Source organism: Camellia sinensis, chromosome 4 (genome assembly GCF_055761805.1).
Source record: "Camellia sinensis isolate YWXY chromosome 4, ASM5576180v1, whole genome shotgun sequence".
NCBI classification, from domain to species: domain Eukaryota; kingdom Viridiplantae; phylum Streptophyta; class Magnoliopsida; order Ericales; family Theaceae; genus Camellia; species Camellia sinensis.
The window spans coordinates 209,231,235-209,303,323 of NC_138964.1; the positions used below are offsets into that span (position 1 = coordinate 209,231,235).

A 72,089-nucleotide genomic window follows, 5' to 3' on the forward strand; every position below is an offset into this window, starting at 1 on the left:
GTGTAAGATATAAGTAATTTGAGATATTTCGAAAATTCTATTAAAAATTTTATCAAATATGAGTGTGGGATAAGATTCATATTGTGTGAATTTTACATTCATATAAAATATTTAATAAAACTTTTAAGATCTTTAATATTTTTTTAAAAAAAATATTTGGTAGTAAAATTTTTACTATGGCCTCTTTTAAGAAGATTGTTAAAAGTTAAAAATTAATTTTTAATTTATTTCTAATTTTTTTATTTCTCTATTTTTTATATTTTTTTTAAAAAAAAATGAAAAGTCAACTTTTAATTAACTTTTCAAAATAACCCTAAAATCTTGTGGGGCCTTTAATATATATATGTATATATATTTTTTATTTTTTTGGTCAAAATATTAATTAAAAAAAGAACGCTTGGGCAAAAAAATTCAATTTTAAATTTTTCCTGCCCACAAGTTCAGGCACTTTTTTTTATTATGTCCATAAGGACAAACTATCTATTACAACTCGCTCTCTGTACTGAAGGGTTAAGTATCGTGATGGCCAGTAATTGAAGTTACATTCGGCCAATTCTTAAACAAATTACTAAACGCGAGTAGAAAAATATTTAAGTGAGGGTACTAAAATAATCATTGAAACTTTTACTTTTAGAATAAAGATTGGGACCCCCTTTGCTTTTGATTGGTCAACTTTTCTTTCTCTTTTTTTTTTTTTTCTTCTCTCTCAATCCCCAACCCCCACGTGTGTGTAGGGGTGGTGGGGGTGGAAGTTTTAAGGGGGTCTGAATCAATGCCCTTTATTTTTATAACAAAAACTTTTTGAAATCATAACAGACAACTTAAATTTTCAGCTTGTTACAATATCATACAATGACCAAAACACCCCTCTACTTCCACCTTACGCTTTTATCCCCTTACCCTCGTATCACTCTCACTCACTCTTTTCCTGTCTCTTGCAAACTCACAAATCGATGACATCCATCTCTTCATCATCGCTCCTTGCTTCATCACAATGTTTTGAAAATCGGACCGATGAGCAAACCGAAAAATAGACCGGGTGGACGGGTCACCGGTTCAACCGCCAAGTCGAAGCGGTCAAACCATGACATCATAAATATATTTTAATATATATATTAAAAATATAAATATAAAAATGAACAAAATAATTAAATTCAACAAAATAATAGAATTTTCAAATATCACTTACAATGAAATTGTAATTTGTAACAATAATGTGCCATACGTTTTTTTTATTTGTTGAAGACCTTTCTCTAAACGGGTTGCACAACACTTTTGACAAGTAAAAATCACAACACAATCTATACATATATCAAATTTAGAAAATAAAACATATTATAAATACAATCATAATAATGAAAGTAATAAAAACATTATACTAAAAGTAATTAATATTACCTATTTGTCAAATAAAAACACAAACATAATCAAATCAAAATGCTATTGTTTACTACATCAATTAAGAATCAAATCTCAAATACAAACATAAACCAAGCATAGAGATAAGATCTATAGTTCCAAATCTTAAAACACACTAATGAGCATCCATCATTCCTAAATGAAAATAGATAAATAAATAAAAAACAAGAAGTCAAAACCAATCCACTACAAACACATCATGCCATAGAAACATTGCTTTTTTGCCTAATTCCTTGGGAAGCCCTCCATTAACTAAGCATCGTCATCCTCATTTTGATTGTTGCTTGTGCCAAGTTCACCACTTTGAGCATTAGATCTATCATTCACATTGACATCACCAAATGATCCAAGGTCAATATCATCTCCAACCTCTAAGACCACATCATCGTCGTCATCTTCTACAATAGTTACAACAAAAGCAAAAAGTAATCAATTTAATAATGACAAAAACATTGTTATATAATAATGAAATAAGTAATTACTAACCATCACGTAGACCATGACATTGCCTCTTATTTTGTGGAGTCGAACTTTCTTCATAAAGCATTTGTTCCAACTCATCAAAATCAAGAAGAGAAGGCTCTTCTTCATCTTCAACAATCCAAAACTTGGTTTTGTCAATACCTTCAATGTCAACCGGATCATAGTTCTTCATTTTGTTGAAATGCATATAATTTTCACTTAAAAGTAAGACTACTTGAATAAATATTCTATTTGTAAATGCATGACAATGTAAATGGTTCATTTACCTATTCTTCAACCGCAAATTATAATAAATGTATACAAGATTATTAAGCCTTTGATGTTCCAATCTATTCCTCTTCTTTGTATGTATATGTTCAAAAACACTCCAATTCCTTTCACATCCAAAAGAGCTACTAGTTTGGCTAAGAATTAGAATTGCCAACTTTTGCAAATTTGGAGCACTATGGCCAAATAACCTCCACCATTCATCTTATTATTAAAAGAAAAGAAGAAATAAATAAATTAGATCTAATGTTACACTCAAAGAATTATTAAGCAATCACAATGAAAAAATCAAATGTAATAAATAATTTTACCTGGTTGTGTTGTCTTGGATGTAATAATAGCAAGCTCTCTTCTAAAACTTTCTAATTGATCTCGAAACAACCTAGCTTCATCCAAGAGTTTTGTCTTGCTGTATGTACCTTTTGTTTCAATCATATCAAGCACACTTGCCATAACCTCTGGTTTTTTGCCAAATGATGCTTGATCATATTGAAAAGCCGGATTCAACCAATAAGCTACAACATGGATATTTTTGCATAATGTCCTATCCCAACGCTCTTTGACAATACTTGTATAAGGCTTGTACAATCTTTTTTTCTTCATGAAAACATTCTTAATTGCTATTCTTGCTCTATACATGCCCTCATATACATATCCCATTGAAGGCTTTTTATCTCCATCAACAATACGCAACAATCGCAAGAGTGGCTCAACAATCTTAACAATGATCAAGCAATCATTCTAAAACTTACTGTCTAAAATGATAGCAATAACTTCTTTTGCTTTTTTATCTTTCGCATGCCTTGAATCCACAAAATCCTTACTTGTCACTAAGGCTTTCAAATCATGCATATGTTTTTGAATACTATGCAATGCAATGAAAGTAATGGCAAAACAAGTTGCTCCAAGGCGCATAATTTCAATCCATCCCTTCCTTTTTCTCAACCAAGCTATCAACCATGGGCGATTGTAAATAAATCTTGTTACACTTGATGCTCTACAAGCAAGCTCTTTCACATGTTGCAACTTGGAAATATCACTTAACACTAAGTTTAAACAATGTGATGCATAAAGAGACCAATTAATATTCTTGTAAGTTTGGCTAACAAGTCTTCCAGCAGCAACATAATTTGCCCCATTATCTGTCACCATGTGCACAATATTGCTCACTCCCACCCACTCAATAATTTCTTCAAACAATTTAAAAAGAAGATGAGCATCTTTTACAGCATCAAAGGCATCAACAGATTTAACAAAAGTGATTCCTCTAAGGCAATAGACAAGAAAATTAATAAGGGTTCTATGTCTACCATCAATCCAACCATCACCCATAATTGTACACCCAGTATCAGCCCAAGTACTTTTTATAGAGTCGATAAACAATTGAAGCTCTTTCTTTGAGTCATTCAATAAAGGAACTCGAACTTCATGGTAGGTAGGAACTTTAAATCCTGGACCAATGGCGATTGCAGCATCAAACATACGTTGAAAGTATATGGAATTGACAACATTCATTGAAACACATGTATCATACAAAAATTTTGCCACAATCATATGTGCCCTATGTACAACTTCTTTAGTTGCAAGGGCACTTTTGATTGTTGATTGAGAGCCCGAAGTGGTCCTTGGTGCAAAAAAATTATCAATTTTTGCAAGCTCCTTTCATTTTCCTTTTTGTGTCAGTGTTACTTTACTCTTATTCCTACTACCACCACGTTCATTAATTAAGATACCCTTATTGCTTTGTGAAATTATTTCTTCAATTTTAGCATCATCCTCAAATTCGAAAATAGCCCAACCAAAGGAATTAGATTCCTCACTTTGCTTTTTTTTCTCAATAATTGCTTTCAAAACCTCTTACATTCGATACCTAACATCACCTGGAGCTTTTTTACACGGCCCAACCTCACCAGACTTTCCTGCAAGATGTTGCTTCATTCTATTAATCCGTCCACCTGTGATAGCTTTCCCACAATACAAACATGTTAAAGTTCTCTTCCCATCAGGAGCTCGCCCCTCAGTGACATGGTCCCATGCTGGATCAGATTTACCTCTTGTTGATGATGGGGTATTAGAGTGTGCTATTGAATTATGGCCAGATGAATCCGTTTTACCTAAACAATACTATATAATATATTTATCATGTATATAACAACTATGAACAAAAAAAAAAACATTAACAAACAAACATTAGCCATAATTACAATATGGAAGTTTATATAGACCATTAACAAACCATAACAATTATATTATAGACTATTAAAAAAGAAAAACCATAAAAGCTACAGTTAACAAAACATGGGTGACCTAGCCAGAAAACAGGGATCAAAAGCTACAACACAGGGGCCAAAAACATGGGCCAAAAGCTATAAAAATAAAAAAAAATATAATAAAAAGATGAAACTTGATTATAATAAAAAAAACAAACTGTTAGATCATTGCAAATGGGGAACTACTCAATTTTAAGGGATCCATTATGACATGGGATGACTCAAGCTTTGATACAAATAGAATTTAACAAACACAACAATCACATATGCAGCAGTTTCATACACAAATACACAACAGTTTCATGCATATTATATTACACTAGTAATTAAAAATTATGCATATACAACAATCATATATATATATGTATATATATATATATATATGTAACCAATCCAAAAAAAAAAGGTTTAATTGGAATTTTGGTTCACCAAATCACAAATTTTTGCTCACCAAATCACAGATTTTTGTATACAAAAGCCATTCCCAAATCACAGATTTAATTCGGTTCAATCCCAAAAAAAAAAACAAAAAAAAAAAAGAAATTAGTTCACCAAATCACAAATATTTGCTCACCGGATTTATGTCATCCGTTTACCGTCGAAATTCTGTGGAAATGCTGACTGGATTTCTGCTCACCGGATTTGCTACTGGAACAATAGAGAAAGTGAGAGTTTGAGTTTGAGAAAGGCGACACAACACCTAGAGAGGGAGACGAAAGCTCATGCTGTTTAGCCCTATGATTGTGATTTTTTTAGGCTATATATATATATATACAGAAGAACCAGTCAGGACTCCAAAATCGTTCCGGGTCGCTGGGTCTTTCAGTTCGACCGTCGATTCATTCGGTTTTCCAAATTTACCCTGGTTTTCCCATTACTTCGATTTTAAAGTGTTGTCCAGACCAGAACATGGCCCGGTTCCCGGTCCGACCAGCCTGTCCGGTCTGGGTTTCACAACATTGCTTCATCGTTGCCGTATAACCACCACCATCGTCGTTGATCCTCATCCGCCCTCTTTTGCCGCTCCAGTTATCGTCATGATCTCTCTCTCTCTCTCTCTCTCTCTCTCCATCTCACTCAGATTTCTTTTTCTCATCCAATCTCACCGTTACTCACCATTACCTTCATCGATCACCGATATGATATTCACAGCTCAGCTCCGCTTCAAATCTGAGTCTAATGGACTCCAATCTCCTTCGCCGCTGGACTTCTAAGGTGCCAGACTTTTGGTGGATCGCAGCTCGATTTCTGATTTTGGCCCCAAAACAGTTTTTGACAAATAAACAGTGAGTTGTTTTTGATAATTTTCTCAAAATAGTTTTCGTAAATAGTTCGCCAAATAAATTTATCTTCCTAGGAAATAAAAACAGATTATAAAGAAAATCTATTGCCATTGAGTTGCTTTGGACAACTTCCTTGATAAGTGAAACCAGATTGCCCTCATAAGAAATAGAAGAAAATAAGAATCAAAATCAAAATTAGATTGCCATTGTATTGAGTGACTACTAATGGAATGATTTAACACCTCATGTTACTGAAAATAGTGTTATTAGGTTGTAGTATAATAGTAATAAAGTTATATTCTATTTTGTGATAAATAATTTAAAATATCGAACCTTAAGAAAATTACGCTCTTGTGGATGAGTCTGAAAAATTTGATTAGGATCACGTTCAAATTAGAATTCTTAGTAATTTTTGAGGTAATGATTTAACAATATTTTATATCAAATTAATCATCAAATATATTCTTAATATATATATATATATATATGTGTATATATTTTATCAAAGTGCACAGTGGATAACACACATATGACAAATTTCGAGGACGAAATTTTAAAATGAGGGAAGATTGTAACAATTTGAAAATTTAAGTTGTCCCTTAAATTTTATTTTAGTATTATTTAATTACAAATGAGAAAAATATAATTTTGTGTACGATTAATTAAAGCTCAAAAAAAAAAATAGTGATACAATTCCTTTAGTAATTGAGCTCAAGTATAATTAAGCAACTAAGCTAAACTTATCCATTTGAGGGGGATAAGCTTCAAATGTAGAGTATAATGATAGCAGCTAAATAGGAAAGGTTACATGGTGTGGCAACGTGTCACCTAAAGCTTGCTGAGCAAGTATTGCAACTTGTATAAAAGAAGGAGTGGCGTTGTGAACAAGAGGAAGGAAAAACAAATAGAGAAAGAGAAAGAAAATACTAAAAGTCATGAAGGTCTTTCATAGTAGAAAGAAAGAGTAAGGTATTAATTTTGAGGTGAGTTATATTATACCTTGAGTCACCATAATATATTTTACGTATGTTTTGAGTTACCATTATTTATTTTACGTAAATTATGTTTTAATTATGTTATTTATTTTATATACTAAGGAAAACCCATGGATATAACTGTCTATTAAAATGTGTTTTGAGTAATTATTTAATAAGTACCACCATGGAGGTCTCATGCATTGGGGGACTTGAATAACCATTGGTCCTTTGATTAGTCACATTGTAACCCTCTATCTGTCATAGATCCACCAACACCCTGATTTTTGGTGTGAAGCAAAGTGTTGTGCAGAGCTAAGTGCTACACTATTGTGAGAACCACCTCTAGAGTTCGTACGAGCCACCTCTTGAGTCCATACATTTGTTCTATTCTGTTCTGCTCTGTACCGCAGTTAGGATTATTTGGGTTATATGATTTCCGTATTATATGCACTGTATTTTAATATCAAGCTTTGTTTAGCCAATAATTATCCATGGTGGATTTTATGCCCTTATACTCTCTGTATAAAATTTCTCACTCTGCCATGTGCTTAAAGCTGTTTACCAATTTTCAAGAAACAATGCAATTCAGAAATAGTTTTTGGAGAGTCATAGACGTAGGGCTACGGAATAGACACACATAGCACTTTTATCGTATTTATAATTCCATTCTTTATATGTAAATATAGGCCTTTTGGTCAATGAGTTTTTGTTATAAAAGTAAAAGCTCTAATGATTATTTTGGTACCCTCACTTAAATATTTTACCGCTCGCGTTTAGTAATTTGTTTAAGAATTGGTCGTAGGTAACTTCGGTTACTGGCCATCATGATACTTAACCCTTGGGTACGGGAAGCGGGTCGTGACACAACATAACCAAAAGATTATCAAGTAAATTGTCAAATATCAAAAATAAATACGTGTAAAAAAATCATGCATTATCAAAATTATTTCATTCCTTTTTTTTATTATTTAAAAACTATTTAATTTGATTTTTCAAAAAAAATGACAAAATTAAACCTTATATTTTCCACACAAAAATATCAAATACCAACATTTGTCACTTGATAAAAGGATTTCTAATTTGAAAGCACAACAGAATATCTAAACTCATTTTTAATTGAAAATACAAACAGAATATCTAACCAAATTGAAAACACAAAGTCTTACAAATTACTAGGGGTACTCGCGGTTTGGTGATTCAGTTGCGGCCAAAAGAACCTCAAATCCGTTATTCGTCCCAAACTATGCAGATTGGAAAAAATCAATTCACAACTGTATGTTCGTCATCACACATCTGTCTAAAATGTGGCGGATCGGTTCGGTCGGTTTAGGTAGATCGGAATATCCACTGCTCACCGCTAGTATACGTATGTATAATGTAAATTGAGATTATGAGAGAAAAATTGGAAGAGAATGAGACGAGAGAAAAAGTTAGGGTTTGAAGAGAGGAGAGAAAAGAGAAGAGAAGTATCAGGTTGTAAGAAAAGATCTCTCTTCAGTAGTGGTGGTGGCGATGTTGTTTGGTGTTTGTAGTAGTCTGTTCTCTTTTTTTTTTCTTTTTTTTTCTTTTTTTTTTTTTTTTGTTCATTCCTACACACACAAACACACACAGATGGAGAGTGAAAGATAGATGTTGTTATTGTTGTTGTCTATACCTCGGTTACCATTTGACAGTTAAAATATGTTCATATATTTATAAATTTGTTCATATACAATATTCATAGATGTTTAAGCAGTAAAGATCTATTTGTTGGTGTGTTGTTGTTGTAGTGGATCTATTTGTCGTTGGCTATTGGTGGTTGTTTTTATTATTGTTGTTGTTGTTGTTGTTGTTGTTGTTGATGGTGATGATGATGATGATGATAAATGTTATCTTAGATCTATAATAGCATTGAAAAGATGTGTGCAACATTTGAACATATATTGATTGTTTGGTTCAACAGATAGCAATCTGTCAAAATTTTAAAAAGTGAACAAATAAAAAAATTGAATATATTAGGAATTTCAATAGATTATCAAATTTGGTCAGATATTTGAACAAATAAGTGAAAAAATTTGAACATATAGGAAAAAAATTTAAACAGATAGTCAACGAAAGTCAACAGATGAAAAAAAGTTAACGGATAAATTAAGGGATAAAATTAGAAACAAAATGTCCTTAAAAAAAAATTTCTCACCAAACTATTTTACAAATGGTGGACCTCTCAATAACCAAAAATATTCACTAGACCTAATGCCTTATACCCTTCATAGCTTGAATTTTTCAACAATTTACTCTTAAAAAAGGGAGACAATTACAATTTACTTTTTTTTAAATAATTTTAGATTAGTAGGAAATTTTATGAATATTAATAATTAAAATTTTAAAATATTTCATGAATTTATAATTATTTTGCAAAAAAAAAACACTGAATTGTAATATATTTTTTTTAAGAAAATATTATAAAAAATGAGAGTTTGACATTTCTAACAAAATAAAGATTGAATTTTTTATTTTACTAATTTAAATTTAAATTTTGTTTTGTAGCAAGGGTTAAATTTTTTGTTGTAATTTTTCAAAAAAAAAATGATCGATAATGATTTTTACCCCAAAAAAAGTATAAAAAGTACAATAAATGAATTTTTTTATATTTTATTAATAAATTTTTATCTTTTTAACTAAAATAATCACTTGTTAAACGACTCTGAACCATTACTTGTTCCTACCATGCATATGTGTAGACGTCCCTGAATGTCCCGGGAGGATGAGTCCCGTTCTGTTCATTTTGGGCTCACTACGAGTTCGGACTCTCAAATTGTCACGATTCTAAATCTGAACCAAAGAGTCCAAATCCGGCAAATCGTTTTGAGAAAACAGATTTTGAAAGAAATGCCAAACATGGACTGCTTTGCCAAATACAGAGTCGCCACATAAATGCTTTATTTTGGGGAAATTTAGGAAACCCTGACTCGTTTGCCTAAGGCCACGTGTCCGTCATCACCAAAGTTACCTCGGCTCGGGAACTTGGGTACGATTGGGGAAGGTCACTTCGTGAGCACCCCCACTCGCCCGATCAAAGATCGGCCTCTACTAACCATGATATCTATTTTTGGAAACATTATGCGTTCTTATTTCGGTTATTAGCCTAAATTTACTATGTGATGCGCACAGCATACAAGTATAGACTGGGTCGCCTGAATTGGAACAAAACATTTCATGTTTATTTATTTGAAAATGGTTTGATGGTGCAACCCGCAAGTAGGCTAAGACGTGGATTTGCCACCCTAGGATGGGCTTAGAAAACATGATTTTGCCACTATCTAGTGGGCTTAAAACTCACATTTAATGAATTGTTCCAATCCAAATAACCCAACCTTCACCCACAAGTATTCAGGCAATTTATATCACATAAGCACATAGTCTCATGGTAAGCATGCTATCATGGCAGTCACTCACACACATGCAAGGATGCTAAAGCATAAACACTTACCGAGTACTCCAAGCCAAAACAAAAGCTATGTTAGAAATCCATGCATGATCCTAACTATACAGAAATGCCTAATGCAACACATGCAAAATGTAACTAAGATAGGCTCGGCTATTCTAAAGATGGCATGCGAAATGCAACAACTAACATGTATTCAACTTGGAATTGAAATACAAATGCAGTTAGTATGATGCGCCGAGCCCGGTGCATGCAATACAGATGAATGAATGCAAACATGCTATCATACTGTATGCTAATTGAAACATGCCCTAATCTAGCCATCATAAACTGATAAAAAAAATGGAGAAAGACGTGGGGTTGGAAGACATACATCACACACACGCACACTTATTCCAGTTGTGCCCTCGCGCAGAGGGTCCGAAAGAATAATACAGTCCCAAATGAATAAATAATATAGTCCCGAATAAATACAAAACCCTAATTAATTAACAAATTAATCTAGGAAAATAGTAAATTGCACGCAAATCCGTGGACCGCCTCAGCTCTGTTTCGAATGATGAATGATGCATACTTGAATTTGCCATGCGCGGAAATCCATTGCGATGCCCCGGTTCGCCTCTGTTTGTAATTTTTCTTGGAATGCGTGCCAAGCTCCGGAAGGCTGTTGATTTCTGATTTGCTGCAACAGAGAGCAACAAAGGGGCATGGCAAAGTATTTTCACATATATATGCATGACTACTCTTCAGGGAGTGTAGTCCTCGATCCTCGTGCCACCAATCACGCATCTCGATGCATGATGGCCGAGGAGTCAATTTGCACGACTCAATATGAAATGAATGCACATATGGACACAACAAGACTGAGACTCCATCATGAGAAATCCGGAGTGTCGATGACCGAGAATTGAGACACGTTCCGTCACTCGAAGTACGAAACGTTCCTCGTTTCCCGTGCTTGGGCTAACTCCTATCCCAAGCACAATGTAATATGCATGACATGCATGAATGCAATCCTAACATGCAACCTAGCATACGCAATGCTATGAAATGGCATACACAATGCACGATGTAACGAGGCATACACAATGCTCTAACATACAACCTAGCATACACAATGCTGCGAAATGAAATGGCATGCACAATGCACGATGGACTTACACTAACATGAGTGGACCTCAGCCACACTCACATTAGTAGCCATTAGGTAAAAATAAGACTCTCGAAATGCGTGCACGCATGCACGCAAACCGAGGACCAAGCCTAAGGCATCGAGTGCCACTCTACCAAAGCATGGCAAGGCATGGAACGTGGTGTGCAAAGATGCAAATTTTAGCACTGAAATATGATGCTAAACAGCCTCGAAACATGGAAAAATGGCACCCGATGCATGAGATGACCCCCGAAACCCAAAACTAGGCACATGGAATGACTTATAGCTATACAAAGCATGCATTATTTGATCATGAAGCATGAAGACAGAGCCAAGGAAGTCCCAAAGCATGAACATTTCTAGTTCAAAGCATGGCCAAAAGATGCTAGCATGGTGGACAAAAATAGCATGCAATCTTGACTAGCAAGCATGGTTTACATGGCAAGTATATGAAGAAAATGCAATCTCACCAAACCATAAAAAATCAGTGAACAAAACATGTGAAAATAGGCCCAAATAACCACTGAAATGAAGCCATGGTATGCAAAAATAATGAGTTACTTTGGAGGGCCATGCAAGGAGTTATTAAACACATGCAAGGTAGACATTTATCATGGCATAAAAAACTATGAAAATAAAATATGGTAGTTCTAAAACTCACCAAATTGACCCTGGAAAGTGACTTCGAAGCATGCAAGATAGGGTCTCTTTGGAAGGCCAAAATGACCACCAAACAAGTCAAGGAGAGAGGGGGTCACCCCCCTCTGATTTGGAGGCTCAAAACAGTGTGCTAGCCACTCAAAATCCACTGGATTTCAGTGGCTAGAAGGCCAAACCAAGCATGCAACAAGAACTTAGGTGTAAGGCTCAAAATAAGGGACAATCAAGCATACAAGGAAGCATATGACTTCAAAAAAGAAAATTCCCTTAATCAAACATGAATATGATGTCAAAAGGAGACTTTTTCCAGTTTATAACAAATCTCAAAAGTGAACACAAATAGGGCTAATCTATCATGCAAAAATGGCCCTAAAAGAGAGAATAGAGACAAGCGACAGAAGCTGGCCCCAAACAGTGGAGAGTCCTTCAACAAAGTTGAATAAGGACTCAAAATGAAGCACTTTACAATTTGTCTTGAAGCCCAGAAATGCTTAAAAACAGGGCTAACATATCATGCAAGAAATAGCCATAAAAGAGGGATAAAGAGGCAAGTGGTAGAAGCTGACCTCAAACAGAGGAGAGCCCTTCAACAAAGTTGAATAGGGGCTCAAAAAAAGACATTTCACAGTTTATGACCAAGTCCAAAACAGCTCACAAATAAGCCTAAAATACCATGCAAAAATAGGCCTAAAAGAGAGATAAAGAGGCAAGTGGCAGTAGGAGACCTCAAACAGTAAGAGGTCCTTGATCAAACATGAAAAGGAGCTCAAAATATAACTATTTCCAGTTTGGGTCAGAGCCCAAAAATGCAATAAACAAAGGCTAAGAAAGCATGCAAAATAGGGCAAGAAAAGAGGAAATAGGGACTCACCCTTGTAGCCTAAGTCTCCAGCAGCTTTTGGTCCAAATTTCTGAGCTTTTGACCTTTGCAAATGGCCTCCAAGTTGCTGGAATGGAGTGTGGAGGTGTTATGCTATGGGTTGATGTGTAAATAGTGAAGAACCAAGGTGTTTGGAAGCTTGGATGAGAGAGAGAGAAAGTTGTATCTATAATGGTGCCTTAGCTGATTTTGTAACCTTTAGAAATGGAAAAGAGGTGCGGGTTTTATAGAGGGAGAGAGTGGAGGAATGGGAAGGGGAAAATCAAATTCAAATTTTCCCCCCAAAGGCTGCCCCCCCGGATACAAAATCTAGGGGGAAACAGAGGGTACAGCTGGAAGGCATTTGGAGAGGGGATTCTGGCCGGCCAGGTTCAAAAGGTTCAGGTGGTCGGCAGGCCACCTCCCCTGGCCAGCCGGCCAGGGGTCAAAAGGGTCAATGCAAATTGCTGGCCGACCACCCCAAAAAGGTGGCCTCCCATGTGTGCACAACACAAATATGTGGTCAAAACCCAGAAAATGTGAACCAGGAGAGAGAAAAGCCAACTTTTTAGAGGGGTTCAAAACGGTCAAGGGCAATTACTGGCTGGCCTATACATATTGGTGGCCTCCCAGGTGTGTACAACACAAATATGGGATTTAGGGCTAAAAAAAGTGGCCCCGGGGTGGTCAACAATAGCTTTTTAGTGAGGAAAACGGGCGACGGAGAGCGATGAAGAAATAAAGTTGGCTTTTCAAAACAATTGCTGGCCTCCTACCCTCCTACAAGCTTCCTAACAATGAAAATAAGGTCTCCACCAAAAATGAACCAAAACGGATGCAAAGTGAAGGTTCGGGGACCGAAACACGCGGCCTAGGGGCCCCGAAAACAGGCTGTTAAGCACCGGAGGTGGCGTTCGACCAAGAAGTTGGTCTCTCGGGCCACAGTGTTCCTCAAAAGGGAGGAAACAAGATGTGTGCCAAAACCGGAGCAAACGGAGGTGGTTAGGCGGTCCCAAACCGAGGCACACGGCCGTCAGCTCCGAAAAATCGGAAACCGGGCTCCAAATGGGAAAAATGGCCTACGACCACGAAACGTAGCCTACGGCCACTGAGAGATGATCTACGAGACCTCTCTCTCCCTTCAGGAAAAGAAAATAGAGAAAACAGAGCTTGGTTTGTAAACCGAGGCAAGGTACGAAAGAGTCCGGAAGTCTGGAGGCAAGGCTTGCAGCCGAGACTCTGAAACTTCTGAACGAGCACGATATGCAATATCACCGAGCGCTCAACTGGTGACGTCTGAGTCTCAAGGTCAGTCAAAAATGGGGTGTCTACAGTTGCCCCTCTTTGATAGAACTCGGAAGTCATAAGTGATGGGAGTGAATGTCAAAGCCCAGAAACAACCCATTTTTGACAAGGCCGAAAACTTAGACAAACAGGCGAGATAAACAGAGATGCGCCCGCAGGCGTGCCCGTAGGCAAGGGGCAAGATGCGAAATGATATGCACAAAGCCGGACGTAACTTATGATTATGTAAAGGCAGCCGTAGCGAAGCAATCATACACAATGAATGCAACAGTTTAAGCAGGCGAATGAAATCAAACCAAACTACATTACATGCAGAAAGGATGTAAGAGAATTATGCAATTCTCACCACGTCTCATACGGAGAATACAATACCGTCCGATTCGTCTGGTTGCACCAGCTTCAAATGAACCGTACATACAATATCGTGCCTCATGCTGCTGGGGATCTTCCTCTTCTTCTCAGTTGAACTACAGGTACTACTCTTCTCCCTGACTATGGTCGTAGCTTTCCCTATTCTCCAACAGGGTAACAGACTAGATTGATTCGGTATCCAGAATTGTGGCGCATACATATGCTATCTCAATCTATGGGGCTGCCATACAGATTTCAAGCCGAGGATATACCCCTGGGTATTTAAACCAGACTTTAGTCTCGGAAATCCCGAACCTTTGCGTTCTAGGCAAGAGCCATTCGAACTCTAGTTTCCACCGTCTCAGTTGGTCTCTTAGGAACTCACCGCAAACACAGGCAGGTGGCTATACCAGACCATTACAAGTTGTTCGGGCATGACAAACACCAAAGAAATTGCACCTTCAGAGGATTTAAGGTCTCCTAGACCAAGGAGTGCACAAGACAGTGCGAATGATGCAAAAATACAATGTGCACAAGACAGTGCGATACAGAGTGAATGCACAAAATAGTGCTAAGAAGATGCCCAAAATAGTGCGATGCTAAAGGTGTACAAAACAGTACGAGCATGGTGAATGCACAAAACAGTGCGATACAAATAAGGTGCGCAAGATAGCGCGATAAAATGCATGCACAATGCAAGTAAGGTGCACAAAACAGTGCAATACGCAAAATAGCACGAAATGAAATGCAATGCACTAACAAGTGCAGGTGGGATGCGCAAGATAGCACGAATGATACAATGTAATGCACAAAACAGTGCGACGCGTAAGAAAGCGCAAAAGTAAATTGCACAAAACAGTGCGATACGCTAAACAGCGCGAGTGTAAACTGCACAAAACAGTGCAATGCGCAAGAAAGCGCAAGTGATTAGAAATGCGAAAGTGCACAAGACAATGCGATGAGCAAAATAGTGCGAATGATAACCTGCACAAAACAGTGCGATGCGCAAAACAACGCAAAAGATAATCTGCACAAAACAGTGAGATTGAGGTGCGCAGAATAGCGCGAATGATAAACTGCACAAAATAGTGCGATTGAGGTGCGCAAAATAGCGCGAATGATAAACTGCACAAAATAGTGCGATGCGCAAAATAGTGCGAATGATTTGAAATGCACTAAAAAGTGCAATACGCTAAACAGCATGATTGATTTGAAATGCACAAAACAATGCGATACGGTAAACAGCGCGATTGATTTGAAATGCACTAAACAGTGCGAGTGAGATACAACCAGAAGATGCATAAGACAGTGCAAGTGAGATACAAAGTGTAAGTGCACAAGACAGTGCGAGTGAGATAAAATGCACTAGAAAGTGCGATAAAAATGCATCTTCTATGCAAGTATGGAAGCACATTCTATGCAATAGTGAAAGCATATTCTATATATGAGACAAGCAAAGCATATTCTATGCGGAATCGAAAACAAGCATATTCTATGCATGAATCATAACGATGCACGGCACGCATGCAACAACAGTGTATATGAAAGTTCACATTCTATGCAATAGAGGAGCATCAAATATGTACTCTGGTGCCTCTGATTTACCTCTTAGAGGACTTTGCAACACACTCAGCTCAAAAAGGGCACACCCTGTTCATATTGGCGAGAGATAACATCTGCATGTGAAACCCTCGAGTGCTGCTTGGACTGCCATTCTGACTTGAAGCAGGCTTAAACTTAGGGTCGAGATACACTCATACTCCAGAGAAACGGCGAGGCCTGAGAAAGTGCACCTGGAATGCAGTCTCGGATTTTGCTAAAGTTGAAACATGCTAAGATGCTCCAAATTTTCCCTTTTTTCTTTTGTTTTGCAGTCCAAAACCTAAATAGCTTCAGATAGGCCCTGGGTTTACTGTTTTCACATGACCTGGGTAAACCCTGCGGTTTTATGAAAGAACCAATCCTGTTTTGCACAACTGTGGAGAACGACACGGCACTCTGAGCACAAAATGATTTTTGAAATTGAAATGAGAAAAGGGTTCTCAACCGGGTATTGAGCCTACAACTGACCACAGCCAAAACGACTCAACAATGGAAAATAAAGGTAGAACAACCTAAACACAACTCAACAAAGGAAAAACAAGGTAAAATGACCTAAACATCTATTGACACTCAAACGACTCAAAACAAGAATCGAGACAAACAAAACGCATAAACACAACACTCAACTGTGTTACAAAGGCAAGATACCTCTTGGTGCACGAGGAGCCAGTTTCTCCGGGTATTGTTTCCCACCCTTTCTTATTTGTGATTCTCACATCACTCGGCCCTCAGGCTCGACTTTTCTCACAAAACCCTTTTCTCACTTTTTCTCTCAGCGCACATCTCTCTATTCTTCAATCTCTCATTTTTTTATCCCTCCCCTGAGTGGTTAACGGATAAACAGAAAGTTGTGGGCTCTTGCCCCTAGCATTCCGCTATATTCTTCTTCTTGTTCACAACAGTGAGTTTCTCCCACAGAGGGGCTGTGCTACAACTGTGTGTGTAGCAAATCTGCAGCTGACATCGGTTGACAATGCTCTGCTGGGGAGTTTAGACGCAATCAGATCTACCCAAACAAGGAAGTGGGATATCTTAGCCCATTCCAGTTCGTGCTTCGCACTTGGCTTGATACCTCGTTGCGTGGAGGATGTGAGAGTTTTCTGCCCTTTTGCGGTCAGCTTCCGCTGTGCCCTTTCTAGCGAATACAGTGCCCTTTCTGGCAAGTATGTTGACAATGGAGAAAAGACAGAACACCTGACTCAACTGTGCCCCTAGTTCATCATTTTGACCATTTTTTGTTTTGGCTTTCTACTAAAACAATTTTGACCAAAATGAGAGTTAGATTAACATGCTTGTTCGATTTTTGATTTGAAATCTTGCAAGTCAGGTTATGAGCACTGAAAATTTTTCTTTTTGGGTCCAAGAAAATGGTCTAGTTTTGGAAAATGGAATAATTTTCGAGGAAATAGTCAACCTCAGTAAAAAATTTCAAAAACCATTTTTGCAAGCGGTCTATGCTCAACGAGCGCAGAACTTACTCTCGAGATGCGCAACCTCAGATCGGAGGTAATGGAAAATTGCCCCTTGCCTGGATGGCATTGCACGGCAACGGAAAGTTACCCCTGGTTTGAATGGCGATTCATGGCAATGGAAAGTTGCCCCTTGTCTGGATAGTGCCGCAGCATATCGTAAACAGTCCTCATTAGTGATGATCGCAGCTAAACTCTCGGATACAGAGAAGACGAAGATGGTCAAAACCAATATATGGACATAGTCACTTGAAGTGTTTCACGGCTGGACTTCGGAATGAAGTTACCTACCTATCCCAAAGATGGGAATCAAGCCTTACGTAGTTCGGGGTTAAGGTACACTCGGGTATTTAACCTCTCCTTTTGCGCTCTAACTTTTGCCAAGGCCGCCCTTCCGGGTTTTCAACCTTGCGAGCTATGTTCTTCTTTTCTTTTCAATTCTTTTCATTTCTTTTCTACTTTGTTCATTCTTTTTCAGAATTTTTCATTTCTTTTTCTTCATTTCTTTTTTTGTTCTTTGCATTTTTCTTCTTTTTTTTTTTGTTCTTTTTCTTGCTCTAACTTTTGCCTGGGTCGCCCTTCCGGGTTTTCGGCCCAGCGAGCCTCTCAAGGGTAAAAGTGTAGCTTAGTCCATGTCAAATGGTTCTGAGATCTCGAATCCGTCTGAATCCAAGAGAGTGGCTGCTGTTCGCTGACGATGCAGGAGTCCATCCCGTGGAGGCTGAATTTGCCCCTAGTGTTATAGATCGGAACTCAGTTTTTCTTTAGTAATACTTTCTTCTTTCTTCCCCTCTGGGATTTGGCATTCTTGCCGATCTTTGTTAGCTTGAGAAACATCCCAATTTTTTGACTCTTCGAGCACATCTGACAGTTTTGCCCTTAGTTGAGGGCTTTTGATCTAGCTTCGCAAGCTTCCTTTAAAAATACTTGATCTTCTTGATCTGACTTTTCTTGCCCCTAGTTCGAGGGCTGCTTCGAATCTGGCCACGCAGGCCTCACATTATGGTTGACCTTTGAACTTTCTGAGTCCGAGTTCGGGGTTTGAAAGCAAGGGGTTGAGTCTCGAGGGTGAGAGCGATCCTAGGCTGTATAATCTCAAGAGCGATTCCACACAGGTCTTCGCAGGACCGCGCAAAACATTTTTTTGAAATCTTTTAAGAAAGCGACTAGTCGCTTGCGTTGAAGACAATGTAGAACCAATCTGGATCAAGCCAAGATCCTTCTCAGTACTCACATTAACAAGCATGATCTCATTCATTAAGGGCTTAGAATGCCTCTCTTTCTCTCAATTGATCAAATTTTTGCAAAACCTGAGGAATCCTTTCCTCTTCGTTTTCACCGCAGTGTTCAAAAAGTTTTTGAAAAACTTAGGTCAATGCAATAATTTCAAGGCACAAGAGAGCAAGTGGAATGCACTGCTGTTTCATTCAAATCCCGGCACAACTAGCACATGGCAGAAGCAAACACAGAAGTGCAAAAATTACTGCTGTTTCATTTCAGAATCTGTTGGCACAACTGGCTCCAAGGCAGAAACAGACTCAAAAGAAAACGAAAAGACAAACACAAAACAAGCAAGTGATGTCCGAGGTAACACCCCCAAAATCACCCGACTCCAACAAAACAGTACTCACTCGATACAACAAGACAGACCCAAAACAAAAAGACTGACTCTATACAAAACAACAAGACTGACTCAATACCCAAGTCAGAAAGCACAAAAACTGGTGTTTACATATTACTCAGAACAATGCGTGCTATTCCCACGTCTGGAGTTAATCGAGCGCCACCCGCAGCTGGTTCATCCCCCGATCACATCACACATTATCCCCCAAGTTCACCGATCCAGTGCCGATAGACTTTGCAGAGCTTGGCGGGAGGACAACCCCGTTGTCAAACAGATCCTGTACTTCGTGGCGAAGACGAAAGCAGTTGTCGGTAGTATGGCCAGTTTGCTGATAGTACGCGCAGTACTGGGTAGCATCATGTGTAGCCGGAAGAGGGTTCGGGAGAGGCCGAGGCTCAAAGGGTTTGAGATGGCCTTGTCCAACAAGGATTTGGAGAGCTTTGGACAAAGGCATATAGAGGGCATGGAAGACCCTCCGACCTCGAGGTTAGTACTTCAAGGTTTGTGGATTTTTGCTGGGCGCACCAGCAAAGAGATTGGCAGGTGCTGGCCTAGCTTGCTGATTTCTTCTGAGTGTAGGATTAGAGCTAACAGGATCATCTCTGGTATGACGGCCCTTCTCCCGATTTTCCCTTTGATTCAGACAGCCCCCAACTTGAGTAGCGAAAGTGTCATCCACAGCCTTTGCAACAACTGCAATCACTTGCTGTTTGTTCAGTCCTTCGGCTTTCAAAGCCTCAACAGCCCACATGAGGTGTTCATGGGGATCAATGTCTACCCCTACCTTGTTCTTATCACTGGCCTCCACTTTATCAAAGGATCGGATCGCTATATCCGAGTGGAGCCCAGTTTTTGTCGACACGCCAACACCCAGATCTGAGATGGCTTCAGGTTGGCCCTTTTTAGTTGCAGCTTGCTCCAAGATTAAGGAGCCTTTTGGATTGAAACTTCTAGCCTGTGATGTGGTTGATGATGGAGCCAAAATTCCAAAGGCTAAGTCTGCCACAGTTCTCTGAAGATCTTCGATCATTCTCATCAACTCAGAAGTAGTGGGCTCACAGGTTTGAGATAATTGGGGTTCAGATGCACCCATCATGCATAAGTCCATGCTTTCTGGGATAAACACCTCAGGCTTGGGTAGATAGACTGGGGTGATGTATATACTGGGGTCGTAAGGGACGGCCAGTGTATGGATTAGATTGAGATGTGGATGAGGTACTTGGTCATTGGGGTCTAAAGGTGGAGCTATTGTCCGGTTGTCGATGAGATTTTGGACCTCATGACGAAGGCGGTAGCAACGGTCGGTGCCATGACCGCGCTACTGATGGTACACATAGTACTTGGAGGGGTTATGTCTGGCTGGGAGTGGGTCAAACAGAGGTTGAGGATCGAGGGGTTTGAGATACCCTCTTTCCATCAAGACTTTTAGTGCACTAGTCAGGCTCATATAGAGAGGGGTGAAAGTTCTGCCCTGAGCTCGGCCTGGGCCGGCGGTTTGTAGGCTTGGATTGGCAAAAGGGTTGGCTGTGGCGACTGTATTGATTTCTACGGGTTTGGGAATAGCGCTACTACCAACATTGGCACTCCTTGAAATCACCCTCCTTGTCGCTTCACTTGTTCTGGGAATGATCCCACTGTTGAACGCATTCTCGATCTGAACCCCCAGTTAATGCAAACTTTTGAAAGTGAATAGCGGAGCGACTATCAGCTTTTGCAACATATCATGCTCGAGGTTTCACACCATCATCTGCACTTGATCCCTCTCAGAAGGGCGACGATCTGTCATTTGTGCTGCCTTTGCTCTCCACCTCACAACGAATTCCACAAAAGGCTCTGTTGGGTTCTGGTGAGTTGCTTCAAGCTCTTAGATGGTCATTTCAACTTGGGTATTGTAGGAATACTGATCGACAAAGGCCTCAGCCAGTTCTTCCCAGTTTTGCTTCACTGTATCCTCCAATTTGGCTTACCAAGTGGCTGCTACACCCGACAGGGCTCTTCCATACAAAGAGAGTTTTTGTGGCTTAGTCAGACCCATCGGCTTCAGGATATCCAAGAAAAGTCGGATATGTACCATAGGATCTCCAGACCTGTCGAAATGGTCAATATGTGGCATTTTGAATCTGTCTGGGAGCCGTACGGCAACCTCGGTGTACCCATCCTCAATGTCGGGAATGGAGTTAAGGCCATGTACCTTTTTGAATTGCTTCTCAAGGTTTGCAATTTTCACTGCGATCAGATCGAGCTCATTAACATCAAGGGGATAAAGCCTCTCATTAGGCTACACCAGGGGTCTAAAAACTAGGGCTTGAGCCAACCCTTCTTGAGGATCTGGACCCTGCAAATCTTCAGCTGGCGGAAGTGGGTCAAAGTTTGGCTGGGGTCCCAAAGCTGAATGTGAGGCAGATGCCCCAGATGGGCGCTACGTTTCAATACTAGTCTCGGCCTACATGGCAGTTCCCTGATTTAACGCTACTATCACAGCCACAAATTCTTCCGAACCCTGTGCCATCACGATCTGCTGAGTTCGAACAAAGGTGATGTGACTGGCGACTGACGGATCAGATGAACCGGTGAGCCCCGACTGGCCTTTCTCTGCCTTGCCTCAGTGAAGGAAAACACTGGCTACTCTGAACTGAGTCTCTGACTGGACAAAGTCTATCAGCACTAGTCCAATGTACCCAGGGGATATTAGAACCTTCTGAAGCTATAATTCCAAGACTACCTAGCAAAAGAGAAAACAGGCAGCATTTCAGCCCATTTTTGCCGAAACAGATATGAACGTAGCTGAATGACCGTGCTCTCTACCAAATTCTGCCCAAAAGTCCGCTTATAAACTGATACCCTCAGGTAAAACTGATTCCCAGATACTAATGCCCGCAGGCCTAATACCCAGACTTGCAAACTGTTACATGCATTCCTGTAGAGACACACTCTAAAAGCACATAGCAAGCAAGTGAGAGCCAAAACACCCCTATGTTTGGGTAGGGTTTCCCTGTCCTATTTTGTCAGGAGCTAGGGTTTCACTACGCACGTAGCGGTTTCAAACAACCTATCGGGTAAGCAACCTGTCCTAGTTTGGAAAGGTCACTACGGATTCCGAATATCCACTAGGTCGAATGGTCAAAAGGGTGCCCCGGTAAAACCGGGGTTTGTGTTCCCATACTGGCAGAGCCCATAACCGGTCAGCCTTATGGTCATGCCTTGACAAGACAAGCCTCCGACAAACCGTTTAGGAATAGCAGATGGCAAACACAGTGTCCTAGGCGCACCAATGCACATGCAATGCAAAGAAACACAGAAGTGATAGTCAAAAAAAAATATCATGAGTTCGAGTCAAGTTCTCTAAGTTTCCCAGCGGAGTCGCCAAAAACCGTAGACATCCCCGAACGCCCCGAGAGGATGAGTCCCCGTTCTGTTCATTTTGGGCTCACTACAAGTTCAGACTCTCAAATTGTCACGGTTATAAATCTGAACCAAAGAGTCCAAATCCGGCAAATCGTTTTGAGAAAATAGATTTTGAAAGAAGTGCCAAACATGGACTGCTTTGCCAGATACAGAGTCGCCACCTAAATGTTTTATTTTGGGGAAATTTAAGAAACCCTGACTCGTTTGCCTAAGGCCACGTGTCCGTCATCACCAAAGTTACCTCGGCTCGGGAACTTGGGTACGATTGGGGAAGGTCACTTCGTGAGCACCCCCGCTCGCCCGATCAAAGATTGGCCTCTACTAACCATGATATCTATTTTTGGAAACATTATGCGTTCTTATTCCGGTTATTAGCCTAGATTTACTATGTGATGCGCACAGCATACAAGTATAGACTGGGTCGCCTGAATTGGAACAAAACATTTCATGTTTGTTTATTTGAAAATGGTTTGATGGTGCTACCCGCAACTAGGCTAAGACGTGGATTTGCCACCCTCGGATGGGCTTAGAAAACATGATTTTGCCACTATCTAGTGGGCTTAAAACTCACATTTAATGAATTGTTCCAATCCAAATAATCCAACCTTCACCCACAGGCATTCAGGCAATTTATATCACATAAGCGCATAGCCTCATGGTAAACATGCTATCATGGCAGTCACTCACACACATGAAAGGATGCTAAAGCATAAACACTTACCGAGTACTCCAAGCCAAAACAAAAGCTATGTTAGAAATCCATGCATGATCCTAATTACACAGAAATGCCTAATGCAACACATGCAAAATGCAACTAAGATAGGCTCGGCTATTCTAAAGATGGCATGCGAAATACAACAGCTAACATGTATTCAACTTGGAATTGAAATACAAATGCAGTTAGTATGATGCGCCGAGCCCAGTGCATGCAATACAGATGAATGAATGCAAACATGCTATCATACTGTATGCTAATTGAAACATGCCCTAATCTAACCATCATAAGCTAATAAATAAAAGGGAGAAAGACGTGGGGTTGAAAGACATACATCACATACACGCACGCTTATTACAGTTATGCCCTCGCGCAGAGGGTCCGAAAGAATAATACAGTCCCAAATGAACAAATAATATAGTCCCGAATAAATACAAAACCCTAATTAATTAACAAATTAATCTAGGAAAGCAGTAAATTGCACGCAAATTCGTGGACCGCCTCAGCTCTGTTTCGAATGATGAATGATGCATGCTTGAATTTGCCTTGCGCGGAAATCCATTGCGATGCCCCGATTCGCCTCTGTTTGCAATTTTTCTTGGAATACATGCCAAGCTCCGGAAGGCTTCTGATTTCTAATTTGATACAACAGAGAGCAACAAAGGGGCATGGCAAAGTATTTTCACATATATATGCATGACTACTCTTCAGGGAGTGTAGTCTTCGATCCTCGTGCCACCAATCACGCATCTTGATGCATGATGGCCGAGGAGTCGATTTGCACGACTCAATATGAAAGGAATGCACATATGGACACAACAAGACCGAGACTCCATCATGGGTAATCCGGAGTGTCGATGACCGGGAATTGAGACACGTTCCGTCACTCGAAGTACGAAACGTCCCTTGTTTCCCGTGCTTGGGCTAACTCCTATCCCAAGCACAATGCAATATGCATGACATGCATGAATGCAATCCTAACATGTAACATACCATACGCAATGCTATGAAATGGCATACACAATGCACGATGTAACGAGGCATACACAATGCTCTAACATACAACCTAGCATACACAATGCTGCGAAATGAAATGGCATGCACAATGCACGATGGACTTACACTAACATGAGTGGACCTCAGCCACACTCACATTAGTAGCCATTAGGTAAAAATAAGACTCTCGAAATGCGTGCACACATGCACTCAAACCGAGGACCAAGCCTAAGGCATCGAGTGCCACTCTACCAAAGCATGGCAGGGCATGGAACGTGGTGTGCAAAGATGCAAATTTTAGCACTGAAATATGATGCTAAACAGCCCCGAAACATGGAAAAATGGCACCCGATGCATGAGATGACCCCCGAAACCCGAAACTAGGCACATGGAATGACTTATAGCTATACAAAGCATGTATTATTTGATCATGAAGCATGAAGACAGAGCTAAGGCAGTCCCAAAACATGAACATTTCTAGTTCAAAGCATGGCCAAAAGATGCTAGCATGGTGGACAAAAATAGCATGCAATCTTGACTAGCAAACATGGTTTACATGGTAAGTATATGAAGAAAATGTAATCTCACCAAACCAGAAAAAATCAGTGAACAAAACATGTGAAAATAGGCCCAAATAACCACTGAAATGAAGCCATGGTATGCAAAAATAATGAGTTACTTTGGAGGGCCATGCAAGGAGTTATTAAGCACATGCAAGGTAGACATTTATCATGGCATAAAAAACTATGAAAATCAAATATGGTAGTCCTAAAACTCACCAAATTGACCCTGGAAAGTGACTTCGAAGCATGCAAGATAGGGTCTCTTTGGAAGGCCAAAATGACCACCAAACAAGTCAAGGAGAGAGGGGGTCACCCCCCTCTGATTTGGAGGCTCAAAAAAGTGTTCTAGCCACTCAAAATTCACTGGATTTCAGTGGCTAGAAGGCCAAACCAAGCATGCAACAAGAACTTAGGTGTAAGGCTCAAAATAAGGGACAATCAAGCATACAAGGAAGCATATGACCTCAAACAAGAAAATTTCCTTAATAAAACATGAATATGATGTCAAAAGGAGACTTTTTCCAGTTTATAACAAATCTCAAAAGTGAACACAAATAGGGCTAATCTATCATGCAAAAATGGCCCTAAGAGAGAGAATAGAGACAAGGGACAGAAGATGGCCCAAAACAGTGGAGATCCCTTCAACAAAGTTGAAGAGGGGCTCAAAATGAGGCACTTTACAATTTTTCTCAAAGCCCAGAAATGCTTAAAAACAGGGCTAACATATCATGCAAGAAATAGCCATAAAAGAGGGATAAAGAGGCAAGTGGTAGAAGCTGATCTCAAACAGAGGATAGCCCTTCAACAAAGTTAAAGAGGGGCTCAAAAAAAATATTTCACAGTTTATGACCAAGTCCAAAACAGCCCACAAATAAGCCTAAAATACCATGCAAAAATAGGCCTAAAAGAGAGATAAAGAGGCAAGTGGCAGTAGGAGACCTCAAACAGCAAGAGGTCCTTGATCAAACATGAAAAGGAGCTCAAAATATGACTATTTCCAGTTTGGGTCGATCCCAAAAATGCAAACAACAAAGGATAAGAAAGCATGCAAAATAGGGCAAGAAAAGAGGAAATAAGGACTCACCCTTGTAGCCTAAGTCTCCAGCAGCTTTTGGTCCAAATTTCTGAGCTTTTGACCTTTGCAAATGGCCTCCAAGTTTCTGGAATGGAGTGTGGAGGTGTTATGCTATGGGTTGGTGTGTAAATAGTGAAGAACCAAGGTGTTTGGAGGCTTGGATGAGAGAGAGAGAAAGTTGTATCTATACTGGTGCCTTAGCTGATTTTGTATCCTTTAGAAATGGAGGAGAGGTGCTGGTTTTATAGAGGGAGAGAGTGGAGGAATGGGGGGGGGGGAAATCAAATTCAAATTTCCCCCCTCCCAAAGGCAGCCCCCCCGGATACAAGATCTGGGGGGAAACAGAGGGTACAGCTGGAAGGCATTTAGAGAGGGGATTCTGGCCGGCCAGGTTCAAAAGGTTCAGGTGGCCGGCCGGCCACCTTCCCTGGCCGACTGGCCAGGGGTCAAAAGGGTCAATGCAAATTGCTGGCCGGCCACCCCAAAAAGGTGGCCTCCCATGTGTGCACAACACAAATATGTGGTCAAAACCCAGAAAATGTGAACTAGGAGAGAGAAAAGCCAACTTTTTAGAGGGGTTCAAAAGGGTCAAGGGCAATTACTGGCCTGCCTATACATATTGGTGGCCTCCCAGGTGTGTACAACACAAATATGGGGTTTAGGGCTAAAGAAAGTGGTCCCGGGGTGGTCAACATTAGCTTTTTAGTGAGGAAAACGGGCGACGGAGAGCGATGAAGAAATAAAGCTGGCTTTTCAGAACAATTGCTGGCCTCCCACCCTCCTACAAGCTTCCTAACAATGAAAATAAGGTCTCCACCAAAAATGAACCAAAACGGATGCAAAGCGAAGGTTCGGGGACCGAAACACGCGGCCTAGGGGCCCCGAAAACAGGCTGTTAAGCACCGGAGGTGGCGTTCGACCACGAAGTTGGTCTCTCAGGCCACAGTGTTCCTCAAAAGGGAGGAAACAAGGTGTGTGCCAAAAACCGGAGCAAACGGAGGTGGTTAGGCGGTCCCGAACCGAGGCACACGACCGTCGGCTCCGAAAAACTAGAAACCGGGCTCCAAATAGGAAAAATGGCCTACGACCACGAAACGTAGCCTTCGGCCACTGAGAGATGATCTACGAGACCTCTCTCTCCCTTCGGGAAGAGAAAATAGAGAAAACAGAGCTTGGTTCACAAACCGAGGCAAGGCACGAAAGAGTCCGGAAGTCCGGAGGCAAGGCTCGCAGCCGAGACTCTGAAACTTCTGAACGAGCACGATATGCAATATCACCGAGCGCTCAACTGGTGACGTCTGAGTCTTAAGGTCGGTCAAAAATGGGGTGTCTACAATATGCCTGCATTGAAGCATGTTATGAGTGACCATAAATTTTATGGTAAAATTTTAATTATAATATATTATTAAAATATAAAGTTAATAAGTAATAATTTTTATGTTAATTTGAATTTAGAAATCTCTTTTGATTCTTTTAAATTTAAAATAAAAATATGTTAATATGTATCTTTCACTATGTGGGGAATAATTTTAGAATACTCCTTCAATCGAAATAAGTCCTAGAAAGATCCTTGAGTTGTTACCTAAAACAAAAGAAAAATTCCGGTCAGTGGTGCTAGAATTAGCACTCCAGCAAGCAAGTTACTTTCTTTTGAAAGAAGAGTATTATTAGTTTCTTAGAGTGCAAGTTTTTTTTGGAACATACTCCTTTCAACCTTCTCCTCATGTTATTTAGCCATTCTTTTGATATTTTCTTTTGTAGTGTAGCCTTTTAACATCATAATGTCAAGACCCATCTCCCTACTATACTTTCTAGAAAAGGACAACCGAGGCCCACCTAATGAGATCATGCCGACTTATACTTGATATACTCGGCTCAGATGCTCGACCTAGGTACCCTTAACTCGGCAGGCTCTTCAGCCCATTTGTATTTATTCGATAATGACTTGTTTGAGTCCAGAGGGCTTTGGTTAAATCTGGCACATCAAATATGGGTTTCGTTGTGCACTTGTAACAACCATGATCCGTAATTAACTTCTAATCCGTAATTAAGAATGCTAATTAAGTGTTTAGAATGAAACTATGTACTTATTGTGAATTTTGTGTACTATTTGGCTTTCTATCTGTTACTTATAAGAAAATCTGTTTGGAATTCTACTTTAATATGGAAATTGAAAGCCTTATCAGCATTCGAAATCGGAATTGGTTACATGAATATGTTATTTGGAATATTTAGAACACTGTGGCAAGTTTAATCAAAAAACTAATTCAGTTTAATTAATTAAATTGTGTTTGGTTGGCCAAATGTTCTAATTAATGTGTAAAGTCACCCTAGCTATATAAATGTGTTTTGTTTGAGCCTTTAGCTCATTTGTGAACTCAACTCCACCAATTTGAGAGAAAATCCGCAAATCAAGTTTTAGAGAGAGAGTGAGCTCACTTGTAGAGAGAGAAAGTGTGTATGTGTAGAAAACTTGAAGATCATTGTTTATAGGATCAAAATTATGCAAGAATCTAACTAATTAAAGGCTCTAGGTGAGTTTTATAACCTCAATTCATGAAATAATGTATTTTATAGTTGAGATCATGGAGTTATTATGATATTTGCATGTATTTTGTGTAAAGTTTATCAAGAAGATGAAGAAAATGAAAATAGCTTTACATGCATGCATAAACATAAAGAGTTTTGTCATATTGAGTTAATTTTGAACATCTAAGTTGTTATTGTAAGTTATTTGGTACATGCATACGTAATTCATCATGTTTTAAAGTTTAAATTCATGTTTTGAAAAGGATTTCTCTCATGTATGGAGCTTTTGAGCTCAATTTTGTTTAAATCCATGGTGTTGGAGAAAAATGGGTTTATAAAACTTATATACATGGAAGTTTGAACTCAATTTTGGTAAATTCATGAGTTTTGAGCGAAAAGAGTTTGTGAAAATCATACGTTTATGTTTTGGAAAAATTTTCAAGCTTTAGAGACAAGCCATGCATGAGTTTTGCCTTCGAATTTGCATTTAGAAGCTTAAAACTCTGTTTTGAAAACCCAAAATTTTTGCAGGTCGCTCGAGCGAACATTTTAAACATCCAGTAGTTTTGCAGTCTCTTACAGACCGCTCAAGCGACCACTTGGTGGCTCGAGGAAACCCTTTGTATTTTGTCTGACCACTTGAGCGAAGGAGTAATGGCTCGAGCATGTTTTTCACCCATCCAGTACTTTTGCAGGCAGAGTAGTCCGCTCGAGTGACCAAAGATGCGCTTAAGCGACCAGGCCAAATTCAGCATATTTTTTGAAGACATTTGGTGTTCATATATTTTTGTTCCCATCCTTTTCTAAGCATATTTAGGCATGAATTATGAGTAATTAAAGTGTAATAAGCTAAGAAATGACATGAGTAATTGAATTAGAAATTATGAGGCAAATTCAATAATGTGATTCACTGTGCAAATTATGAAAAATGGACTGAATAAAAATTCATGTAAAGAAAGCTAAGCCGTAATGGCCAAGTGCATATTTAATGATAAGATATATTTGTGTTATGTACTTTTGTGTTTGTAGGTTAACGTTCGAAGATTGATTGACTGTTTTCAGAAGCCTACTGTGAGTAACATTGTTGTAAAGACACGTTCATATGAATTATGTTCCAAATGTGATTTGATAAGTTATGGTTTCTGAAATGATATTTGTTTATGTGAATGAATGTCCTATGTTTGAAATCTATTATATTATCCATAGATAGTCCCAAGTCATGGGGGATAGGGGTGAGCATGGTCCTGATTGGACCGGGTTGAGATAAAACCAGGACCAATCTGTTATCTACGGTTCCTTAAAAATTAGAACCAATCCAATCCGTTTAAATCGTGGAACCAATCCGAACCAATCAATTTAAACACGGATTGGATCGGTTTAGGACCACAGATTTACATAATTAAATAATAAAAAAATATATATATATATAACACTTTAATTTCATAAAAATATAAATATAGCACCATATTAGTTTCACAATAACAACATGTCTTTTCGTAATAGTGGCATACTGTTCTAGAATTTAAATAACCATAAGAAAACTGGTTCCACCATAAGTATTTAAACCATTATAAATTAACATTAAAAACTAGCAAACAAGAGCAATAAAAGAAGATACTATGCGTGTTTAGGTTTGGATTTAAGTTTTATATAAAATAAGAGAAGATACTATACAGAAGGGTGTTTAATAAAAATATAGACTACTTGTATACAGTCCGGATCGGTTCCAATCTGGAACTGTGGGGTCCAATCCAGAACTAATCCGTGAACTACGGATTTTTAATTTTTCAATCCAGAACCGAACCACTGATTCAAAAAATCAATCCAAACCTACTGAATTGGACTGGACTGGATCGAATTACAGATTTCATGGATTCTTTGCTCAACCCTAATGGGGGACGACATGTTAATGCGGGTCCATAACATACATGTGATTACGAGATCTTGTTAACCACTTTAATGTGGTGATATGTGTTTAATCGGTATCTGAAACTGATTATTCTAGTCAGATGACGATGTAATATGTTCTATGGGATGTACCATTATTATGTTCAGATATGAGAATTGATTCTATTATGATCTATTTTACGGATATGATATGTTCGAAATTCGTTCACTAACCTCTTTGCGTTAATGTTATTCACTGGGTTTTAACTCACTATTTGTATATATATATATATATATATGTGTGTGTGTGTGTGTGTGTGTGAGCGTGTGCAAGACCAGGCCTAAGGGCTTCTATCTGACTTCATTTTGTCAAGGCAACCATTATGCCTCACGTGAAGGTTCATGATGTCACATGTTATAAGCTCCGGTTGTTTCTATATATAAGACTTTGTTTGTTTTGTTGGCTGTACTTAAGATGCTAGAGTTAAGCGTGTGGGTATAACGTGAGAATAATTTTTGATTATGTACAAAGTTTTAAATATTCCATTTCATATAAGTTTGCATAGCTTATTGGACACTTATATTTATGTATTTGCTTCCGTTAGCCCCTTAATTTTGTTTAATCTATTCAGAGACCTTCGGTAATCCCAAAATTACTGGCCGGTTATGATACTTAACTTATAGGGGTGGGTTTGAGTCGTGACAGAGTGGTATCAGAGCACGAGTTATACCGCACACACAGGTCCATATGAGCTATAGGATGTCCTAGAAAATATATAGGGACATTACATTGTCATGTCTGAGTATGTGTGCATTTTTCTATACATGTCTGATGAGGAAATGAAAATTTTGAGCATGAACAAAGAAATTAGGTGAATTAAGCATGAAGATGAAAGTATGTGGCTATGTGATAATATAAGCAAAGAAGTTATGCGTAAGAACGAATAATCTAACTTCGATATTAAACGTGAAACTGATATGAACATAAATATGAAACTTATGTGATTTGTAAGAACTATTTGCCTATGTTCACTATTGTCTTTGCTTATATATAGACAAATGGAATAAATAAGAAACATAGATGGAACAAAATCTTATGATGCTAGAATTAGCAGGTTAGAAAGAATGGTTAAAGCCTTGACCAAATCTATGAGACAATAACAACAAAGACAATCATTTTTACCTCATTCGTCGTCTCCGGTACAAGTTGAGTCGATTAATAATGATATGATAACTCTGACACAGAAATATAAGAAAATGAAGCCACCGGAATTTCTTAGGGGTATTGAACCGCTTAAAGTTGAGGCTTGGGGATTAGAGACCGAAAAGATGTTTGAAATATTTTTGTATACTGACATACAAAAAGTTTAGTTGGCCATATTTACACTTAAAGAAGAAGCTAGGAGATGGTGGATGTTAGTATGAAATGATAATGAGGGTATGACATAGGATAGATTTAAAGAACTCTTCTATGAAAAATATTTTCCCCATTGCATCCGAAATAGGAAAGTATCCGAGTTTGAGCAACTTAAGCAGGGTGATATAACTATGGCAGAATATGAAGCAAAATTTACTGAACTAGCTCGATATGCACCACACATAATAGACATTGACTACAAAAAGGCTAGAAAATTTGAAGGTAGGCTTGACCTAGACGTGTTTGACTGAGTTGATGTTTTAAAATTGACAAAGTATGTGGATGTTCTTGATAGGGCCATAATGTTTGAGGCAAACATAGCAGCCTTGAAAATATCAAAGTCATCATCATTAACTGAATGGGAAAGTAAGAAACAAAAAAAAAACAAAAAATTGAATTGACCGGTAATTCATTGACCTCCGTAAATGAAAAACTTAAGGCGAGGACTTTTGACAATGTAAGTCGGGGAAGTAATGTGAATAGTGATATACCTATCTGTAAAGAATATGGGAAACAGCACTGGGGCATTTGTCGTTACCTATCAGGAGCTTGTTTTAGATATGGAAAGAAAGGACATTTGGCTAAATCTTGCCCACAAGCCCATTTGAACAGCAATAGGTCGAATACTAGTATGAATTCGGTACCAAGAACAAAAGCAATTTCTATTCCCGAGGAGAGCAATCTTAGACAAGGAAGGGTTTACACCCTAGTTCCAGAAAATGCCAGAACACTGAGACGACTGACGCATGTACTATTTTAATTATGTGCAAATGTATGTGTGAAAATCGATTTGGGCATGCGTATAACCTTTGGCATGAGATGAATTGTTAATATGTTGACTGAATCAACTAAATTATTAGAATCATGAACCTATGCTTCATGCCCTAATTTTTACTAATGTGTGAATTGTTGTTAGAACTAATGGGACAAAACTCTAATTATTGAACATTTTTTAAACTCTTCGGATTTAACAAATTGCCTATGCTATGGAAAATGTTTGGACTTGTATATATATATATACCTTTATTTGGGACGTAAATTGATTCGAACTCAACACACTCTTTTGTACCTACTGTATCATGAAATCATTGTCTTAACTATTGTATCTGGGGAGTTTGTTTTGTGTTCATCTGTATATCAAACTTGTGAATCCGTACTAGGAGTGTTATAAATTCTAGACATGCACATATATGACTATACCTTTGCTCAGAATGATTTGTCTTGTTATTTGTTTTATTAACTGGACCATCGGGACTATGACTCTAGGATTGTGTGACTAAAGTAGGCACCCCAAATAATGAACTCTGTATTCTGTAAGACTGTGTACATGATTGCTAAAAATTGACTAGACTATTTGACTAGACTAATAAACCTATGCTTTAGTGAATGTATGACTGATTTAGAATTTCTGCAGAACAACTCGCTATTATGTGCCACCGAGGGACTTTGTATGATACATTACTATGTACCATATGCCTACATGAAAGACTTATTTGGAAACTACTAGATTGACAATGATACTTACCTCTTAATATAACCACCTGCATGCTTGTACACCTACATGTGAACTTATCTAGAGAATGTCACATTGTATTTGACCTGAAACACTTCGATATGAACTATTATGATGCATGACCCCGATGTGATTTTAAGAACTGATGAAATTAGAACAATTGTGAAACTACTGATTATGCACCCAAGCAAATGGAGTATGAACTATAGAACCAAATGTACTTCGTTTGAAATGATGGAGATAGAACTTTTACTTGATCTGATCTGATGGAACCTTGGTTTGATGAGGCCTTTGTTTGAACTGATAGAACTTTTGTTTGAAGACACACGCTCTAAACTTTTGTTTGATTTGACTAGATGGAACTTTTATCTGATATGATCCGATAGGACTTTCATTTGATTTGATTACGTTGTGAGGGATTGTGAATTGCTTATAACCGAATGACGGATTGTGTTGTTAAGGGAACTAACCGACTGAGAACTTAAATCAATTTTGGATACTTATGAAGAATATGAACTATTAATAGTAGACTATGTGATTCTAAATTCTTTTAACCATATGCCTATAACTGATTAGGAACACCTCTGAATGGGATTAGAGGATTTTGTAACTTATACTCTGGGAATATAGGAATATTGTATGTATAACACGTGGTTAATTGCTCCGGTATTACCGTCACTACCATGAACCTGTTTGAATAAAAGAATGGTTGCTTTTATATTACTATACTTCAGAATTTGATGCTATGGGACTTGTTAACAGTATACTAGTTTGATTGTAAACCCTGACTACTTGGAAGTATATGAAATCGGTATATTCTGCGAATGACTACCTCTGTATTGATGTGTAATACAATTGAATCTGTGGAGACTAAAGCCGATGAACTATATATGACCGAATTACTTCAGAATGGTGTTTATTGTTATGGGGTTAATACATGAATATGTTTTGTACATCTGATAACTTCTGAATGACTTTGAATAACTGTGGCGAACTGCTAAATCGAATATCGAATTGAACAATAAACTGTTGAATGACTGGGAAATGAATCAAATCTCTGTAACAAGCTGAAAAATAGTATGAACTTATGACATCTGATCAACATCTAATTTATGTGGTAACTCAAGTTTAGAGGACCAAACTTCTTAAAGTGGGAAGACTGTAACAACCCCGATCCGTAATTAACTCCTAATCCGTAATTAAGAATGCTAACTAAGTGTTTAGAATGGAACTATGTGCTTTTTGTGTATTTTGTGTACTATTTGGCTTTCTATCTGTTACTTGTAGGAAAATCTATTTGGAATTCGGCTTTGATATGAAAATTGAAAGCCTTATCGGCATTCGAAATCGGAATTGGTTACCTGAATATGTTATTTGGAATATTTAGAACACTTTGGTAAGTTTAATAAAAAAAAACTGATTCAGTTTAATTAATTAAGTTGTGTTTGGTTAGCCAAATGTTCTAATTAATATATTAAGTCACCCTAGCTATATAAATGTGTTTTGTTTGAGCCTTTAGCTTATTTGTGAACTCAACTCCACCAATTTGAGAGAAAATCTAAAATCAAGTCTTAGAGAGAGAGTAAGCTCACTTGTAGAGAGAGAAAGTGTGTATGTGTAGAGAACTTGAAGATCATTGCTTGTAGGATCAAGATTGTGCAAGAATCTAACTAATTAAAGGCTCTAGGTGAGTTTTATAACCTCAATTCATGAGATAATGTATTGAGATCATGGAGCTGTTATGATATTTGCATGTATTTTGTGTAAAGTTGGTCAAAAAGATGAAGAAAATGAAAATAGCTTTACATGCATGCATAAACATGAAGAGTTTTGCCATGTTGAGTTAATTTTGAGCATCTAAGTTGTTATCGTAAGTTATTTGATACATGCATGTGTAATTCATCATGTTTTAAAGTTTAAATTCATGTTTTGAAAAGGATTTCTCTCATGTATGGAGCTTTTGAGCTCAATTTTGTTTAAAACCATGGTGTTGGAGAAAAAAGGGATTATAAAACTTATATACATGGAAGTTTGAACTCAATTTTGGTAAATTCATTAGTTTTGAGCGAAAAGAGTTTGTGAAAATCATATGTTTATGTTTTGAAAAAGTTTTCAAGTTTTAGAGTCAAGCCATGCATGAGTTTTGCCTTTGAATTTGCATTTAGAAGTTCAAAACTTTGTTTTGAAAATCCAGAATTTTTGCAGGTTCCTCTAGCGAACATTTTGAGCATCTAGTAATTTTGCAGTCTCTTACAGACCACCCGAGCGACTACTTGGTGGCTCGAGTGAACCCTCTATATTTTGTCTGACCACTCGAGCGAAGAAGTTGTGGCTCGAGCTTGTTTTTCACCCATCCAGTACTTTTGCAGGCAGAGCAGTCCGCTCAAGCGACCAAAGGTGCACTCGAGCGACCAAGCCAAATTCAGCAAATTTTTTGAAGACATTCGATGTTCATATATTTTTGTTCTCATCCTTTTCTGAGCGTATTTAGGCATGAATTATGAGTCATTAAAGTGTAATAAGCTAAGAAATGACATGAGTAATTGAATTAGAAATTATGAGGCAAATCCGATAATGTGATTCACGTGTGCAAATTATGAAAAATGGACTGAATAAAAAACCCATGTAAAGAAAGCTAAGTCGTAATGGCCAAGTGCATGTGTAATGATAAGATATATTTGTGTCATGTACTTTTGTATTTGTAGGTCAACGTTCGAAGATTGATTAACCGTTTTCGGAAGCCTAATGTGAGTAACATTATTGTAAAGATATGTTCATATAAATTATGTTCCAAATGTGATTTGATAAGTTATGATTTCTGAAATGATATTTGTTTATGTGAACGAATGTCCTATGTTTGAAATTTATTATGACATCCATAGATAGTCACAAGTCATAGGGGATGGCATATTAATGCGGGTCCATGACATACATGTGATTATGAGATATCGTTGGCCACTTCAATGTGGTGATATGTGTTTAATCGGTATCCCAAACCGATTACTCTGGTCAGATGACGATGTGATGTGTTCTGTAGGATGTACCATTATTATATTCGAATATGAGAATTGATTCTGTTATGATCTGTTCTACGGGTATGATATGTTCGGGATTCACTCGCTAACCTCTTTACGTTAATGTTATTCACTGGATTTTAGCTTACTGTTTGTATATATATATATGTAAGTGAGCGTGTGCAGGACTAGGCCTAAGGGCTTATGTCTGACTTCCGTTTTGTCAAGCCAACCATTGTGCCTCACGTGGAGGTTCTTGAAGTGTCACATGTTATAAGCTTCGGTTGTTTCTGTATTTAAGACTTTGTTTGTTTTGTTGGTTGTATTTAAGATGCTATAGTTAAGTGTGTGGGTATAACGTGAGAATGATTTTTGGTTATGTATATAAAGTTTTAAATATTCCGTTTCATATAAGTCTACATAGCTCATTGGACAATTATATTTATGTATTTGCTTCCGCTAGTCCCTTAATTTTGTTTAATCTGTTCAGAGGCTTTTGGTAATCTTAGAATTACTAGCCGATTACGATGTTAAACCTATAGGGACAAGTTTGGGTCGTGATAGTACTGTTTACCGATTAGAGGTTAATTTTACTCGGCTCCCACGCACTATAATGCAGAGAATTTAGATTTAGACAAAGTCAGACTAACCCCACTTGTTTGGGCAAGGGTATAGTAAGAATAGTTGAATTTGAAAGTCAAAATAAATGGGATTGAACCAGACTCCTTATCGGAAAAATTGATAAGCAATAGTAATCTCATTTTAGATTGTAGGTACCATATGAACAGATTAAGAGCTCAAATAGTTAGCCATGTCTATTGGAAGGCTAATTGATGTGCAGATATTATAGCTGACCATAGAATTTGCACAACTTTCTCCTTTCTTTCTAATAAAATTATTTTCTTTGTTGATAAAAAAAAATGGAATTTGTATAACTAAATTGACTACAATTTTTTCAACATGTTACTCTTTTTATTGCAAATCAATTGTGTGATGATGCTAGAGGGGTAAATATCCTGGAATTCTTAGTTTTTTTCATGAATAACATAATTTTGAAGGAATTAAAAATTGAATATTTTATAAGTGTAAAGAATTTCTCATATAATGTGGTGACATTGGTCGAGCCCTCCGTATGCCTCTATATTTGGGGCTTTACTTTGCACCCAATATTAGTAATTGGGTTAAAATTGACTTAGTCAAATCCATTTTTACAACATCAATCGAATTTAAGATTGAAGAAAAAGCATAATCTCACGGAGTATGAATTCAAATCATATTTTTTGCCAAAGAAAACAACCTCAGCTGGTGCATTTTTGTAGCCACTAAACCTATGTGCATGCCTAATTATGTGTTAAATTAGTCAAATTCAACGTTGTTGTCGACAAAATTAGCCACTCGTACCCAATTGGCGTGCATGGCATTTTTTTTATTTTTTAAGGAAAAAATCACATATTGATAAAGTAATATTTTTTAAATTTTGTCTGATAAGCATTTCGATAAATAGATTTCATTTTAACGGACTAGCTTGTTCTATTGGACAACAAAGATAGCAACTTTTTCACTTGGCTCAAATTATTCTTTTGTATTTTGTTTCTTTTGTTAAAGAAATATCAGTGTATGCATGAAGTAGCTAGCTTAACATGCATGCCAGGAGGTTGTCACTTTACATATGATTCCATGATAGTTATATATGACCCAACATTTGTTCACAAATCACAAGTTGTGTTTTCTACCCAATGGCAATGCAACCTATTAAGTCTGGTTTATTTGTCATGGTTTTCTTATATACATATTAGCAAGATATACTTTCTAAAATCCAAAGGATTGACTTAGTAGTCAAAACCTGGAGCTTGAGATGAACAAATAAATTATTGATGTCAGTTCATACAGAATTTTGTCCAGGTTTTAATCGGATCCCTCCGTTAGTAGACGATGAGATTAGTCTCTCGAATTAGTCAGTTTAGTGGGCCGAATATTGAGTTATAAAATAAGGTATATAAACTTAACTATTTAAGTTAAAACTGAAGTACAATGACATTTAAACCACACATCTTAAAATAATGTAGGTTTTTTTTAACTTTAAATATAAATTTATTTTTTTGATCGGCAAATAAAATAATTAAAAGAGATATCATACAATCACTTTTTTACATTATTTTCTCATCTCTTAGCATGAATGAGAGTCTCATGTGCATTTAGTAATGTGAGTCTCAAGGTATTATATTTAGGAATGCAAAAATGGGTAACAAATTGAAATTATGTATAATATTGCTCAAAATTAAAGACAACATTGATACAATAAAAATTATAAATATCAAATTAACAAAATAGGCACATTATAAGAATCACGAATATAATTAGCCCTTATGTTTATTATGTCGGCTATTTACACGACTTGATTAACGGGAAAATGACGAAGTATTTGCATTTATGTATATTTTGACATAGTTTGTTATAGTGATCTTATGAATTTCTATAATAAATAATTATTGAGAAAAAATGTCTCATTATAATCTCTCTCGATGTTCGCCCATGAATAGAAACTGATAAGTGAACCATATATACTCTTAAATCATTGGTGTGATGAATTATGTTTTAATTTTTTCCATCTTTTTTTTTTTTTTGATCGGCAAAAAATAAACTTTATTGATGAAATGAACAAGTACAAGGTACAAGATAAAATACATCAATAAAGGAAAGAGAAGTGCAAAAGCATCACAGAGAGCTAAATGATCCCAACTAGGTTGGCACCACAGAGCTCCCCCTATCATCTGCTAGCACCCCAAAGTTGGTGAGAGACCAACGGAAAAAAGAAGAAAGAAGAAGAAGAACCAACCAACCACCGCAGATTGAGAACTACTACTAGCCCAACACCCCAAAGATAGTCATATAGCAGCAAGCATCTGCAGAAGTAGTAGAAAAAAATCTGCAAATACCCATACCAAAATAGAGACCCAGCAAGCTTAACACCAGAGCAGACAACATTTTTCTGAGATAAATACCCATAACAGAAACACACTCAACCACCACATCTCAGACAGAACTTGACCTGCTGCAAGTTGTACACCAAATCATTTACAGAAGCTGCCACCTGTAATGGCGATGCCTTAGTCCACAAAGCTACTCGAACTTTCACAATGTCGCATAGAGCTTCAAAGTCTGGTTGTAGTCTATTGAAAACACACTCGTTCCTATGCCTCCAAAGAGACCAAAGAGTTGCCATAGGAATGACCATCCAGATTTTTTTCTCCAATTTTGACATACTACACCCATACCCCAAAAAATTGTACTTTAGGAGGAGCAAAATTATTCCATATAGAGCCTGCCATTGCCATAACCGGACCAAGAAGGGATTCACTCCATTTATATGCTGATGCTACACTAAACAGTCCAGATGACTCTGCTGCCCATTTCAATACATCTGGTTTTTCACTGCAAAGATCCGGTGCACGTCTGAGCAAACAAACTAGTCTACGTACTTCCTCCTCCTCCCAAGCCAACAAGGTTCTTCTAAACTCAAGGTTCCACTCATCAGCTACACCCCTATTCTCAAAAAACACCCTTACCACCCCATGCTTATTATTAGATAGAGAGAAGAGTCTAGGGAATTCCTCCTTTAAGCACACGTTGCCAATCCACTTGTCCAACCAGAAGTGAACTCTACTCCCATCACCCAAAGCTATCTGAGAATTATGGATAAAGAAATTATGCAAGTCCGGATTCAACAAAGCTACATTAATTATATCAGTCCAGATCTTAGAACCTCTCCCTACCAAAGTTGGTAACCATTTCCCATAATGAACATTATATTTTGCGCATAACACTTCTTTCCAGAGTGTGTGGTTCTCAGCTCCAAACCTCCACCACCATTTTAACAACAAGCAGTCATTGAATGTTTTAATCCTCCTCAGCCCCAAACCACCTAGATTCTTATTCTTTGCAATTTCCTCCCATCGGACTAAATGCACTTTTCTTCTGAGATCTGATCCACCCCACAAGAAAGCCGATTGTAATTTCTCAATCTCCTTAGCCACCCCAACAGGAATCTTGAACAATGATAAATAGTAAACCGGTAAATTGGACAAAACTGACTTGATTAGAGTTAACCTCCCGGCAAAAGAAAGTAGTCTTCTCTTCCAATTAGCCAATTTCTGCTTAAGTTTGATCGATATGCCTATGCTTGGGTGGAAGTTCACTTGGTGTAATTCCCAAGATAGGGCGAAATGGAGTAGACTGGATAGATTCTTACTCAACCATGAGTGGGTACAGAATTTTAACTTTAAACTTTGGGGCCTTCCTAGATTGTTATCTGACCACAGTCCTATTATATTAATGGAGGATGATAGGGATTGGGGACCTAAACCCTTTAGGTTCCTCAATGCTTGGTTACTTCATCCCAATCTCCTATCTTTTGTACAACACAGTTGGTCTGGGCTAGTAGTGGAGGGTTGGGCAGGGTTTAAATGCTTCATGAAGCTTAAAGCCCTGAAGCAAGCCTTAAAACAGTGGAACGTGGAGGTATTTGGGAAGGTGGAAAATAAGCTTAAGTGTGTAGAAGATGAAGCTCATGCCCTTGATTTGCTTGCTGAGGTCAGACCTTTGCTACCTACAGAAAGTCTTAGACGTAAGGAAGTGAGGGGTGATGTTTGGAGGCTTAGTAAAATGCTGGAATGGATTTGGTTGCAGAAGTCCAGAGTGAATTGGGCACTTAAAGGGGATAAAAATACAAGATATTTTCATATCATGGCTTGTAGCAGGAATAGTAGGAATTCTTTGTGCTCCATTGTCGTGAATGGTACAATGTTGGAGGACCCTATGGAAATTAAAGCTGAGGTGAAGGCCCACTTTCTAAAACATTTCTCTGAGGATTGGAAGGTTAGACCTAAATTATCTGGGCACTTCAAGACCATTGGAGGAACACAAGTTGTTGAACAATTGGAGGCTGAGTTTACTGAAGAGGAAATTAGTTCTGTAATCAAGACTTGTGATGGGAATAAGGCACCCGGACCTGATGGATTCAACATGGCATTTTTCAAGAAATGTTGGAAAATTGTGAAATCCGATGTGATTCATTTTATGAGGGAATTTCATCAAAATGCAAGACTGGTGGGTGGGATCAATAGCTCTTTCATTGCTTTAATTCCTAAAAATGATAGTCCCTCTTGTTTGGAAGAGTATAGGCCTATTAGTCTGATTGGTTCTATGTATAAAATTCTAGCAAAGGTGTTATCAAATAGGATGAAACACGTGATGCCCAAGATTATTAGTGAGGTTCAGTCAGCTTTTCTGGGTGGTCGGAACATTATGGATGGGATTCTTATAGCTAATGAGATTGTTGATGGATGGAAAAGATCCAATAAGAAAGGTTTGGTTCTCAAATTGGATTTTGAAAAGGCTTTTGACTCAATCAATTGGGAGTTTCTTTTCAATATGCTCTCAAATTTTGGTTTCGGATCTAGATGGGTGAGTTGGATGAAAGCTTGTGTATCCTCTGCTAAGATTTCTATTTTGGTTAATGGGTCACCAACGCCTGAATTTTGCCCACAAAGGGGCCTTCGTCAAGGTGATCCATTGTCACCATTTTTGTTCAACATTGTAGCAGAGGGTCTTAATTTTTTCCATCTTGATCTTCGTCATAACAATTATTGCTTGAATAGTTTTAAGACATGAGTAGTAACATTGAATTAAATTCAATGATGGTCGCTTCTTGATACCAAACTCTGGAGGAGGTAGGAGGTTGTCTCTTTCAAATGTCATTCGACCCTTGCATTTCATGAGGTCCATCTACATCAATCCTTCTATTAATTTTTTTGTGCTGCAAAATTGGAGATATATTTTTTGGTTAAATTACATTAACAGTACAATGTTTCAACTTGATATTGATTTATTCAACTTAATATTGATTTATTAAAATAGTGAGTCCAGTATTTTTTATTGGTTTTTTAAATAACAAATTTATAAATTGGGAGGGCTCAAGGACTACCAAATAATTTATGTATTTTCATGCTCTTCAAGTCGTGTTTACTTAACTTTCAACAAAAATGATTGGGAACTCTAATAAAAGAGTTCTAATGAACTCTAATAAGAGTGGGTCTCATTATGATGTGATGTTTTGATCTTGTGTTTTTTTATTTTTTTATTTTTTTGTTATTTGCCACATCATTAGAGCTCTAAAATTAGAGAGATGTATCATTACTCAACTTTCAAAATCTAACCATCACTTTCACAAAAGGAAAATAATATATAAGTCCATTTTTTAGATTTAATAATGTGTTAGGAAAATAATTGATTAATAATTAAAGAATATTTAATTATCAACTAATCATCTTCTTGATCATGTCCCATCACAAGATGTAGAAAGTGAATCTAATTTTTAGATCTGAATAGCGATGGCCTCCACAAAATCCCAAACCGTGTCAATCACGCGCTCTCACCGAAAGTGGGATACAAATTTCCAAATGCTTAAGAGAGCATGAAAGTAAAAAGTAGAAAGAACACAAGCCCTAACTCCCATTTTTGGTATGGGGTTGCAGATAGCAATCCTGAGGTTGAAAACAGAGAATCCAAAGAAGAACAAAAACCCAAATTCTCTCTCTCTCTCTCTCTCTCTCTCTATATATATATATATATATATATACACACATCTCTTTTGTTAGGTCTCTATATATACATATATCTTTTTCTATCTTTTTGTCTAGCTAGGGTTTTGCAGTTTCTATCTTTAATTTATTTTCACCCATTTAGTCACATTGTGTACCCACTCAGAAAAAGAAGATCGATTTGCTAGCTAAGAGAAGAAGCAAGAACCAAAAAAAAAAACTTTTTTTTTGGAATATATTTAAGAAGAACAAGAAGAAGAAGAGGAAAATGGGAAGAGGAAGAGTGGAGCTGAAGAGGATAGAGAACAAAATTAATCGACAAGTTACATTTGCAAAGAGAAGGAATGGACTTCTCAAGAAAGCTTATGAGCTTTCAGTGCTCTGTGATGCTGAAGTTGCTCTCATCATCTTCTCTAATCGTGGCAAGCTCTATGAGTTCTGTAGCACCTCCAAGTACTCTCTCTCTCTCTCTCCATCCATATATATATATATATATATATTTATAGGATCTATTTTCATGATAGAGATTTGGTTTTTAAATTTCGGGATATGGGCAGATATCAAGTTGACCAAGATAATATTGTATTGCTGATACCAATACTGATACTGATTTTTATAACCGTCATATAGATCTTTTGTGAGGTTTTGGTGCACCCTATTGTCAATTTTGATTCTTGTTCTAATTTCTTTTAAGTACATATTTTTCCTTAATTTGCAATGGGTCAAAGTTTGGTTTTGATCTGCTCAGCCGTACAGTACAATCTTTCTTCAAGATACAGATTAGGGTTTTAAAAATATGTATCAGGATTTTAAACTACTCTACATTTTTTGAAATCATGATACAGATCTTTTGTGTTGAGTGAGGTTTTGGTTCATCCCATTGTCAAAACATTTTTTTGCTTCTTGTTGTAATTTTTTTTGTATTTAAAAGCACATATTTTTCTCTAATTTGATACGGGTCAAGGTTTGATTTTGATCTTCTTTCAAGATACAGATTTGGGTTTTAAAAGAATTTAAGCTTTCGATCAACACCATATTTGTAACATTTTTAAAATCATGATATAGATCTTTTGTGTTTCATAATCTTTATTATTATTTTTTTCTTTTCTATTGCTTGTGTTGTAGATCTATCAACAGACACACACAAAACCTTGCAATTCTCTCCTTTCCACAGTCAAGTTTAGATCTCTTCTGTTCTTTTGTCCTTTTTTAGGCCAAGTTTGGGAACTTGTAAAAAAGTTAAAAAGTCAAAAAGTTATTCAAAAAGTTAAAAAGTTAACATCATTCACCAAAAGTCAACAATTACGGCTGCACAACTCTCAATTCGAATTTTTCTCTACAAATCAATTTTTACAATTTTTTATTACATATTTTTCTATAAAAAATTAAAAAGTTAACCCAAACATCCATATTTTCAACCTCAATTTTTTAGTGCAAAAAGACAAAAAATACACTTATTTAGGACACCTCAAACAATCCCTTAAGTGAGAAAACTTGTTAAATTCTATCATTTTCTGTAGAACCCTATTTGCATTTAGATGGCTGTGGCTGATGACTTTGAACAATTTTGTTCCAACTATTGTGGGGAGAGAGAGAGAGAGAGAGAGAGAGAGAGAGAGGGGGGTGAATAATATCATGTTTGGCTGGGACCGTAGCTGTGAAATATTTTTGAATCCTGAGATGAGATGACATTTGTATATCTTTCGTTTCTTTAAGGTTCTGATCATCAGATACAACGATGCGATGGCCTGAGAAAGTTAATTACTTTTTCGAAAGAATCTGTTGTTTTGGGTCCTTAAATAACACATTTTCCAAGAAAGCAACCTGGGAGTTGTTGCTTAATTGTAGTTTATAGTCGGTTCTGTTCTTTGTTCACTCATCAATTCTTATTGTTTCTTTGATTTAACTCTGTAAATGCTAACATTAACATTAAACTTATATTACAATTTTCAAAGCTGGTTTATTTTTATTTTTATTTTTATTTTTATTTTTACATTTATATTTTTTCCATTATTTTATATCATTGCGCCTCTCTTTTTTCGGCATATTAATTTTGACTAAAAATTTTGTTAAAAACTTGATTTGATATGAAACACTTAATTTCTACTTTTTCTTTTCATCAAATCTTTTTCAAAAATTTACTTTTTCAAAAATTTAAACTTACTCTTTTCAAAATGCTTCAGTTTGAATAAAAATGACTGTTGAAAATGAAAAATCTAACTTATTCTTGATTTGATACAAATTTAATAAAATAATTGCAGCTCACTTTTAATGAGAGATGATCTTACTTGAGATAAATATTAATTTATATTTGTACAAATCCAAGTATATCCCTAAAAGATGTCATTTTGAAAAATTTTCCATCAAATCAATTCTCTACTTAATCGGGGCAACAAAAGTATAAGATATAAAATGTGCTAGTGAGTGTGAGAAAGTATAAAGATGTTCAGCCACAGAAGCTATATAGAGTCAAGCTGTATAGAGTTCGTTTGATATTAACTTATGATACAATCTTTATCACTTGCAACAATCACCGCATATTATCCGTTATCAAAATATATAAAACTTTCTAATTAATGTATGTCACACCCGAAAATAACATTACATATTTCTATGCGAAAACTACAAAATAGTTTCATGCATTTTCCTAAGAGGTGAATGCGCTTTCCAACTTAATTATACTCTAGAAAATTGTGGAGTACATTGTGAACATGCAATCCCATTTTCTCATTTGATTTGGGTGAAGTACTTAGTGATTTCTTGATTTGCATTTAGCCTTTCTCGCTTTTCCTTTTGTGAAACTTGGATAGTGCTTGTTGGGGACGAAGTTTTCGTTACCTAATGGGAAGATTTTTATATTATTTTTTATTTTTGTGAAAAACTATTTCATTTTGAATCATGGAACCTTTTTTTATTTTCTTTCAAAAATAGTTTTTTTTTATCAGCCACAAAGAAAAAAACTTTTATTAATGAAATCCAAGTCATTACATCAATAAAGAAAAAATTAATAAGTGCAAAAAGTATTATAACGAGGCAAAATGATTCCAAATAGGTTGGCATCGAGATACACGTCCAATCACTTAATAGGACACTATCAAAAGTTAGTGAGAAACCAACCAAAGAAAAGAACAAAACAACCGCAAGCATAGCAGTACATTCCTTGCACAAAACTAACAACACCAGCTCTGCCCCAACATCAAAGAACCATCCAAAAACATGAGGAAAAACCAGCGAGCCACCCTTTGCATCAGTGTAGCCAAATCCAAGCCAACATACACTCTGCAATGAAGCTAACAGACAGTCCTCCATCTTCATTGGCTGCTCAAACACCTCCCCTGGTGCATAATTTGGTCTAATGTCAATTGCAGTAACGAATCTGTTTCAGACTTGAGACGAAATCATGAATCGAGTAACACAATGCCTGCAGGTGTGCCTTTACCAGAAAAGCAATTTGAACTTTGATAAGAATGTAAGCTGGTGTACGACTTTGGGGCCATACAGAGTTCATTTTATATAAACTTAACTCACAGTGGTTTGAAAATTGATAGCGTAAAGTTTGTAATTGAGGGTTTTGTGTTAGTCAAGTATTTCATATTTTTTCTTTCTTCCTAGAAAGGTTTAAATTGACAGTGAAACAAAGTGAGCTTTTATACCAAAAAAGAGGGTTTCATAACTGCTAAAAAAAAGTTGGACTTTTTTAAAAGGATGGATGATTCATAAGCAAGGAATGATTCACTTTCGAAGGTCCCTTCAGTTCTTTATAACAATTTCTTTGGACATGTTCTTTTTATTGTCTCTTAAATTCCACATATGTTACTTATTCTCGCATGTTTTTTTTCTATTTTTACTTAATCTCAGCATGCCCAAAACACTTGAAAGGTATCAAAAATGCAGTTACCATACACCGGAAGTTAATCACTTAGCCAAAGAGATCGAGGTATCTTAATTTTTATCACACTTACTACCTATTAATTATTTAGTGTATTGTTGTATTCGTCACCGAATGTTGAGAATTTAGTTAGCACAATGTAAAAATAGAAATTTAATGTCTTTTTCTTGTAAGTTGCTTTTTCAAATGCTATTAATTCATGCTCTAAATTTTATCATATTTGCAGTTTGTTTCAAATCGTAATAAACTTGTGCTATGCATGGATAAATTTTTTTTTTTTTTTAAATTGATGCAAAAATATTTATATAAAATATAATTAATTCATTATATTATTTTGTATTATTCATACTTAAAATAGTTTCCATATTTAATCTCAATAGTGAAATCTATTTTGAGAATGAATAGTACAATAGAGAAATCTATTTTTGTATTAATTTTTTTTAAAAAAAAAAAAACTCTCCTGAATGGCAGGTGCTATTTATTAGTCAATATTAGAATAAAAGAAAAAAAAATGGAAGAACCAATGATTCTTTAACATCTGTAATTTTACAATTAAAAAATCTAGAATTTGATGACCTCTCAATATTTTGCAAATTATAATGTATAGATTATCTTATTTTGTTCAGTCAACATTTTACATAATTTACTTCTTTTTGTGCCCCATAGCAAAGTAGCTACAGAGAATACTCAAAATTGAAAGATAAATACGAGGCACTGCAATGTTACCAAAGGTAATTAATTTCCATGAAAAAAATATTTAATTTAATTTTCTGGGTTCTTCAATTTTTCTGTCTATTTAAAGACCTAGTGTTTTTGTGTGTGTGTATATATATATATATATATCTCTCTCTTCTCTCTCATAACTTCTAATCCTTAATGTTGTAGACAGCTTCTTGGGGAAGACCTAGGCCCTCTGAATATAAAGGAACTTGAACATCTTGAGCATCAACTAGAGACAACATTGAGGCAGATTAGGTCAACAAAGGTAACCACTCTTTTATTACATACATTGACTATCATCAAAGGTATATTTTTAAGTTAATATTTCATTATAATGTTTGGCAAAATCATTTGATTTCAAGCTCTAATGTTAACTTCTGATGGGAGAAAAGTCAATAGCTAGAAGCTGTGAGATGGTTGAGATAAAATTGAATAAGATGTCCCTTTTCTAGGAACTGAAATTGATAATTTGGGGCTAAATGATTCCATTTAATTATAGATGGCAGGGTTAATTTGATCTAAATCATAATAGTTTGAGTGTAAAATTTCAGGTGTTTTAGCAATTCCTCATCCTCATGTGAGAGGAGGGACAAGAAAGCTTCTTTCCCACAATATTAGTGGCATTTGTGATCATTAACACTAATTTCTGAATTTTAAAGGAGGAGGGATTAATGTGTATAAATTTATAAAATTTTTCTCTTATCATTATATCCTCTAAGTTATTTTTTTTAACATTATAATATATATTACATGTATCTAAGTTTTTGGTAAAAAAAAGATTTAATTAATATGAAACATTTAGTCATGTGTTTGACACATGTTAGGAAGTGTTCTATAAGTATCAATATTGGATACAAAAATAGATACACACCTTCTTAAAGGTGTTCATACTTCGTAACTCACTTTCAAATTTGAACAATAGCCCTTTCATGATACTAACATTCATTTCCACACCAATGAACCATGTGTAGAAATTTTCTATATTTCTGGAAGTTTCAACTTATTGATGGCCCTGATGGTAGGTTTGTTGGAATATTGGAGGTAAACTCCATTGTATATGCACCCAAATATTTTCTATTATTGTTAGATTTTTTTATATCACCACTACAAGCCCTACAAGTCTTTTCCTCGCATGGACACTTCTTTCTCATTGGAGTTTTTCTTTTCCTTTCACACCCTCTTGCTTAAAGGATTTTCTTCCTCCTCCCTCTCGAAGACCTTTTTGTATTTTCTCTTCTCTAACGCTTAATGCAACTCAATCCATGGCACCTGTCTCTTTTTAGGGATCACATTTTTTTTTGAAACATAAAACATTACAAAAGGGATAAGAGTAGTAGCAAACCGACTCCAGGCACATTGTGACGGGTAATTATTCAATATTTCCAGAGAATGGACACATGGTATTTCATATTATTATGATTGGTGGAGAAAATGAGTAGGTGAGTATTGTATTTGGTGATTGGGGAACATAAGAAGGTATATTGAATAATGATTTTTTTTTTTTTTTATTAGCAAAGAAAATCTTTATTGATAAAGAAAACATACATTACATATGAGATTATATCAATAAGGATGAAGAAGAAAAAAGAAAAAAAGGGAACAAAGCATAATAATGTTGGTGAGAAACTAACACTAACTTAAACCAACACTTGTTGTCACCCAGAGACCAGCTCTATAAAAGCTTATAACCTACAAGAGCACTCAGACTTTAATTCCTCCACACTTACCACACTAAAGCCAACAGTAGAGTTTTACACAATCTTGCTTCCAACTCTTGAAACTTTAAGCCAAAAAAAAATTCATACAATCCTACCAATGACCCACAGACATAAAAGCTGCAAGACTCGACATTTCTTCACAGGCCTACCCCTCTCTATTGGTTCTCTCTTTATCCTGTAGCTCTAATTCAATAATCTTGTTCAGAACAACATCTTCTTTCCCATTGAAATTGATTCCAAGAGATTTCCCCAATTGTAGAGTGGCTTTAACTTCTTCAAGTAGATAATTGTTCGAACTTAAAGTACCCTTAGACAGATTTGAAAGTGCTATAACAACTGTTGCTGGTCGGTAGATGATAGCATTGGAAGCCTTTGGGGTTCAGTTCTCAATTTGGATGGAGATATTTGCCAACCAAAGGTATTCTCCCATACCAGAATCAGAGTAGTTACATCTTGTATGGAGTTTATAAACAAAACTATAGTATTGGAGTGTAAGGGAAAACTTCATCCCATTCTTGTGTGTGAAGATCTTCTATCAGACTCTAGTAACATACTCTAGTAACATGAAGCATAATAGCATGGAAGAAAGCAGTTCCAACGACATATGTGGCAGTGAAGTGAAAGGAAAAGTTCTAGAGGAGTGTTGCAAGCAGAAGGAAGAAGATGTTGAGGTGGCAGGAGTCAAAGTACACAACTCAAACACTGGAATGGTGGTAAACACAGTTGCTGAGGAGACAAAGTGGGATGAAGAATTCAACAGAGTTAATGGATCATGTACCAAGGAGGTAGAACAAAGTTAAATGATGATTGATTGGGGAGTATAAACACGTGGTAGTCTAAGAATATTTAATAATATCCCGTTTGTAACACATCTTACATGGTTAAGTAAACTCTCTTTTTTTTTCTTTCTTTTTTTCTTTTTTTTTTTTGAGCTAGAGGTTTATTATGTGATCCCTAAATGTGATTCTGACCTGGTTTGCAGACCCAATCTATGCTCGATCAGCTTTATGATCTTCAAACCAAGGTACCCAATTTAGGAAATTAGTAAGTTTCTTTTCAATTCGATATATTGACAAACTATCCTTCAACTACAGGAAAAACTGTGGCTTGAGTCTAACAGGGCTTTAGAGACCAAGGTAAGTAACATCCACATAAATGCTTTGATAATGACCATAGATATATTATGTGTATTCTATGTTCCCTTTTGTGTTTGATTTTTATGTTTATAGAATAACAAAATCACTAATAATAAGAAATTCTAATGGTGTCAACTCTTTTTTTATTTTTTTTATCAGTAAAAAAACTTCATTGATGGAAAAACTATGAACAACCGTAAATAGAAACAATGTCCATATTTCATTATCAAGTGGAAACATTTATTTACAACTCCAAATAATTTCAAAATATTTTGAATTGAAAATATTTGCCCCAACTCTTTATTTTATTTAATCAATTCTCAGTTCATGCTTCCTTTTTTTTTTGTTTTTGGTTGAATGTTCACACAAAAATATGCTTTTCATGTCATGTTTGGCAGCTCGATGAAATTTACAGAGAACATCACATTCGGTCATCATGGGCTGGAAGCGAGCAATGTAGTATATTCAGCCAGCAGCAGCAGCAGCACCCTCAATCTCAAGTGTTCTTCCAGCCTTTAGAATGCAATTCCAATTTGCAAATAGGGTAATCTTTCAACTTCTCAATCCATCTTTTCTTTTCAAAAGCTTGATTAACTAGCAAATTCGAAAACAAAAAAGGGCCACATCATATGCATAAATTTAGTTTATATGATAACACCCTTTTTAAGTGGGCAAAATAACTTATTCACTCTCTTAAAATGATTGAAATGTGAGTATTCAATTTGAAATGATTCATTCTCTTTTTAATGGGCTATTTTGTCCATTTCTACAATTTATTAATATATATTATTACTTAGACTAAATTAACCCAAAACTGATACAATTAAAAAACAAGGACCAAATTGACATGAGACAAATTAGAGGGTCTAAATGAATAATTTTCAAAAAAATTAGTTTGTATAGCATTAAATTTGAAATGTGTGGATCAAATCTGTTTTAATTGTATCTAACACCATACCAAGTTTAAATTTGAAGTATACATTTAATTCTAGATAATTTTTTGAATGTATATATTTTTTCTAAATAAATAACATTTTTTTAAAAATTCTCCATTTAACAAGGGTTTTGAATGCAGGTATAATCCTGAAGTTTCAAACCAGATAAATGCTGCTGCAAATCATGATGACCCAAATATGAATTCATTCATCCCTGGGTGGATGCTTTGATGAGTTGTACTTTGAAAAGACACAATACACCAGGCAGAGGTAGATGCTGCATTTTGTGGTTGATCATCATCAGACAAATATATAAATGCTATATATATATGACTATCATATGTTGTAACCTATAATAATGTACAAAAGTGATTCTGGATTTTGGAAAACTTGAAAAAACCCTTTGACGACCATGGCATGTAATGTAAACAACTTATGGCTACTATGGTGGATATGAGAGAGAGACCTTATTTTATCTATTTGCTTTAAATAAATTGGTTGTTTGACCTTTTTATTGAATTTTTCATTGATGTTGATATCTTCTAGGATTGTTTGATCTTGTAAATATTTATGTTTGCACTTCATAGTATCTATTTCTTGTACATGTGATCATGGGGACTAGTAATGGTGGAGAAAATCATTTGCTAGTTTCCTAGAGTTTACGTGAATTGCATTAAGCTCTTTTATTTTTTTCGACAATAATTTTTGTATTTTTTTGGCATTTTGGTACAATGAAAAATGAAAGTCAACCCTATTTGGATAGAAAATATTTTTCATTTTATTTAAGAAAACAGTTCAGATTTCTTCAAATTTTATTTTTCATTTGGGTAAATTACAATAACCTTCCTTAAGGTTTAAATAAAATACCGTATTTCTTAAAGTTTTGATATAATTACATTAAACTCCCTTCATATTTAATTCATATAACTCTTAATTTTATTTTCATCAATACTTTGTTAGTTATATGCATGAAAAAATGTTTACATGAAAATATATATTTTACATTGTTTATTTTTGTATTTCCGCACTATCTAAATTAATTTCGGTTCATTTAATCTTATTAAAAGAGTTTTTTTTTTTTTTTAAAAAAAAATTCAAGCTCTTTCCCTTTTTACTTTTATGAGGAACAATAATTACTAAAAAAAAATGCCCAGTCTAATATTTTATGACATTTCAAAAACAAACAAAACAAAATTTGAACACAACAAAAAAAATATTTCATGAGCTGTGCATTCTTATACTTTATTCCTTGGAAAAATAATATGCAGCCCACTCTTGAGAAATGCGAAATGGGCCTTGCTAATAAAATTTAAGCCCGTGGATTCGCGTATTGACATCATGATATTGGGCTTTAACTTGAGCTGACGGCCCCAGCCCAACTGAATATGGGTCCTTCAATTGTTTAACCTCATTCAACTGTGATATTGGGGTGCAAGGCAACATTCAAATTATCTTCAAGCCAGTTGCCTTAGGCCCAATTTAAACTCTAGGGATGTTTGGTACAGTTTATATGAGTTTTTTATATATATATATATATATATATATATTTATTTATTTTTTTATTTTTTTTTATTTTGGAGTTTGTATTAGATTATTTGATACATTTTCTACTTACAACTTATCAAGCAGAAATATCTTAAGTAACATGAAGAAAAAAAAAAGTTGATTATTTTTTGTTTTTAGAGGGGGAAAAAGTTTGATTATTTGAAAAGAATATTTTTGACTTTTGTATTTTTATTATTAATTTTTAATTTATAATAAATTGCAGATTCTTAAATTAAGAATCCTGCAAAGGGTCTACAACAAATGTCCTGGGAGACACACACACACACACACACACACACACACACACACAAAAAGGATAAAAAAAAATTAAAAATATTAGACACTTTTAACCTATTTCAAGATATTTTTCACTAATAATTCTATATATATATATATATATATCTCATCTTTTTATACCATATTTACGAGCTGATGTGGAGCATTCATCACCGTTACTGCAACAGATTCCGCATGAACTTTCATTAATATATAACTATTATGAATGTGCCTTATTTTGTTTCACTAATTTTTCTATTTTTTATTTTACCTCTTTCAACATTTTCGTTGATATACAAAAAAACAAAAACAAAAAAAAAAAGCATTTTTCACATCAATCTTAATATTGAAAAATATTCCAAGATCTTCATCGAATTTATGTGACTTTGGCTCATTCATTTATTCGGCTTTTGCCAATGAAATTTTTATTAACACGAGTTTAGCTTCTTTTAGAAGTTAGCTTTAAAAAAATTAGTTTATTGATTAAAAATAAAGTTAACAAAAAAGTTAATACTAAAAAAAACTATATGAATAGAAAAATATCTGTTTAGTTTAGTTTCAGAATTATGATTTGATTGTGGAGTTGTGTTTTAGTTTTGAGTTTTTGAATCATGATTTAAAAAGAAAAAATTTGTTTGATTATGAGTTTTGAAAATAATTTTAGGATGATTTATAATTTTATATATATATATTGACAAATTGATGTATAGAATGTGAGAGAATGTGAAAGGAGAGAGAAGAGATGGAAAAGAAAAAGTGATTGATTAATTGAATAATAATTAGAAAAAAAAAAAAAAAGAAAAGAAGAGCATATAGAAGTTTTAAAAGTAATTTTGAATTGTATTTTAAAAATATGTTTCATTAACATGTGCCATCCAAATTATGATTTAAAACACTACCATAGTATTCCCAAATATCTATACAAAAAAGTGAGCAAAATGAACCATTTTTAGTAAAACTTTTAAGAAAGTTGCCAAAAAAAAAAAAAAACTAAATACACAAGTAATATAGGATTAGAGATAATTTTTTAATGTTTCTTAACTAATAAATACTTTAATAAAAAGAATCACAATAATTTGAATGATAAAAGTATGATATGCTTATTCCTCTTTTCTAGTAAAAATACTATAATCAGATATTATTCTTCGTAGAATCAGATTTTCCTTGTGCAAATTGATTTAAACTACGATCGATTCTTCATTAATAACATGTTCTTGCGATGCCAACATGAAACATTAATGATTAATTAAGGCCTCTAATCTATTAAAAAAATTAATTAAAGTAAAGCTAGTATAAATTAATATTTGTGCTTCGGTAGTGGATCCCTTCTTATGATTTGAGTCACATCAAGCCGGCAATTGACAACCCCAAAACTTGGGTTCACGAATACTATAATAACACCTCAAAGTATCATTTTTATACGTTAAAAAAATAAAATAAATAATCAATACTCAAGAATGGTGGCAGACACACATTGCTGTCTTCCATTTTTAAATTTTTTTTAAATTCTTTATTTATACCAAAATGGCATCAAACCCATTAGTAGAAGATTCCTTAGGGGTCTATTTTGAGAAATTAGTTAAAAGTCAATTTTTTAAGTTTTTTTTTTTTTTTTTTTGGTCACATTATCTCTATATTTTTTTGCACATTTTTTAAAAATTAATTTTTAACTTACTTTTCAAATATAACTAATATTCCGCGTGAACTTAAAAGGACATGAAATCTTTTGTTGCTAAATTTTTGTCTCTTTCTTTTAAGATGTTTGTGTAATTAGATTGAATTACATGACATAAGATGAGTATGTACAGAAAAACAATACAGAATTATGTGGTATGTTTTGAATATATCATTATAAAGCTAAAAATTGATCAAGATGGCTTCATCTTTCAAATTTTCATTAGCACATCATTCTTATCCAACAAAATTTAACACATTTTGTATAAATATCATTTTTTCATTCTATTAGTAATCGCAAGACTAATAGTTTTGGATTACCAATCCCTAATGATATCTAATGTTTCTTATTACATCCAATGTTTAGAATGTCTCTGTTGGAAATGGTTAATTTTTTCCTAAGTTAGGTCTATTTTTTAGGTGGGCCCCGAGTGTCGATTAACTCGGGTTAAAGTGGTAACGCGTTCTATGCCGCGTTGTGATTCACGTGGTATATTTGGTTGCTCAAAACCATTACCGAGTGAATGGGAAATTGAAGCCAAAGTGTGCTCCATGAAAATGGAGTTTTGGTGGAAATTCCTTAAGGTTGTAAATTGGCTTGTCCCACATTGATTTGGTGGGAGGTTTTGAAAGGGTTTATAAGGCTTAGGGTGAGATACTTGGGGTGTGCCCCAAGGGGTACCCAAGTGTTTTAGAGGGAGAGGTTATGGGCAAAATGGGGTGTGCCCCAAGGGGTACTCGTCCTGATATAGCTTATGATATAAGTAAATTGAGTAGGTACACTAGTAACCCAGCGATCATTCGAGTTCTTAGATATCTAAGATTTACTCGTGATCATGGTTTGAACTTTACTCGATATCCAGCAGTACTCGAAGGCTATTGTGATGCCAATTGGATATCGGATACTAAAGATTCAAAATCCACTAGTGGATATGTCTTTACTCTAGGAGGCGCTGCTGTTTCTTGGAAGTCCACGAAACAAACTTGCATCGCACGATCCACAATGGAATCCGAGTTCATTGCTTTAGACAAAGCAGGTGAAGAAGCAGAATGGCTTCGTCACTTCTTAGAAGACATTCCAATGTGACCAAAACCTGTGCCAGCTATTTGCATTCATTGTGATAGTCAATCTGCAATAGGCAGGGCACAGAATCACATGTATAACGGTAAGTCACGACATATACGTCGTCGACATAATACCGTAAGGCAATTGTTGTCAAACGGAATAATCTCAATAGATTATATAAAATCTAAAGAGAATATTGCGGATCCGTTAACAAAAGGTTTGACAAAAGAGCTAGTGTATAGTTCATCAAAGGGGATGGGATTAAAGCCTATTACATAAGAGTCGTCATAATGGTAACCCTACTTATATGACTGGAGATCCCAAGAACTAAGTTCAAAGGGACAACTAAGTTATGTATGGCTCGCCAGAAATCACCAAGGGATTAAAATTCCTACCCATTCCTATGGTGAGAGTGATATCTGCAACATATGTTGTCTGCAGGGGTATAAGGATAAGCTTTGCTTTTAATGATTACTTATATCTTGATTAAGACATAAAATCAAGACGAGTATAAGGAGATACTCACAATAAGAATCACCTATATGAGTGTTGAACTGGGGCCGGTTCTATGAGAATAAAGAGGCTAAATTCTCTAGAAACATTTATGAAAACCAGGTGCGTTCAAGGCCAAAATGAACACAACAGTGAGAACCATGATGTGTTAGAAGATATTTTGTGTGAAATCTATTGTCTTGGCTTACACAAACGGCTGAACAATTCAAGGCATCGCGTCCATTGGTTAGCCAGTAAGTCCGATAGGTTATCGCTAGGGAAGGTTCAAGGCCGAAAACTACCTATCCTGATGCAAGATATTTTCGACTTATACTCTTTCGTTAAGTCTGCATATTGTTGCATTTCCGTTGTCATCAAATTCCATTCATGTGGGGGATTGTTGGAAATGGTTAATTTTTTCCTAAGTTAGGTCTATTTTTTAGGTGGGCCCCGAGTGTCGATTAACTCGGGTTAAAGTGGTAACGCGTTCTATGCCGCGTTGTGATTCACGTGGTATATTTGGTTGCTCAAAACCATTACCGAGTGAATGGGAAATTGAAGCCAAAGTGTGCTCCATGAAAATGGAGTTTTGGTGGAAATTCCTTAAGGTTGTAAATTGGCTTGTCCCACATTGATTTGGTGGGAGGTTTTGAAAGGGTTTATAAGGCTTAGGGTGAGATACTTGGGGTGTGCCCCAAGGGGTACCCAAGTGTTTTAGAGGGAGAGGTTATGGGCAAAATGGGCTAGACCCATTGGACCCAAAAATCACCACACACGCGCGCGCCGCCGCCGCCGTCCGTCCGGTCGGTCGGGCGGGCTGGGCTGGGCCTGGGCTTGGGCGCGGGTGCCTGGTGTGTGGTTGGGTTGGGCTTCTAATCTTTTTGGGCCAAAAACATTTGAATTTAATTTTATTTTTTATTAAAATAAAATCCATAATTCAAATTAAATTGGTTTGGATTATTTGTTCATCCAAACAGGGCCCTTCCCGGTTTCAAACAGAAATAAACTGTTTTGGAATTATTGCACACCCAAACAGGGCCCTTCCCGTTTTACTATCTGTTTGAATTAATTCAAATCTGTTTGAATTCAAAACCCAACAGGTATGATACCTGTTCAATTCAAAACCAAGAGCTACATACCTGTTTAATTCAAAATGAAGAGCCACCTTCACATCTATAAATAGGACCACCCTCATTTGATGTTTTCATTCAGAAATTTCGTATTTCACTTCTGTTTTCTATTCTTCATCTTGCTGCATTTTATTTTCTAAAGAAAGAGTGTAAACACTTAGTGTGTTCGTAAGGCAAACAGTTAGTAGTGCTGCTATTGTTTGTGGTAGATCATTTCATCCTGGGAGATAGACGTCCGTATTCTGAAAGCACCGTGGAGAGGACGAATCTGTCTTAAGGAGACAGTGTTAAACACTGGACTTGATCAGAAAAATAATTCGAAGAAATTAAATCAAGTAAGTTATTTAATTACTTTCAGTGTTGTTTTTATTTGTTTATTTATTCAGATTTTAATTTTGTTTTTGTAACAAAATAAAATCTGTTTTGTTTTTATTTATTTTTTTTTTTATTTCGAGTTTGATTTATGTAATCAAACGTATTCTCTCCTTTTCTCTATTTCTTTTATTCTTGTTGTTGTTTTGTACACAACAGAATTAAATCCTTTTAAATACAGTGAAGATTGCCTACAATCTTAAGACAGAATCCTTTTTGGGTATCTTCATTGTATTTAATTTTCTGTGTTTTCAAATTAATATTCTGGTTGGAAAAACAAATAGTGATTTATGCTATTTGACAGATAGTAGTAATATACTGTCTCTTTTCTTTGACAATTACTAGTAGTACGATACTGGTGTCATTAACAATTCAGAATATTATTTGGTATTACAGAAAATTCTTGTGATATTTTATTTTTCAAGTTTTAGTAACAAGGAAAATAAAATTATTTTGTTGTTATAATTATTTTCTGGTTTTAGTAACTAGAAAATTAATTTGTGTTTTAATATTTTCTGATTTTTGTAATCAGAGATTATGGCTACTGCAACTGAAACTGCATCTGGCAGTGATACTCCTATTGTTACACCTACATCGGTCCCTATCCAGAACCATGTTCATGTACCAATCAATCATGGAGAAAAACCGGAAAAATTTAATGGTACCGAGTTTAAGAGATGGCAGCAGAAGATGCTGTTCTATCTTACAACTCTTAATTTGGCCCGGTTTCTCCATGAAGAGGCTCCAGCACTTAAAGAGGGTGAAAGTGATCGGCAAGTTGTTGCCGCTGTAGATGCTTGGAAACATTCAGATTTCCTGTGCAGAAACTACATCCTAAATGGCCTTGACAATATGCTGTATAATGTATACAGTCCTCTGAAAACAGCAAAAGAATTGTGGGATTCTTTGGAGAAGAAATACAAGACAGAAGATGCCGGCACGAAGAAATTTGTCGTCGGTAAATTTCTGGACTTTGTTATGGTAGACTCCCAAACGGTAATATCTCAAGTTCAAAGTTTTCAAATAATTTTGCATGATATTTATTCAGAAGGTATGTCTCTTAGCGAGTCATTCCAAGTCGCAGCTTTAGTGGAAAAGTTACCACCGGCTTGGAAAGATTTCAAAAATTATTTAAAACATAAACGCAAAGAGATGACTATGGATGAATTGATTGTAAGGTTAAGAATTGAAGAAGATAACCGAAAGGCTGAAAAGAGGAATGGGAAAAATCCCATTGAGTCCAAGGCAAATGTGGTTGAACAAGTTCATAAACCACATAACAAAAAGAGAAAGTTTACTGGAGATGGTCCTAAACAAGGCGATAGTAGCAAGAAGTTCAAAGGAAAATGCTATAACTGTGGCAAAACTGGACATCGAGCTTCTGACTGCCGCCGCCCTAAAAAGAATCATGGAAGTACAAGTAAGAAGACCACCAATCAGGCCAATGTAACAGAATTGGATTACATCTCTGACGGAGTGAATGACATCAACCTCTCTGCTGTGGTGTCTGAGGCTAACTTGGTTGGAAATCCCAAAGAGTGGTGGGTTGACACTGGAGCAACTCGTCACATATGTGCGGACAAGAAGATGTTCACTACCTACAATGAGGCTGCAAATGGTGAACAACTTTTCATGGGAAATTCTTCTACTTCTGCTGTGGCTGGACAAGGAAAAGTAATCTTGAAGATGACATCAGGGAAAGAACTGACCCTCAACAACGTACTACATGTACCTGACATCCGGAAGAATTTAGTTTCTGGGTCTTTGTTAAGTAAAAATGGTTTTAGGCTTGTATTTGAGTCTGATAAGTTTGTATTAACAAAGAGTGGTATGTATGTTGGTAAGGGATACATGAGTGATGGTCTCTTTAAGTTAAATGTAATGACAGTTGTACCGAAAGTTGCTATGAATAAGAATAACACATCTTTTGTTTATATTCTTGAGTCAAATTTATGGCATGGTAGATTAGGACATGTGAATTTTGATGCTTTGCGTAGATTAATTGGTTTAGATTATATACCAAAGTTTGAAATTAATCCTAATCATAAATGTGAAATTTGTGTAGAAGCGAAACTAACTAAGGCTCCATTTAAATCGGTTGAAAGAAAAACCGAACCTCTAGAATTAATTCACACTGATGTATGTGATTTAAAGTTTATTCAAACTAGAGGTGGCAAAAAGTATTTCATAACATTTATCGATGATTGCACAAGATATTGTTATGTTTATTTACTTAGAAGTAAAGATGAAGCCTTAGAAATGTTTAAACTCTACAAAACAGAAGTTGAAAATCAACTTGGTAAAACCATTAAAATGGTTAGAAGTGATAGGGGTGGTGAATATGATGCACCATTAAATGAATTTTGTGCACAACATGGCATTATTCACCAAACTACAGCCCCTTATTCTCCACAGCAAAATGGAATTGCTGAAAGGAAGAATAGAACCCTAAAAGAAATGATGAATGCCATGTTACTAAGTTCAGGTTTACCACAGAACTTGTGGGGGGAAGCAATATTGTCTGCTAATTATGTTCTTAATAGAATACCCCACAAGAAAACCAAAAGCATTCCTTATGAATTGTGGAAAGGTCGACCACCTTCCTACAAATACTTAAAAGTGTGGGGGTGTTTGGCAAAAGTTGAAGTACCTGTTCCTAAAAAGACTAAAATTGGACCAAAAACAGTAGATTGTGTATTTATTGGTTATGCTCAGAATAGTAGTGCATATCGGTTTCTGACTTATAAATCAGATATACCTGTTATAAATGTGAACACTATTATAGAGTCAAGGAATGCTGTGTTTTTTGAACATGTCTTTCCTTACAAGAAAGGACAGGAATTAAGTTCACAGAAAAGAACTTATGATTGTACACAAAGTCAAGAGACTAATGACAATCAAACACAAGAGACTAGTAATAGTCTTGACCAACAGGATTTAACTAATGATGAACCTAGACGAAGTAAGAGAGCAAGAACATCAAAATCCTTTGGTCCAGATTTTCTGACATACTTGTTAGAAAATGAACCTCAAAGCTTTAAGGCAGCAATGACAGGTCCTGAAGCACCTTTGTGGAAAGAGGCTGTTAATAATGAAATTGAATCCATTATGCAAAATCATACTTGGGAATTGGTGGATCTTCCACCAGGTTCTAAACCTCTTGGATATAAATGGATATTCAAGAGAAAAATGAAAGCAGATGGTTCAATTGACAAGTATAAAGCAAGACTTGTTGTTAAAGGTTACAGACAAAAGGAAGGTCTGGACTATTTTGACACATATTCCCCTGTGACAAGAATAACATCCATTCGCATGCTTATTGCTATAGCAGCGTTGTTTAATTTAGAAATACATCAAATGGATGTTAAGACAGCTTTCTTAAACGGTGATCTAAATGAAGAGATCTATATGGAACAACCCGAAGGGTTTGTAGTATCAGGGCAAGAAAAGAAAGTTTGTCGACTTGTAAAATCCCTTTATGGATTAAAACAAGCACCTAAGCAATGGCATGAAAAATTTGATCATGCAATGCTTACTAATGGGTTTAAGATAAACGAATGTGACAAATGCGTCTATGTTAAAAACACTGACCAAGGATATGTCATAGTTTGTCTTTATGTGGATGACATGCTTATCATTGGAAGCAGTCAAAACATGATCAAATCAACTAAGCAGATGCTTAACAAAAGATTTGATATGAAAGATATGGGGGTCGCAGATGTTATATTAGGAATGAAAATTACTAAAACATCTGACGGATATGCATTATCTCAATCTCATTATATTGAGAAAATTCTTGATAAATTTATCAAGGATGATTTGAATTTAGCTAGAACACCTGTAGACATCAGTCTTTATTTATCGAAAAATAAAGGTGATGCAGTGTCTCAGTTAAAATACTCCCAAATCATTGGAAGCCTAATGTACCTAATGAATTGTACTCGTCCTGATATAGCTTATGCTATAAGTAAATTGAGTAGGTACACTAGTAACCCTGGAGAAGACCATTGGAAAGCGATCATTCGAGTTCTTAGATATCTAAGATTTACTCGTGATCATGGTTTGAACTTTACTCGATATCCAGCAGTACTCGAAGGCTATTGTGATGCCAATTGGATATCGGATACTAAAGATTCAAAATCCACTAGTGGATATGTCTTTACTCTAGGAGGCGCTGCTGTTTCTTGGAAGTCCACGAAACAAACTTGCATCGCACGATCCACAATGGAATCCGAGTTCATTGCTTTAGACAAAGCAGGTGAAGAAGCAGAATGGCTTCGTCACTTCTTAGAAGATATTCCAATGTGACCAAAACCTGTGCCAGCTATTTGCATTCATTGTGATAGTCAATCTGCAATAGGCAGGGCACAGAATCACATGTATAACGGTAAGTCACGACATATACGTCGTCGACATAATACCGTAAGGCAATTGTTGTCAAACGGAATAATCTCAATAGATTATATAAAATCTAAAGAGAATATTGCGGATCCGTTAACAAAAGGTTTGACAAAAGAGCTAGTGTATAGTTCATCAAAGGGGATGGGATTAAAGCCTATTACATAAGAGTCGTCATAATGGTAACCCTACTTATATGACTGGAGATCCCAAGAACTAAGTTCAAAGGGACAACTAAGTTATGTATGGCTCGCCAGAAATCACCAAGGGATTAAAATTCCTACCCATTCCTATGGTGAGAGTGATATCTGCAACATATGTTGTCTGCAGGGGTATAAGGATAAGCTTTGCTTTTAATGATTACTTATATCTTGATTAAGACATAAAATCAAGACGAGTATAAGGAGATACTCACAATAAGAATCACCTATATGAGTGTTGAACTGGGGCCGGTTCTATGAGAATAAAGAGGCTAAATTCTCTAGAAACATTTATGAAAACCAGGTGCGTTCAAGGCCAAAATGAACACAACAGTGAGAACCATGATGTGTTAGAAGATATTTTGTGTGAAATCTATTGTCTTGGCTTACACAAACGGCTGAACAATTCAAGGCATCGCGTCCATTGGTTAGCCAGTAAGTCCGATAGGTTATCGCTAGGGAAGGTTCAAGGCCGAAAACTACCTATCCTGATGCAAGATATTTTCGACTTATACTCTTTCGTTAAGTCTGCATATTGTTGCATTTCCGTTGTCATCAAATTCCATTCATGTGGGGGATTGTTGGAAATGGTTAATTTTTTCCTAAGTTAGGTCTATTTTTTAGGTGGGCCCCGAGTGTCGATTAACTCGGGTTAAAGTGGTAACGCGTTCTATGCCGCGTTGTGATTCACGTGGTATATTTGGTTGCTCAAAACCATTACCGAGTGAATGGGAAATTGAAGCCAAAGTGTGCTCCATGAAAATGGAGTTTTGGTGGAAATTCCTTAAGGTTGTAAATTGGCTTGTCCCACATTGATTTGGTGGGAGGTTTTGAAAGGGTTTATAAGGCTTAGGGTGAGATACTTGGGGTGTGCCCCAAGGGGTACCCAAGTGTTTTAGAGGGAGAGGTTATGGGCAAAATGGGCTAGACCCATTGGACCCAAAAATCACCACACACGCGCGCGCGCCGCCGCCGCCGTCCGTCCGGTCGGTCGGGCGGGCTGGGCTGGGCCTGGGCTTGGGCGCGGGTGCGTGGTGTGTGGTTGGGTTGGGCTTCTAATCTTTTTGGGCCAAAAACATTTGAATTTAATTTTATTTTTTATTAAAATAAAATCCATAATTCAAATTAAATTGGTTTGGATTATTTGTTCATCCAAACAGGGCCCTTCCCGGTTTCAAACAGAAATAAACTGTTTTGGAATTATTGCACACCCAAACAGGGCCCTTCCCGTTTTACTATCTGTTTGAATTAATTCAAATCTGTTTGAATTCAAAACCCAACAGGTATGATACCTGTTCAATTCAAAACCAAGAGCTACATACCTGTTTAATTCAAAATGAAGAGCCACCTTCACATCTATAAATAGGACCACCCTCATTTGATGTTTTCATTCAGAAATTTCGTATTTCACTTCTGTTTTCTATTCTTCATCTTGCTGCATTTTATTTTCTAAAGAAAGAGTGTAAACACTTAGTGTGTTCGTAAGGCAAACAGTTAGTAGTGCTGCTATTGTTTGTGGTAGATCATTTCATCCTGGGAGATAGACGTCCGTATTCTGAAAGCACCGTGGAGAGGACGAATCTGTCTTAAGGAGACAGTGTTAAACACTGGACTTGATCAGAAAAATAATTCGAAGAAATTAAATCAAGTAAGTTATTTAATTACTTTCAGTGTTGTTTTTATTTGTTTATTTATTCAGATTTTAATTTTGTTTTTGTAACAAAATAAAATCTGTTTTGTTTTTATTTATTTTTTTTTTTATTTCGAGTTTGATTTATGTAATCAAACGTATTCTCTCCTTTTCTCTATTTCTTTTATTCTTGTTGTTGTTTTGTACACAACAGAATTAAATCCTTTTAAATACAGTGAAGATTGCCTACAGTCTCTTGATTACGATGGCCATCAAAATAATGTTGTCATATTTCATATTTATTTGGAATTACTAGAATTGAATTACACCGTGAAATCAAAGTTATGCATGTTTTGGTTATTCAATTAATTAATTCGGACCTCTCTTTATCGATATTTTTATATTTCATCTTTAATGAGACTAGATAATCCCTGATATAATCGACATACAATTTGAAAAATCTGTCTATTTTGTATTTTGTCTTCCAAACAAACACAACCTTATACTCATTAAATTATATCTTAAAATTCTCACATAATTCAACCATTTCCCCAAAAAAAAATCCCCAAAATCTATATACATATGTGCCAAGAGTCTACATAATTATATATTATGGGTGGGTCTTCAATCTTAGATAATCAATCATTAGAGAAAATGAGCAACTTTCTAAGTTTCCTTACTTAGTAACAAAACATTGCTTTTATTGTGCATACACAGGATCATTAACATTCAAGAACAACAGTAACCATATTCATTTGCCCAAAACAATAAACAAAAAATAAAAAAATAATTAAAAAAATGGAAACCCATGTAGCCTCTGAATTTCTGACAACATGGTCAACCCAAAATTATGCAATGTGTTATGCATTCACACCACTGTCCACAAAGAAAGACAAATGGCTACTATAATTAGACCAACCTCCTAATTTCTCATCCATGCCTTATATAGCCCATCATACATAATTTTTTTTTATTTTCTTGGTAAATAAAAAGCCAGAGAGAAATGATCTGGGGCTGGCGCTGGGAGTCCGGATCTCCTGCCATACTTTCCTGCCATACTTTCCTGCCGTGGTAAAAAACGACGTCGTTTTTTACCAACTCTCTCTCTCACTCACAGCTATGGAGAGTTTAGGAAGGTCGTGGGTTTGGTCTGGTTTTGATGAAGACAAACCAGACAGCCTATTCGCAGACCAAACCCACAAATCCTCTGCATAAAACCATCTTCAGAGACAAATCATTCAAATTAAAAAAATCAATCCTTGAAAGATCATTCAAAAAATCAATTTTCAGAGACCAAAATAAAAAAATTTCCCTTTCATGTGACTTAGTTTTCTCCAAATCCAAACACACTGAACAGAAAATAAACAGCAAAATCCCATTTTGTAGAGCAAAAGGAATTAGACTTTCCCAAACACATAGAATTTTCAGTGATTAAACAAAAAAATTCTTGGAAAATTCAACTTTCCCATTAAAAAAAAACAGAGAGAGAGAGAGAGAGAATGGGACGCCATTGTTGAAGCTTCAACAACTCTTATGCCCAAATGTCAATAATCTACCTGCCATGAGGTAAAAATAAAAAATTATACTATATATATGAAACCATCCCTATATATATATATATATATGTATATATATATATCTTTATATGCATACAAATCTACAATACATACATACATATATATATATATATATATATATTACAAATCATAGGCTAAAAAATATAATAAAAAATGTGAATGTATTATCAGATTTGGGTTTGTTCTCTGCATCAAAATCAGATTAGGGATGATGAGATCTGGTTCTCAAACTCTACCAATGGGGAGGACGAGCCTTCATCTCCGGCGTCTACGAGCCTTCATCTCCGGCGTCTTCTCTTCTTCTTCTTTTTCTTCTTCTTCCTCCTCCTCTTCTATTCCTCCTCCTCTCTTTCTGTCGCTTCCCTTGTTTGTTAGGGTTTGGTTCTCAAATGTTTGACAGAGAAAAGAAAGGGGGAAGGAAAATGAAAATGAAAAAAAAAAAAAAAAAAAAAGAGGGTGTCAAAACGACGTCGTTTTGGCACCACCGCTGGAACAATTGCAGGAAACTACGGCAGATGATCCGGACTCCTGGGGCTGGGGCCTCTGTGACGCGTACTAACAATTGTTTTCTTGGCTATTTTGGTCATTTGGTTAACATTTCCAACCCAATCAACTTTCCTTTCCTCTCACTGTGAGGCATGTGAAATGATCTGACATTTTCCTCCTTTTTTTTCTTTATATAGAGGGAAAATAACAATTCAGTGTATTAAAGTAAAATTATAAATAAGTAATAAAATTTATAAATATTAATAATTAAAATCTTAATTTTTTTTTATGAATTTGCAATAATTTTATAATTTCCCCTTATATATAATGCTAAAGATTAGGAATTCAGCCACAAAAAATATCAACAAAAAAAAAATTTGTGAACGTTTCAAATTTGATTATTAAGCTTGTTTTTAGTAACTTTTTTTATAAGTTAGAGGTGAAACCTAAAAGTATCTTTTTGTTTATTTTTCAATAATTAAGTTATTTAAGTTATTTCAACTTCATAAATTTAAAAGTTAAAACTATACCAAATATTTTGACATAATTTTTTTTAAAAAAAATTATAAGCGGCTCTATAAGTAATACCAAATATGCTCATTATCTAGTAAAACTCACACTTAAAATAAAGAAAAATTTACTTATAAATCTCATATTGAGAAATGATGATCTATTTAGTTCAATGAATTTTCTTATAGACTAATTAGTCTCATTGATTTTGAAAAGATAGATTCAATATATTACTTGAAAATTAGATTTCCAATTATATCGTTATTTATATTATATTTCTTTCTCTTTTTTTTCTTTTGTGCTAGATAGGTACGACACACAATCTATGAAAATTAAATTTGGGATGAATTATATATGAGAATCTTTTTTTATTTGGAAAACATTTCAAAATGAGTAAAAAATGATTCAAATATTCCAAAATAATGTGTGATTCTTCAAACATTTCAAAAGGAGTACAAAAACTCCTTAGTAAGTTTTAGGTAAATGTATAATTTCAAACTGTAACACTCAAACGTAACACTTAAACGTAACACTTCAATGTAACACTCTAAAAAAAATCTTTAGTGTAATTTTTCTAAACGTAATACACTAATATAACACTCCAAAAAAACTCCTTAGTGTAAAAACTCTAATGTAACACACAAAAAAACTCCTTAGGGCATTTTTTTCAAACGTAACAATCTAATATAACTTACCAAAAAAAGGATGTGAGATCCTTCAAACAATTCCAAAAGGATGTGAGATTCTTCCAACCATTTCAATAGGAGTACAAAAATTCCTTAGTAAACTTTGAGCAAATTTATAATTTTAAATTGTGAGTATTACGTTTGGAAAAAAATATATTAAAGAGTTTTTTAGTGTTTTTGTGTATTACATTGAAGTGTGATGTTTGGGATTATATTGATTGGAGTATTACGTTTAAGAAAAGTATACTAAGGAGTTTTTTTTGGAATATTACGTTGTTACGTTTGAAAAAAAGCACACCGATGAGTTTTTTTAGTTTATTATATTAGAGTGTTACGTTATTGGAGTGTTATATTAGAGTGTTACATTTTTATTCCTAATGAGAGATTTGTTTCAAAATGAGGGAAAATCTAAAAACTCTATAGTGTGGATTGCCTAAATGTGTAATTTTGTATTTAGAGAAACCCACTTTTATCTCTATAAAATTAAATCTAAACATGTAAGTGACTACATTTTGTGTAATTTTCACTAGGACTTTTGGGTTTATAAAAAAAATAAATAAATAAATAAATAAATAAAAAATAAATAAAGTAGACTAAATAATTCATAAAATCACATTTTGAGATTTATAGTATTCCACCCTAAAATAAATTTAGACCAAATATTTTCGTAAATAATTTTTTAATCGGACTTCTTAGTACCTAATATTACTGTGTATATATAGATATAGATATTATCTTTTTCATTTCTTTGTCACTGTTTGTGAAGGGGGCACAGTTCGTACTTCATTACTTCAAGAGGCATTTCCTGAGCTGTATGTAGCCAGAAACCCCAGACAAATATTTTCCTCCTCTTTTTGTTTAACTGCTCTTTGTAGCCTTGTTTAGTTGATTTTGTTGTTGAAAAAAAATATTAAAAAAAACCCTGAAAATTTGGATTTTAAGTTTGGTCTCTTTTTTTTCAAATGTCATTTAATATATATATATATATATACTAAATCCAAAATTGAGAGATCAATCAAAAAATTCGTCTCGCATCTACACAAATCTTAAATTTACTCAATACAAATTGACAATTTTGGTTGAGTTTTTAGAATATATTTTTGTTTTTCTTAAAAAAAAATAGAAACTAGTTTGACTAAATTAAACATTATATTTTTTTTTTCAAGAGAAAATCATGCCGCTAAACAAAATAAAGGCGCCATACTTAGCATATTACTTCTAATAACCAAGCCAAACCTTGAACAACTTTAAAATAAAAATAAATAAAAAGAGCAAAACAACAACAAGAACAAAAAAAAAACCAAGAGTGTTTTCTTTCTTTTGTTGATAAAAAGAAAAAAAGAAAAATAAAACATGAAAAAGTCATCTTGGCATAACATTGGTCCAAATAATTTTGGGTCCCCTACTTGCTTAATAATCGCACAACGTTGAGTCCCCTACTTGCTTAATAATCACACAACGAGATAATGTTAATCCCTTCTTGAGCCGTGAAGCAGATTGGGATCTGAAATTTAAACCTTTTTCGTGTATCACGAAATATGTCTCGCTAATGTTTCCTTTCTCACCATTGACGAAAACAAGAAAAGATTATGATTTTTACACACATGCCCCTCATCTCTCTCTATCTTGTTATTTATTTATTTTTCTCCTTTTATTCCCGTTTTTTAGGTATGTGTAATATGGTCCCATTCTGAAAACTTTGGTAAATGGAAATAACAAAAGAATTTTCATTAGAGCATACTTGTACTGTATATAAGTATTTTTAGTAGATTGAGGCTGGTTTTCTATGTTAGATATATGGTCCCCATGATTGTACATGTTTTTTGTAGGACGAGAAATATTTCTATATTGAAAAAATAAAACCATTGTTTCTTGTTTAGGGGACCACTAATTAACACAAAAATTGTAGATTAAAATAGTATTTATTCAATGTGAAAAAGCTTTATATAAATCACTTTCTGTTCTTAGGGATGGACCACTAGAACATACGCTTCTCATTCATCACAATTTAAGTTGGACAAGTTTGTGATTTGAAGATGATATGATATATATCTAGAAAAGACGAAGAAAAAAAAATTATCCTGTTTGAGCCTGTTTTCCACTCTCCTGCTTAAAAAATCATACAAAGGTCTTGTTTGGTGAAACTTTTTTCAGGTTAAAAGTTGATAATTAAAAAACAGAAGTTAAAAACACTTTTACCCCAACTTCCAAATAATAAACTTTTTTCAGCTTATTTAAGTTATTTCTACCAACAGTGATGGGACCCCTAGTGGGGGTAACCCCCAGCACCCCACCTCCACGTGGGGGGCTGTGAGAGCAACACTAAAAAAAAAAAAAAATTTGAGCCAATCAAAAAACAGTGAGAGTGGTGGGGTCTAAGGCATTTTTGTTATTTTTACCTTATAAGCTATAAGCAGAAACTGCACCAAATAGTCTATCACAAATTTTTAAATTAAAATAAATTATAATCATCTCCAAAAACTATAATAAACAGTCCCAAAGTAATGTGCAATTGAAATGATTATGGAAATCGTGAATGAGAGTAGAGAAAAGATGTCAATGTGCAGTGGGCAAAAATTTTTGGTTTGTTAATTTTACATTCAGTGGTGCTACAGAGCCCGAATGGGCAGCGGCTCGAATGGCTCAAAAAAAAATTCCCTAATTTTTTTTTTTTTTTTCTTTTCAGCAGGACGAAGAAGGGAAGGAGGGGGAGGGGAGGGGGAGGAAGGAATGGAGGGGGCCTAAAAAATAGAGGAGGAGGCGGCGGAGGCGACACGATCTGCAGAGGCGACAAGCGGGGCAGAGCCGACGAGGGGCGGAGGCGACGATCAGAGCAGCGACGGAGACGATCAGAGCAGAGCAGCGAGGCGGCGAAGGCGGAGGCGCGGCGATCGGCTATCGGCGACGGCCTCTCCCTCTCCCTCTCTTTCTCTCCCTCTCCCTCTCTTTCTCTTTCTCTTTCTCTTTCTCTCCTCCCTCACTGCGTATCAGAATGAAGAAGAAGAAAAAAAAAAAAAATCAAAACCCAAAACCCAAAACGACGTCGTTTTGGGTTTTGAGCCAAATTCGACCCACTCATTTCGGGCCCTCAAACATTATTCTTTTACATTTTAGTCCTTACAGTATCTATTAGGCAAAAGTAATATTTGAGGAATTATGTTGTAATTGTGAATTTTTTTAGAAATGGAAATCGCATGACAAAGCTCGAATCAAGTGAATTGTGTGTTTGGAATAATAGAATAAATTTATATAATATTTAATATTTATAATAAGTGGCTTCAATTCAGATTAACAAATTCTATTCGAGCACAAAACTATGGAATGGATCTAGTGGCCAATCCAGAATTTTATTTTTTTGTCATTGGCCAATGACTCTTATTAATTTCCATCATTTATTCCAAATTATTATAATAGAACAAAATTAGAGAGGCGATGAACTAAAAAATAATTAATTTATTACAAATTAATCAGTAAAGGAGTTGGATTTTATATAGTTAAATTTGTGGCAAATCAATAATTAACACATAACTCATAATGTCATTGCTAGTAAATTGTAAGTATGACTATGCAAAATACCGTTCAATCTGCACCGATTTGTCTACTAATCGCGGATTAGTTTGATTCACGATTTAAACTTTATAATTTGCCTTTAAAATTGTCTTGCTCCTCTATAGTTAACACATATATATTTTTCTCATCTCTAATGAAATATCAAAGTATAAATTAACGTAAGAGAGATTTAAATGTGAAATTTATTGCAAATTAATGTTATATATATGAAAATATTATGTAAAATTAGTTAGTGTTATATATAAATAATAATAATAAATTATGCAAATTAATATTGTATATTATGCAAATATTTTATAATTGTTTGAGATTATTTTTCAATCAACTAGCAAATTGAGGCCTCTTTTGGGTAGTGCCAAAAAAGCCAGTTTATTGGCTTATTTGAGTCATATCATCTCTACTTTTCTATACGTCTATTAGCAAAAAAAGTCAGCTTATAAGTCATATCCAAAACAATTCCGAAACTATCCAAACCATAGTTTAATTATTTGTCAATCCACCATTCATAGTTTAATTTATAGTTTTACTTTCAAATTGATCGAATCACGGCACGCGCATCTCTAATTATGAGTAACTTGTCCCGTAAATTGTGAATCTCAATTTTTTTTCACATCACCTAGGCTCTGTTTATTTCGATGTAAAATAATTTACGTCAAAAAAAAATTCTCGTAAATTAATTTTACATAAAGAAATGATTTGTTTTTATTTGTGGGCATTTGGTTCACTCTTAAAATAAAAATATTTTATTGCCTAAAAGAGAAATTTTAATTCAATAAAATGTCTTTTATGACTTTTTAGTAAACTAAGACATTTATTTGAAAATGCTAAATGTGTTAAAAAAGTAGTGTGTGAGAATCAACTTTATAAAAATTGATTTACGAAGTTTTTAAAGATAAGTCATTTTTGAAAAAATAATGTAAAAATATTTTTCTTAAAAAATGTTTTACTTATTTTTTGTTAAACCAAACAATAAAAAATAAATAAAATATTTTACGGAATCTTAGATAAACCTGCTAACAAGTGCCCAAGTGTTTCCGAGCACTTATTAAAGAGTATTAATACCATATTAATTATATTAATTACATTATGATTGATAACAATCAATTTTTCGAAATAAAATGAATAGCATTGAACACAACATGCTAAAAGCTTTTTTGGTTTTTAATATTTATCCTTTTGAGAAATGTTAAGGTGTAATTAATGATAATATTTCATACCAA

General features: G+C 35.5%; 3 protein-coding genes across 3 annotated transcripts; 1 reads left to right on the forward strand and 2 right to left on the reverse strand.

Moving 5' to 3' along the window:
• Positions 1–1,671: 1,671 nt before the first annotated feature.
• On the reverse strand, positions 1,672–3,684 carry LOC145824416 (uncharacterized). Its single transcript, XM_082924065.1, has 4 exons — positions 3,157–3,684; positions 2,481–2,886; positions 1,906–2,043; positions 1,672–1,817 (listed from the first exon to the last, which is right to left on the reverse strand). Exons 1-4 carry the CDS (start codon positions 3,682–3,684, stop codon positions 1,672–1,674), a joined length of 1,218 nt encoding a protein of 405 aa, XP_082780191.1.
• A 35,839-nt stretch (positions 3,685–39,523) lies between these two features.
• Positions 39,524–40,130, reverse strand: LOC145824417 (uncharacterized). The gene is made up of 2 exons (XM_082924066.1): positions 40,119–40,130; positions 39,524–39,943 (listed from the first exon to the last, which is right to left on the reverse strand). Exons 1-2 carry the CDS (start codon positions 40,128–40,130, stop codon positions 39,524–39,526), a joined length of 432 nt encoding a protein of 143 aa, XP_082780192.1.
• Positions 40,131–42,752: 2,622 nt separating this feature from the next.
• On the forward strand, positions 42,753–51,751 carry LOC114256377 (agamous-like MADS-box protein MADS2). The gene is made up of 8 exons (XM_028196010.2): positions 42,753–43,312; positions 46,718–46,796; positions 47,415–47,479; positions 47,634–47,733; positions 50,169–50,210; positions 50,281–50,322; positions 50,721–50,866; positions 51,398–51,751. Exons 1-8 carry the CDS (start codon positions 43,128–43,130, stop codon positions 51,486–51,488), a joined length of 750 nt encoding a protein of 249 aa, XP_028051811.1. The 5' UTR covers positions 42,753–43,127; the 3' UTR covers positions 51,489–51,751.
• The last annotated feature ends 20,338 nt before the right edge of the window (positions 51,752–72,089 follow it).

Bases quoted from the DNA above. Each gene is read 5' to 3' on its own strand.
- LOC145824416 (XM_082924065.1), bottom strand. From the start codon at position 3,684: ATGAATGTTGTCAATTCCATATACTTTCAACGTATGTTTGATGCTGCA. The intron at 2,887-3,156 runs GTAACAAGATTT...ATCATTGTTAAG, and splicing joins TTGCTTGTAGAGCATCAAGT to ATTGTTGAGCCACTCTTGCG. The intron at 2,044-2,480 runs GTAAAATTATTT...TTGACATTGAAG, and splicing joins ATCCAAGACAACACAACCAG to GTATTGACAAAACCAAGTTT.
- LOC114256377 (XM_028196010.2), top strand. From the start codon at position 43,128: ATGGGAAGAGGAAGAGTGGAGCTGAAGAGGATAGAGAACAAAATTAAT. The intron at 46,797-47,414 runs GTATCTTAATTT...TGTGCCCCATAG, and splicing joins ACTTAGCCAAAGAGATCGAG to CAAAGTAGCTACAGAGAATA. The intron at 47,734-50,168 runs GTAACCACTCTT...CCTGGTTTGCAG, and splicing joins GGCAGATTAGGTCAACAAAG to ACCCAATCTATGCTCGATCA.